This window comes from Littorina saxatilis, linkage group LG2 (genome assembly GCF_037325665.1).
Source record: "Littorina saxatilis isolate snail1 linkage group LG2, US_GU_Lsax_2.0, whole genome shotgun sequence".
Lineage (NCBI taxonomy): Eukaryota > Metazoa > Mollusca > Gastropoda > Littorinimorpha > Littorinidae > Littorina > Littorina saxatilis.
Genome location: NC_090246.1, coordinates 17731501 through 17803589, shown reverse-complemented (window position 1 = coordinate 17803589; position 72089 = coordinate 17731501). Strand labels below are relative to the sequence as shown.

The following is a 72089-nucleotide window of genomic DNA, read 5'->3' as shown; positions in this document are numbered from 1 at the left end:
ATCAAGGCGGACCAAGCAACCCTCGTGGTGAAAACCCCATTTCAGAGCAAAATATCGCCCTCCAGAGACCTGGACAAAGAACTGACATAAACCCTACAAATAATGAGTCTACTGTTGCCCAGAAACTAAAATCAACACACAATGTAAAAAAGGCCCCCACAAAAGCAGCAGACAAAACAAAGACAAACAAACAGCCAACAACAAACAATGAGAAAAAGGTTAGACAACATATTTTAAAAGAAAGCTATGCAAAGATGAAGATGATGAGCGCCGAGAACTGCGGTGAGGTGTTCAAATTCGTCACTGGCATCCTAGCTGCACTTATTGAAGCAAAAACGAATGAAAGCCCCGAAAATGTTCTGACACTTCTGACAGGGCTATATACTGAAATATTTAAGCCAAAGGAAAATCCAACTCCACCAGCCTTAAATAAGATACTTACCACTCAATGCGCTCTTCTCGGCATTCAGGGAGGCAGATCTGTAACAGAGTCTCAACCCCTTGACAACACAATGACATAGAGAGTTGAGGGGCAGATCAAACTGTCACAACAGACTTTAGGTCTTCTGTGATTGAAATGGATCCAAGAATAAATATACTGCAGTGGAACTGTCGTTCCCTTAACGCTGCTCTACCGTACCTTACTAATTATCTTAACCAAAACAACATGTTCAATGTATTATTGATACAGTCCCCACTCTGTCATGCGGGAAAACTTCCCTTCATATCTGGTTTCTTTTACCCACCCGTCACAGATTATCAGGTTGATGATACGAGCGGAGCACAAACTATCAAGTACACAGTAACCTATGTCAGAGACAATCTGAAGTACAATGTTCACCCAACCCCTGTTCCGGCCGACACAAAAATACATTCAAACCTAGTTGAACTTCTGCTGAATGATGGCCCATCCATCTTCTTATTAAACATATATAACAGAAACATTACCAAAGGCCCGATTTTCAGCTGGCTCCCAGAGCTCGACGGAAGACGCACCTGGGTGATCGGAGGAGATGTTAATGGCCGAAACCCCCTGTGGGATGCCAACTTCCCCGATCAGACATGTGCCGTGGGAAAGAGCCTTGCCACCTATATAACGCAATCAAATGTGTACTTACTAAATGACGGATCAGCAACCAGAATACCCGATATCTCAAACCAACACCCCTCCGCCATTGACATAACCTTGGTTAGTCCCACTCTCGGATTAACAACGGACTGGTGCGTTGTGTCAGATAAATTAAAAAGCGACCACCTACCAATCATGATATCCATTATTGGGAAATCACCACACACAGAGCCAGGTCCAAAAGCCTTAAAATACAATTATAAAAAGGCGGACTGGGCAGTTTTCAAGGACGCTGTCACTAAGTCTGCCGATGCACATACCCTCTTGGATGGCAATCCAGAGTCCCAAGAAAGTATCGACAACAAATATAAACAGCTAAGATCAAACCTGCTGAATGCAATGGAATTGTCAATCCCCAAAACAAAACCTTTTATCGGACCCAGTAGAACTGATCAGAGCCCATGGTGGACAGAAGAATGCAGAACAGCCATCAGGTTAAAAAGAACTGCAAAAGAGAAGTATGATCGCTTCAGGTCTGCACAAAACCACAACAATATGAAATCAACTGAAGAACAATGTGACAAAATTATAGACAAAGCAAAAAAAGAATATTTTGAAAACATGTCCAGCAAAGTGAGCGATTACAGAGATGCTGGAAAAATTTGGACCAAAATAAGGAAATTCAAATGCAGACACAAGCAGGCTGAACGTCCTCTTATGCACGAAGGAAAAAAATATGAAAGCCTTCCTGAAAAAGCAGAACTGTTTGCAGATATTTTTGCAGCAGCAAGCCAAACAGATAAACTGTTATGTGAGCAGGAACTCTTCCGTAAGAAGTGGGAGGATAAACAGGACTTAAACGACCCAGAACTCAACCCTTCCTTAAAAATAAATGCTCCCTTATCCATTCAAGAACTGAAAACGGCTATAGCATCGGTGACAAAAGTCCGATCCGCCTGTGGTTCTGATCCAATAAACTATCAGGTCATACAACATTTACCAAACCAAGGATTAAATCTTTTACTGGATTTTTATTCAACATGCTGGAAGTCTGGCCTGATTCCCTCAGCTTGGAAAGAGGCTGTTGTGATCCCCATTTTAAAGCCTGGAAAACCAAGAGCTGACCCTTCCAACTGGCGCCCTATATCTCTGACCTCCCATCTGAGCAAAATCTATGAAAGAATACTAAAATCCAGACTAGAAGATGAAATGGAAAGAAAAAAGGTAATACCCCTGTGCCAAGCCGGTTTCCGTCGAGGCAGGGGTGTCTCGGATCACATTGTAAAACTGTCCTCCAAAATTAAGAAAGCTCTCTCACGCAAGAAGTCTCTCTTTGCTGTCTTTTTTGACATCAAAAAAGCCTACGATACAGTATGGCACCAACGATTGTTGTTCAAATTGAAGCAATTAGGCATCAGTGGTAATATGTTTCAATACATAAAAAGCTTTCTACTGAACAGATCCTTTCAAACTGATTATAAAGGTGCCAAATCATCCACTCGCAAAGTTGACATGGGAGTGCCACAGGGCTCAGTAATAGCACCACTGCTTTTTAGCATTATGCTGCATGACATATCGACAATTAAAACACATGGAGCCGAACTGACGCTTTATGCGGATGATATTGCTCTATGCAAAGAGTATCAAAACAAAACCTATAAAACAGAACACAAATTCTCTAAAGAGTGGCAAACAGCTATAGATAACATTGCGAACTATATGCGGGAGAATGGCTTCACTCTCTCTGCCGAGAAAACTGTATTCGTTGTCTTTACAAACCGAAAACTGGAAGATCGAGAAAAGATACAGTTCTCACTAGATAAATCTGTTGTCTCACCCAGTCAGCAGGTGAAATATCTGGGCGTACTTTTCACCTCAAATGGACTATGGACTGCTCACCTAAAGTATCTCTTAAGCAAAGCAAATAAGACCATCAACCTTCTTAAAATACTGGCTGCCCAACCATGGGCAAAGTGCCCAGTTATTCTAACAAACATCACCAGAGCTCTTATAAGATCAAGACTATCATATGGACAGGAGGCCTACTTCTCGTCGGCTCGAAAATGGCTTGATAAGCTACAGTCAGCGGAGTGTCGTGCCCTTCGGCTTGCCCTCGGACACCCAAGGCATTCAAAGCAGGCCATTGTATACCACCAAGCAGGATTCCTCCCTCTTGACATGTGGCGGCGTAAGTGCTGCGCAGATTACAATGTTCGAGCCAACACAGTGCAAAACTCAACAAAAGAGGAGCTACAACCGCATTACAATCATATCCAAAACAAAAAGGCCCACTTTGGCACTACTTTCTCCTCACTGGCTCAATTCAATGCTTCACTCTTTAGTGAAATCAGTGTCGACCCAAATGATGTGGCCCAAAACCCCATATCTCGTGATCCCTCATGGACAATGAAAGAAATGAATTTTGACACAGAATATTGCACAGCTACAAAGGATGATCAGTTATTACTCAGGACACAAGCCCTTGAGCACATTGATACTGTATACAAAGGCCATGTTCATGTTTACACAGACGGGTCAGTGTTGGATGACAAGAAGGCTGGCGCAGCTTTTGTAATCCCCAGCGATGACATGACTGGGAAATTTAAACTGTGCAACAGAAACTCGATCTTCTCAGCTGAGCTCCTTGCCATCTGCATGTCGCTTGTTCATCTCAATCTCAAGAACACTCCTCCTCAAAAGATAGCTATATTCTCTGACTCCAAAGCAGCCATTGAAGCATTAAGATCTAACAAAAGATCAAAAAGACATGATCTTGTCATTGCCATAAAGGAGCTGGCAAATAAAATTATAAAAAAAGGAAGCGAGATTAACCTGGTCTGGTGTCCAGCACACGTGAACGTGCCTGGCAACGAGAAAGCGGACAAAGCCGCTAAAGAAGCTGCCCAAGGCATAGGCGCCTCCGAGGTAGACCTGCCATTGTCTGCTTCTGAGATCAGTAGCCTTACAGACTCTCTTCTCTGGAGAGAATGGAGGAACAAATATATGCACAAGGCTATAAACTCTGGCTGGCTCATTCGGGAAGCCCCATCAAAACAGATGAACACCTATAATGCATGCCCACGTGTAATAAAAAGGATTAACCGCCTAAGGGCAGAAGCTGGGAATTACCAATTTCTAGAGCTTAAATGCACCTGTCAATCCGACCTCACCATTGCTCATTTGACTTTGGAGTGTGATTTGAACTCATGCCACTTTCAACCCCTGACTCAGTTTATAAACTCAAATAGTAATATTCTGCCAAATACCTCAAAGGAAAAATTAAGCTATCTTAAGTTTTAATAAAGACCTTGGGTGGCAAGGTCCCAAACTTATCGCTGGACTTATGCACACGCACCCACTTGGTCCCTGGATATGAAGAGACGTTGCTGCGGCTGACGCCATTGCTTCTCATACAGCTACTATATATTTTTATCAGAACTTTTAAAAATACCATTTTATATCCAAGTATCTCTTAACACCATTTTTAATTAGATGAGCGAGAGTGTGCGGGGGGCGGGAGGGTGGTGAACCACTGTACATAAAGGGAAAGTTTGTGTGCGTGCCTGTGTGTGTTCTTAATCTAAGACAAATGTCGCCAATGTTTTTACAGAGTGACGTTAAATAAACGATTTTATCATCATCGACAAGTATGGGACTCGACATGATATGATCAGGAATGGCATTATGGCCCCTGAATCATGTTCGTGCTGTTCCCATTCCACGAGTCTGGAAGGGACCTAAGCTTGACGGGTCCATGGTTCGAAGCCGGCGTACAGTGCGCCACTCAAGCCGGGTATTCGGCTCTACTTGCTACCCGGCGAAGCGGCAGATACACCCCGGACAAAATCTGGTCGATGAGATATTTCAATACCTGCTCTCAGCGCGCAGCGCAAACCGATTTTGGTTTTTTTTTTCGGGATCTTTTGTTTTCTGTATGCGGTCAGTAGGTGTTACAGAAAGAGTTATATTGATTTGTCTTTTTCTCCGCCTGTCTCTTTGTCCACTCAATCAACTTATTTTAACCACACTTGTTAGCAGTGCCTTCTCAGTTGGTGGCAGTGAGAATGGTAAGGACGGGGGTGTTTTTCCTACCTCGGAGGAATTTCTTGTTTTTTTTAAAAAAAAGCCTGATAAGCAGAACATTTAATAACGACTGAAATGAAAATCTTGTCTTAGTGGCAAAAACGGTACCTCGAGATCGTACCTCTACCTCAGTACTTTCCTACTCCCCTCTTCCTTGATTTTGTTTCTTCCGGTATCGACTAACACAATTATAACATTTCGAATTATGAAATTATACCTTCAGACCTACCAGGTGTAGGCTACGACTAGCAACATTAATTTTCATCTCAGGACATGTTTACAGCTAGTTTAACAAAGACAAAAACAAAAACACGGTTGTTAATGTTTTTTTGGTTTTCTTTTCTTCTTCTTTTTACATTTAGTCAAGTTTTGACTAAATGTTTTAACATAGACGGGGAATCGAGACGAGGGTCGTCATGTATGTATGTGTATGTATATAATGTGTGTGTGTGTGTGTGTGTGTGTGTGTGTGTGTGTCAGTGTGTGGGTGTGTGTGTGTACATCGATTCAGAGAAAACTACTGGACCGATCTTCATGAAATTTTACATGAGAGTTCCTGGGAATGATATCCCCGGACGTTTTTTTCTTTTTTTCGATAAATGTCTTTGATGACGTCATATCCGGCTTTTTGTAAAAGTTGAGGCGGCACTGTCACACCCTCATTTTTCAATCAAATTGATTGAAATTTTGGCCAACCAATCTTCGACAAAGGCCGGACTTCGGTATTGCATTTCAGCTTGGTGGCTTAAAAATTAATTAATGATTAAAAATTAATTAAAAATCTGAACATTGAAAAAAAAGCATGTTTTAACATAGAGGGGGAATCGAGACGAGGGTCGTGGTGTATGTGTGTGTGTGTGTTTGTGTGTGTGTGTGTGTGTGTGTGTGTGTCAGTGTGTGGGTGTGTGTGTGTAGAGCGATTTAGACTAAACTACGGGACCGATCTTTATGAAATTTTACATGAGAGTTCCTGGGAATGATATCCCCGGACTTTTTTTTATTTTTTTCGATAAATACCTTTGATGATGTCATATCCGGCTTTTTGTAAAAGTTGAGTCGGCACTGTCACACCCTCATTTTTCAATCAAATTGATTGAAAGTTTGGCCAAGCAATCTTCGACAAAGGCCGGACTTCGGTATTGCATTTCAGCTTGGTGGCTTAAAAATTAATTAATGACTTTGGTCATTAAAAATCTGAAAATTGTAAAAAAAATATTTTTGTTATAAAACGATCCAAATTTACGTTCATCTTATTCTTCATCATTTTCTGATTCCAAAAACATATAAATATGTTATTGTTGGACTAAAAACAAGCTCTGAAAATTAAAAATATAAAAATTATGATCAAAATTAAATTTTCGAAATCAATTTAAAAACACTTTCATCTTATTCCTTGTCGGTTCCTGATTCAAAAAACATATAGATATGATATGTTTGGATTAAAAACACGCTCAGAAAGTTAAAACGAAGAGAGGTACAGAAAAGCGTGCTATCCTTCTCAGCGCAACTACTACCCCGCTCTTCTTGTCAATTTCACTGCCTTTGCCACGAGCGGTGGACTTACGATGCTACGAGTATACGGTCTTGCTGAAAAATTGCATTGCGTTCAGTTTCATTCTGTGAGTTCGACAGCTTGACTAAATGTTGTATTTTCGCCTTACGCGACTTGTTTACATTTAGTGAAGTTTAGTAGAGGGGGGAATCGAGACGAGGGTCGTGGTGTCTGTGTGTGTGTGTGTAGAGCGATTCAGAGAAAACTACGGGACCGATCTTCATGAAACTTGACATGAGAGATCCTGAGTATGGTATCTCCAGACATTTTTTTCATTTTTTTGATAGATGTCTTTGATGACGTCATATCCGGCTTTTCGTGAAAGTTGAGGCGGAACTGTTACGCTCTCATTTTTCAACAAAATTGGTTGAAATTTGGTCAAGTAATCTTCGACAAAGCCCGGAATTTGGTATTGCATTTCAGATTGGAGGCTTAAAAATTAATTAATGAGTTTGCTCATTAAAGTTGTCATTAAAGTCGATTTTTTGCAAACATATTTAAAATTGATTGCATCGTATTCTTCATCACATTTTGAATCTAAAAATATATACATATGTCATGTTTACTCTTAAAATGTGATCACAATTAACGAAAATAGATTAATTAGTCTTACGATTAGAATTTAAGAAATCGATCCAAAAATGATTTCATCTTATTCTTTATCATTTCCTGATTCCAAAACATAGAGATATGATAGGTTGTTTTCTTCTTCTTCTTCTTCTGCGTTTGTGGGCTGAAACTCCCACGTACACTACGCGTTTTTTGCACGCGTGGAATTTTACGTGTATGACCGTTTTTACCCCGCCATTTAGGCAGCCATACGCCGCTTTCGGGGGAATAGGTTGTTTTCAAAACAAGCTCAGAAAGTTAACAAGAATACAGAAAAGCGCGCTTTCCTGCTTAGCACCTTACGCTACCGCGCTATTCTGGCATGTTAATTTCACTGCGTTTTGCACGTGGGAGGTGAGCAATTTCCTTCTCGCGGGGATTGACGAAGCTGTACTGTCTTGGTGAAAAAATACAGTGCATTCAGTTTCATTCCGTGAGTTCGACAGCTTGTCTAAATGCAGTAATTTCGCCTTACGCGACTTGGGTTTTTTTTTTAAAAAAAAAATTTTTTTGGGGGGGGGATAAATGCGTTTGACGAAGTCATATACATCATTGTATATGCAGGCTTGTCCATACCACAGTGCTCTGAGGGACACCACCTGGCCAGAGGAGACAGCGCTACAAAAGAAGCTATACGGCCCCAGAGAGGACTTGGAGAGGACAGCACGTTTCGCCCTGCAGTCCGGACTGACGATCTAACAGCGAACGACAAGAAGAAGAAGATATACATCATTTGGCTTTTTAGACAAGTGTGAGCGACTCCTTGTCTTTGTCTGTTATCCGAGTGAATCAAAATGAAACACTACCTGGGAGCTGGTGCACATGTTTTCCTGTTCGGGCAGCATACTTGCCCTTTGCTATAGGTTGCTGATGTTGCACACATGCACACGTGACTCCTACACCCACAGCCGTACATATAATCGCTTCGTGCCTGCACTCTGTATACTTGTTTGGCCTGTGAAACAGACAGGCAAGTTGCGTTATGATGATGAAGTCGAAACAATCTTGAAATAATGACGCAGAACGTCGTTTGCAGGAAAGAACTCGCCGTCGGGCTCTGTCTTTTCTTCGCGGAGAAGAAAATTCATAGAAAGAAAACCCAGACTGACTCTAACTACAGTCGCGGTACTAACACCACTAACAGTTGGTTTGCCTATCGCATGCCGAAGTTTTGCAAATTGTCTCATTATTAGTCACACATTTAGTGAAAGCGTCAGAATTGCCGATTTTTTGTTCACAATGGGAGAAAGGGGACGTCAACGACAACTAAACACTTTGAAAAATGGACGAAAATGTTGCAGTCGTTCGACAAAATTTGACGCAGCAAATAAGTCATAGCACCATATTTTCACTGTTGAATATTGTATCACTGTTTTACAGAAAAGAGTACTAAATAGCGATGAAACGAGTGGCGTTGACTCCCTTCGAGCCAAAACCTGTGTAGTACAGACTGTCATAATACGTATACGTGCAAGCTTTTCTTCGAGCAGCCAACTCAGTACAACTCAGTACATGGCGTCCGTTTTGTAAATGAGCGGGGCGTTGACGATGTCGTTGTTCTTGAAGAGAGCGTCGTAGAGCACAATGTACCTCTCCCCCAAGGTCTGCAGGGACAGGTGGAGCATGGCCAGCTTGGTCTCGTCGTGTTCCCTCACAGTCACCCGGTAGTCCTCGACCAGCGGGTACTTGCACGCCTTGGACATGTGCTTGGCTCGCACGCGATAGAAGTCCACGATCCCTTGCAGTCCGTCTCTGCACTCGACATGCAGAGGCTCCGCTGCCTTGTGGATGGCATCACGGGCCTCTGTCAGCACGGAGAACTCGTCCGTCGACCTGGGCACGAGCAGCGCAAGCCACGTGTGGATCTTGGAGGCGTGCAGGAGTCCCTCGGTGTAGTAAGGCTTGAGCGTCGCCATCACTTTGTGAAGGTTCGGGTCACACGTTTTGAGCGCGTCTTCGGCACCTGCGTTCTCTGCGGAGATGTTTTCGAGACCATGATGTCCGCCTGGAAGTTGCGGTTGCTGATGGGTCGTGGCTCTTGGAAGTTGCGGATGCTGATGGATGGTGACTCTTGTCTGGAAAGCCCCTGTCTGCTCTAAATGCTGCAACAGCTTTCTCAGTTCCACGACTTTTCCCGGGATGGTGACCCTGTACAGTGCATCCGCTTCCTCGACGAAACGCTGGATGTCCTTTATCATTTCATCGGCCAGCTTCCGGTGGCTCATTTTTGCGGACTGCTGGACACACTCTAGACACTGACCACTTCTGTTGATGATGATGCTTCTGCAATCACAGCACGGGAAACACACTATAACGGACAAATACACAAACAGCGAGAAATTTACAGTCAAGTGAACATTCCAGGTAGCTAGATGAATTATTTGTTTCTGTATTGATGTGTGCTCACTTAGGAGTTACGTAATTATGATTCTTTACATACTGCTTTCATCAAAACAAGATGCATGCAAAGGGGAAAAAAACACAATCAAATGTGAAAGTCTCGCCGGAACAATATCATCCGAACAAACTTACGTCACAGGACAGAGTCATATCCATGCCAGCATGGGCTGAAAACTTTATACAGAATAAGACTATACCATAAACATCAGCTCACCTCACCCTCTTGACAAAACGAGTTTCAATGGTAGACCAAAGCTGTCAGTCACATTCTGTTATCATGCGCCCAATCCGCCGTAGACTTCCCACGAAGACAATCGGCTTCTATTACACGGTACAGTTCCGCCGGCAAAATGTGAAGACAGAACAAAATGTGTATTTCAGTGGCTGCAGAAAGGCATGTCGTGGCTCGGTGAAAATAAGTAACTCGTGTGCAAGAATAGAGCGAGTGATGCATCGGCAGCATTCAACGAGGTTGTGGGTTTTTTCTATCGATCGGTAACCTTTGCCGTCTTTGCAAAGGCACCAGAAGTTGTGTAACAGCTTCATCTGCATCTTTGTTCGTCACCCCTTTATCCTTGTGTGTTCGTGTGTGTTTGTGCCTGTGCCACAGACCTCTTGTGTATAAGAAGTATGCGGGTGTGTGAGGCTGACAGAAAGATGGTGAGAATTTACGCACGGGTAAGGCCCCCCCCCCCCCCCCCCCAAAAAAAACAAAAGAGTCTGTTTACGGTATCCCGACCGACCCTATTTTTTTCGCGCGACCCTAGACTTTGTTTTGGCATTTACGGGAAAAATGAATAAATAAAAAAATTATATTTGGCAAAAAACTTAAAAATATGGTTTTTTGGAGAGAAAAAAATTTACAAAATATAAAAAGTCCCGACCTACCGACCCTATTTTTTTGCCTATGTTACCGTAAACAGACTTTTTTTTTTTGGGGGGGGGGGGGGGCCTAAGGGTGTTTGTGAGTGCCCGAATGCACAAAAAAAGAGGGAACCTGAATGTCTCCTTTGTCGTTGATTTTCGACTGATAACTGAGGACCTTCCAACCCGCGAGGGTCATTCACTTTCGACACATATTCTTTCATTACCTGTTAATCTAAAAATAAAAAAAAAAGAAATTTAAAAAAAATCTCACATATTACATTCAAAAAGATGTTCATAAGACACAAATCTTATAAACACGGACACACCCAAACATTAAATCTGGCCTCTACCAAACAGTTGATAACTATTTCCAGCCGAAATGTCCCGGTGTAACACGAAAAAATTACTCCCACGAGATTTTTACTCCGGAGTAAACATTTCGTACGAAAAAGTTACTCCCTTTACGAAAAAAGCACTCCCCCATTACACGAGAAAATTACTCCCCAAGACAGGTGAGTTCCGAGTAAACATTTCGTACAAAAATGTTACTCCCCTGACGAATAAATAACGAATAAATTACTTCACCCCAACACAAGCAATTCAACTTCCCATGCCAGGTGTACGAAATTTTTACTCCCTTGTCCCCTGTTAGTCTTGGTGGTGGAAGGGGTGGAAGGAGGGTAGCGCGACATTCGTGTGCGCGAGATCACTTATTGGCATTATCCCTTCGCCCGCATCTCATTTTTGCGTACGAGATTTTTACTGGAAGTAAAAAAAATGGGGAGTAAAAATTTCGTGGAGGGAGTCATTTTTTCGTGCCTTGGGGAGTTCTTTCCTCGTACGAAAAGTGTACTCGGAGTAAGAATTTCGTACGAAATATTTACTCCGGAGTAAATTTTTCGTGGAGTAAAAATTTCGTGTTACACCGGACTAAAACCTTCAGTGTCTGCACTGGAATCTTTGTATAGAGTTTCGTAAACATCATCACGCTTCACTGACGGGCGCACTGGCCTATAGGGGATAAGACGCAGGCCTCCAATGCGCAAGGTTTCGGGTTCGAATCCCGGGTGCGCCCAGTGGGTTAAGGGTGGAGATATTTCCGATATCCTATGTCAATTTATGTGCAGATCTGCTAGTGCCTAATCGAGTCCCCCTAGCCCTTCGCGTGTAGGGCCTACACGCAAGCACAAGACCAAGTGCGCACGGGAGTTCGGTGGGTTATAGAGATGCTCCCAAAAGCGGCGTATGACTGCCTGAATCAGTGGTGGTGTAAAATAAATAAATGTGGGAGTTTCAGCCCATGAATAGAGAAGACGAATATTTTTGTTTTTTTCTCTTAGAATCCATCCCACTCCTATAACCACAGCTGTTTAATTCATTCCTTTAATATTTTGCTTTGTGAATGTGTACGAGAGAGAGAGAGAGAGAGAGAGAGAGAGAGAGAGAGAGAGAGATGTTCGACAGAACAAATAAACTCAAGCACCAACCTTTGTTCAAACAATACATGTATTAACATTTGCTCGTATGTATTCACATTGTGTAAAACTCTTTGATCGTAAGATCTCGTCCTCCAAAAAAAGTTGAATAAGTAACACAGGGCAGTGCATGATAACATTAAACATAAATAAAGTTATGTTAGCATTTCAATAAGTTGGTGCTGAATTTTTGAGCATCGCTTTTCAGATTTTATGTCAGGGTTGCTGAAGCTCCTGAGTTTATGTGCATTTGCCTTTTGTCAATTATCTTGATATCTATAAATGACCTTATCATTGCCACGGTATAGCATACACTTTTGCTTATGTTGGTGCAAATTAACGAACAAACAAACAAAATCTGTTTGTCCCACAATCAGATTAGAAAATTGTATTGAATTGAATTTAATTAATCTGGGAAAAACCAATTGTCGCAAGTGCCTGTATGTGAACTTAACAGCCTGCTGCGAACGAGCCACACTGGCAGGTAAGCTCGTCAAAGACAGCAAGTATTTGCTGCACTTGGGGCGTGAAGCGTTTTCTTTGAACAGGTGCCAGTCTGCGAAACATTACACAAACGGGTCGCATCCAAGCAAGACTGCCTGAATTGTCACGTTTCATTTTATCCATCAGGTTTACGTTTCGGTTTTAGGATAGGTCTACTTTCCGTCAGGTTAGTAGTATAGGTACGACTTGGTGGATTCATTTCTTTCTTTCTTTCTTTCTTTGCCCCCATAAAACATTCTCTTCCGCTTCTTATTTTATCCTCTGTAGTTTTCACAGAACCCTCCGTTTCTAATCGCTTCAAGACTCGCCTGTTTTTGTTAGCTTTTAAACATTCCGGTATCAGGTTAAAGTCGGTCGAGTCTGCAGCGCAAAATGAACTTCACAAGACCCACATATACATCAACTCAGTGCCAGGGGAATTCAGAGGAGTTGTCGAAATCTAAAAAAATAAAAATGTTAAAAAGTCGCGTATTTTTGTGTTAGCAAAATTGCTATTTGTGGTTTTCCTTTATTATTTTTCTTGGTTTCGTTTTTCTACAGGGTGATATTTTTCTTGAAACAGTTTAGCTGGTTTTTTGCTGTATAGCTAATGGTGGTGGTGTGTGTGGGTGTGGGTGTTTTTTTGTTTTTGTTTGTTTTTGTTTTTGTAAATTGGTTGTTGTTTTCAAGTTGTTCTTCTTTGGGTGTTGTTGTTGTGTGTGTGTATGTGTGTGTGTGTGTGTGTGTGTGTGTGTGTGTTTTCTGTGTTGGGCGGTATATTTCTTCACTTAAAGGGTTTAGGAGCCGCGATCCACCAAACCGTTTTGCGGGTGTTAATCGATAGTTCGTTGGTTCTATTCCCGGTTAACCCCTTTTCTAGACAGCTAGCGCAGCACTAACTCAGTAGTCTTGGTATATGTATACAGGAGAAGCCAACTCAGTGAACCTACTTTCTACTGCACAATTTCAATTCAAATTAATGTGTATATTTTGGAATCAGGAAAAAAAATACAATGCATTCGTTTTCTGATCAATAGATGCAATGTCAATTTCAAGCATGACCTTAATTGACAAATTAATTTATTACTTTTTACGCTTCCAAGATCAAATGCAATCCTGTAGTCTGGACAAAGTCAAAAACTATTTTACCAACAATGTCTTCATTTTGAGTGAAAAATGCGTATGCCACATTGCTGCCTCGACTTGTTTTAAAGCGAGATATGACTTCATCTGAGGGTTTTATCCATAAAATATTCTAATTTTTTTAACGTGTGAGAATATCTTCTTGAAGAATTTGCTTGTAAAGTTTCAAAAAGATCTATCCAGTTTTCTGTAAATCGCTCCACATACACACACACACAGCCCACACACACGGCACACTCACTCACACACACACACCCACATACACACTTGGACACACACTCACACACACATACACACACGCGCGCACACACACACACACACACACACACACACATAACGTTCACTCACCTTGTCACGATTTCCAGTCCAGTGCCAGAAAACATTTAGTCTTCTTCTTCTTCTTCTTCTTCGTTCATGGGCTTAGAATCCAACGTTCACTCATGTTTTCAGCACGAGTGGATTTTTACGTGTATGACCGTTTTTACCCCGCCATTCAGGCAGCCATACGCCGATTTCGGGGGAGGCATGCTGGGTATTTTCGTGTTTCTATAACCCACCGAACTCTGACATGGATTACAGGATCTTTTCCGTGCGCACTTGGTCTTGTGCTTGCGTGTACACACGAAGGGGGTTAAGACACTAGCAGGTCTGTACATAAGTTGACCTGGGAGATCGGAAAAATCTCCACTCTTAATCCACCAGGCGGCAGCGACCGGGATTCGAACTCACGACCTCCCGATTAGGAGGCCGACGTCTTACCACCACGCCACTGCGCCCGTCAAACATTTGGTCAAATCTAGACTAATGATCCATAAAAGAACAGGGAAGTTCTCTGTCAAGCCAAAAGATGCCAAGATTTATTTCAAACGTCAAACACTGATTCATTTGTTCCCTGTCAGACACAGACACTCGAGTTCAGTAAAAGGTTCTTTGTTTCTTGTACAGAAGAAACCTGATTAATTCTCGCGGTTTTGTGTATAACATCGGTAAACTGTTTGAATAATCTTTCGGCTTGGGCAACAAATCCCTGTGTGTGCGCTCTCGCTTGATCATGGGATACAAACGTACATTAATGTATGTGCCAGTGTGTGTTTATATATCTATATATAAATACGACTAGTGTCTGTGTGTCTGTCTGTCTTTTTTAAAGCGCTTGTTTCTCTGTGTGTCTGTGCGCGATGCACGGCCAAAGTTCTCGATGGATCTGCTTCAAATTTGGTGGGCTTATTCAGAGAGACCCCGGACACAACCTCATCGATGAGATATTTCAACACGTGCTCTCAGCGCGCAGCGCTGAACCGATTTTGGTTCCACCTGAGCTACCCGGGCCCCCATACCGACACACCAAAGCGCTGAACCGATTTTGGTTCCACCTGAGCTACCCGGGCCCCCATACCGACACACCAAAGGGCTGAACCGATTTTGGTTCCACCTGAGCTACCCGGGCCCCCATACCGACACACCAAAGCCGCTAGACCACATCACAACGCCAAAGTTCTCAGTGGATCTTTTTCAAATTTGGACACCGTATTCAGCTACACCCCGGACACAACCTCATCGACTGAGATATTTCAACACGTGCTCTCAGCGCCCAGCGCTGAACCGATTTTGGTTTTTCTGTTCACTAGTTTCACCATTCCCAGTAACTCTTCCTTATCTTCTCCAGTGTTTTGCGTTTATCTCCCTTCCTTCGTGTGGCTTCAATCCATATTCCCGTTACTACGTTACTATTTTTAGAATGTCACTGCGCTGTCCAGAACGCTTCCCTTGCACCCGTAAGTTGTTCTTACTGTCAAAGTGAAAAGGTCGAATCAATTTATAGCCACGCGAAAAATACACTGTCACCTATCTGTATATATTTATAGATATACATATATATATACGGCTTTTCTGTGTGTGTGTGTGTGTGTGTGTGTGTGTGTGTGTGTGTGTTTGTGTGTGTGTGTGTGTGGGTAACACCTGTGGATTGTAGAGTTCTGTTTGTGATGTGGTCTGGCGGCATTGGTGTGCGTCTATATATGTTCAGGCCTTCTTTCCAGAAGCCATAACAAGTTATTCTCAATCCCGTTTGAGTGAACTTCGGCTTCACATATGATTGTGGTGTTTCGGCACTCGATTACATTTGGCGTCGTCGACAGCGATGGGACTCGACATGAAATATTTCAACACGTGCTCTCAGCGTGCAGCGCTGAACCGATTTTGGTTTTTCTCTTTATCTTCTCCAGTGTTTTCAGCGTTTATCTCCCTTCCTTCGTGTGGCGTCAATCCATATTCCCGTAACTATGTTACTATTTTTAGAATGTCACCGCGCTGTCCAGAACGCTCCCCTTGCACCCGGAAGTTGTTCTTACTGTCAAAGTGAAAAGGTCGAATCAATTTATAGCCACGCGAAAAATACACTGTCACCTATCTCTATATGTATCGATTGGAGATTGGATTTCCCTTCTTTGAGTCATGTGACGTCAGAGGCCGACAAAACTTTATAATTTGGCTTTTCAGGTTGACCGAAACTTCAAAGGAACTCAACAAAAAAAAACGTCATGTGTTTGATTGCATGTGTGTGTGCTGTTCAATGTCAAAACAACAACAAAGTGAGTACATGACGTGTGTTTTGTAGTTCCTTTGAAGTTTCGGTCAACCTGAAACGCCCAAATATGAAGTAACATGTGGATTGCATGCATGTGTGTGTGTGCTCGTTCAATCGTCAAAACAACAACAAAGTCATAAGTACCTGAAAGGAATTCGATCGATACATAAATGTTATTTGCGTGTTTGACCAAAATATGACATTTTACACAGATCTCGACAGTCATTGTTCACCTCGACCGCTAGCGCGGTCTCGGAGAACAATGACTGTCTCGATCTGTGTAAAATGTCATATTTTGGTCAAACACGCAAATAACGTATAATATTCCAAGCGAAGCGAGCGAAGCGAGCGAAGCTAGGTTGGTCCCACACTAGAGTTGATTTCAACCAAATGATGTGTGTGTGTGTGTGTTAGAACCCCTAAAACTTTCACAGTTTTGACTCGACTACAACACAAATTGGCACAGGCAATGTTATTGATCCCAGGAAGGTTTTAAGACATAAATCGTTTTGATCCGACATCGACAACGGCAGTTACAAGCGCTTCCAATTTCTAAGTCATAACAAAGAAGGAGGTCAAACCCAGGTCAAGAAGACAATCAAAACTCATGACGTCAAACTCATGACATCATTCTCTTCAACACAAGGAGCTGAATTCAAAATGTTATGACATCTTCCATGACGTCAAACTTGAGGATTCCATTTCCAAGCTAAAGTCTTTGTGTACATCAAATCTGGTAGCACGAGATGTTGTAAGAGACACCGTGAATTACTTGCAATCCTGGTGAGTTGGTTGATATGATGGACGACGACAACGACAACAACAACAACAACAACAACAACACCTCCACCACCAACAACAACAAAAAAACAACACCACCACCACCACCACTAACAACAACAACAACAACAACAACAACAACAACAACAACAACAACTACAACGACACCACCACCACAACCACCACAACCACCAACAACGAGATGTTGTAAGAGACACCGTGAATTACTTGCAATCCTGGTGAGTTGGTTGATATGATGGACGACGACGACAACAACAACAACAACAACAACACCTCCACCACCAACAACAAAAAAACAACAACACCACCACCACCACCACTAACAACAACAACAACAACAACTACAACGATACCACCACCACAACCACCAACAACAAAAATCCATTAAAAACCGTTATTTTCCATTTCTCAACCGATTTTTATGAACATTTGTGAAAAGGTCCGTTGTCCCTTACTGAAGATATCGAGATGTTGGACGAGACTTCGTTATTTACTTGTAATCAGGTAATCTAGGTGTACATCAAATCTCGTAGCACGAGATGTTGGACGAGACTTCGTCATTTGCTTGTAATCAGGTAATCTTGGTGTACATGAAATCTGGTAGCACGAGATGTTGGACGAGACTTCGTTATTTACTTGTAATCAGGTAATCTAGGTGTACATCATATCTCGTAGCACGAGATGTTGGACGAGACTTCGTCATTTGCTTGTAATCGCTCTCTCTCTCTCTCTCTCTCTCTCTCTCTCTCTCTCTCCTCTCTCTCTCTCTCTCTCTCTCTCTCTGCCAAACATATATGCATTTACCATCCCAAGCACTGCATTTTCCGAGGAAAGATATCATTATAAACAGAGAGAGAGAGAGAGAGAGAGAGAGAGAGAGAGAGAGAGAGAGAGAGAGAGAGAGAGAGTAAACAAGTATGAAACAATAACAACAAAACAACAACAAGAACATTACACACAAAAAAGGACAGTATTGTCATCAAAACAACAACAACAAACACAACAGCCACAACAACAACCACAACAACTGACAAGATTTCTAGGTGTGGAACCTCTCTCTCTCTCTCTCTCTCTCTCTCTCTCTCTCTCTCTCTCTCTCTCTCTCTCTCTCTCTCAATGATGGCTCCTTCGCTTGGGGTATGCAGTGCCTTGGCGTTGCACATCTACTTAATTATAGATATAGATATACATATATATATATATATATATATATATATATATATACGGCTTCTCTGTGTGTGTGTGTGTTTGTGTGTGTGTGTGGGCAACACCTGTGGATTGTAGAGTTCAGTGTTTGTGATGTGGTCTGGCGGCATTGCCGGGTGTGTGACTGAATAATCAGGCCTTCCTTCCAGAAGCCATAACAGTTATTCTCAATCCCGTTTGAGTGGACTTCGGCTTCAAATATGATTGTGGTGTTTCGGCACTCGGTTACATTTGGCCACGCTGTCTGTCTCTGTCTCGCGATTCACCCCGGCGAAGCCGGGTATTCCTCTAGTATCATATATGTGTGTGTGTGTGTGTGTGTGTGTGTGTGTGTGTGTGTGTGTGTGTGTGTGTGTGTGTGTGTGTCTCTCTCTCTCTCTTTCTCTCTCAGTCTCTCTCAGTCTTGGCAAGAAAGAAAAAAAATTGGAATTTGATCCTGAAAAGCTTTGACAAAGGGAAACTCAGTTCAGAAATGTCGGCTCAGTTTTCAGCAGAAAATGTTTCTAAGTCAGCGATTAAACCAGAACAATGTAAATGTCTTCAATGCTGGGAATCCAGGTGGTAAAATGTGCTCCAGTTCATTAGTACAGACAGTGACAGTGGTAACTCGCCCTGTATCGCACGTACCCCCAAAAATTAATGTGAACAACAGTGCCAACAATAATTTAGTCAAATAGTAATTTCGGTTCAGGTATTATGACATTATGTTCGCAAAACTGAATTAAGGAAAATCTTGGAAATTGAAGATCTTGACCTTTGATCTGTGTGTGCACTTGCGCATGAGCGTGACAAAAACAAAGCTCATAATGAGCTTGCCTGGCGCCTGTATTCGACAACAGGCGTACGACTGATGGGGTGCGTCTAATTACCCAAATGAACCCAAATGATACCCAAATGAATCCAAATGAACCCAAATGATACCCCAATGATACCATTTATATAATATTATTCCATTCAACTCATTCATATCCACTCCGGAGTATTGTGCAGAAAGCTGTCTCTCTCTCTCACACACACACACACATACACAGGGAAAAGTATTTGAAATAAGCATAATTAACATTTTGTAGGTTTTATTTAATATCTCAGAGCAAGATAAAAACACATCCCCCCCTCTCTCTCTCTCTCTCTCTCTCTCTCTCTCTCTCTCTCTCTCTCTCTCTCTCTCTCTCTCTCTCTCTCTCTCTCTCTCTCTCTCTCTCTCTCTATCACATGGATATAATCAATATAACTCACGAACCACAAGAATGATGACAGCATACATCTAAAATGGGATGTTAATTTATGATAAAAAAAAAGTTTTCATTATTTGAGCCGGAAAATTGAATTGCTCAATAACCAATCCATAATAAAATCTCTCTCTCTCTCTCTCTCTCTCTCTCTCTCTCTCTCTCTCTCTCTCTCTCTCTCTCTCTCTCTCTCTCTCTCTCTCTCTCTCTCTCTCTCTCTCTCTCTCTCTCTCTCTCTCTCTCACATGGATATAATCAATATAACTCACGAACCACAAGAATGATGACAGCATACATCTAAAATTTGATGTTAATTTATGATCAAAAAAAGAATGTTTTCATTATTTGAGCCGGAAATTTGAATTGCTCAATAACCAATCCATAATAAAACCCAATAAAACCGTTCCTTCGTAAAAGGAGACTGTACACAAGTTAAGAAACACATGAAATAAAACATGGTTTAAATTCCTAATGTCCATTGCAAACATGCCCACAGCGACCTAGCATCACTGGCGCTTGACTTTTTCTGCCCTGGCTCTGCGTCTCTGACCAGGTTTTTTGGCGATGCCTGATGATTTGGGCATGGCAAATCGCCCATCAGTCGATTGAAGTGTGTTTCCCGCCTGTGCTGTTTTCTTCATTTTTAAGAAGTTGGTCATTTTTTTGTTCTTCCAATTGGCACTCTTCTGTGCCCACTCTCCAGGTGTTACGGAGTGCTTCCGGAATTCTTCACAGAGGACAAAGTTGCCACGTCCATACAGGGATTTCCGTAGGTCCATGAAATGGGCATCTGAGATGTCGTCAAGACATTGGATGAGGGCAAGCAGTTTCTGCGGCTTCCAATCAATCTCCTGCTTGATTCTGTGATTGATCGACTCGGCGTTGTTGTTGGTCCAAAGTGTGTCAATGACACCTTTCTGAAGGGGCAGCTGGACGTGTCTTTTCAGTTTATCGGCGATGTGTTTTTGGTAGTACCGCTGAAATGTAGGGTACTTAATGAAGTAGTCGTCCAGCCGATCTTCACGGAACTCAGAAGTGGCAGAGTCATCAGCCCAAGCTATGCCAGCCTCTCCAAAAATGAAAGAAATGATTTCAGTTCTATCTCTCATACTGCAACCGACCTTTTCTGACAAGTATCGGGTGATGTTGTCCTTCATGTGGATTGTGCAAAGGAGATGAGTTGCAGATGGGAACTCCAACTGAAGGGCTTTTGTCAGCGCTTTCTCGGCATCACTTCCAACCACAATGTCTTCTGACTGCAGTTCTCTTTTCAAGTGGCTGATGAAAGTGTGGTACGTTTCAAATTCGCCGTCCCAGTGCAGGAATGTTGGTCCAAGCATCAGTGGATGCACATTGCTTTCACTGTGCCATACCGCTTTGTTCTTGTATGTAGTCGGGGTGATGAAACAGGGCCCAACATTAAATGTTCTGTCGAAGCCAATCACACTTCCATTTTCACCCACACAGTTTGCTTTCAAGTCTTCCATCTGTTGCTTGTTGTAAACAATTAAAGACGGTATTTTACCCTTGCAATGAATGATCTGCTGCACAGAATTTTGCGTGTTCAACATCGCGATCGTTTCTAACACCTCGTCTGCAACATTTTGTCCATTTGGTCTGTTTTCTCTGTTCGCCGCTTTCTCGTTGTGTTTTTTGTTTCTTATCTGCTTGGCATTCGAAGGAGCATCAAATGAATTTTCCTTGTTCATGTCCATGTAAACATGCCTAGGAGGTTGATTTTTGGCTCGTTTGGCAGCTTCGCTAAGGACTGTGTGTTGAGTTCGGCAATAGGGATTTCCGTGGTGCTTCCTATTACCATGCGGCTGGTTGTGACCAGGATGAATGCCACAGTACTCAACCACCGCCACTGGTTTGCAGAAGGTGGAACTGTGTCCCGAAAAGGTTGTGACCCGCTTCTTGAAGGAAGGGTCAGATCTCAACTTGGAGTACACAAAATGTCCTGTAATGACATCTTCAGGATTCGGTTGTGGGTTCAATGGAATCCACTCTTGGGTCGTTTTCTTATTCACGATCTTTCTGCTCTCTGTCGCATATTCCCCATTTTTCTTGTATACGGACTTTGCTTTGTTGCTTTCCAAAACAAAATACCTGTTGACTGTCGTACCCACAGACGAATCGTAAGCTCCACAGTCATCTACATAAGCCGCTCTATGTCTGGCATTCCACTGTTCCAGGTTGACGCTGTTATCAATGAGACAAAACTTGTTGTCCTTGTTTCCTGGGGGAATTTGTTTCACGCAATGATCCGACATTGTTTTCACAGCATCAACAAGTTGGTCTATGCTCATGAAACGGCCTTTGGAAGGTGCATGGTGTAGAGCATCACGGTCGATGTTAGACGATGACAGGTCCTCAGATGTGTCAAGGACACAATCCTCTCTGCTATTAAGAGACGTCGACTGAGGATCGTTTTCGTGGTCGACGGAAGACAGACTCGAAGAGAAGTGATGATTACTGGAGGGGCAATCCTCTCCACCAGCAAGGAAGGTGGACTGAAGAATGGAGGTGGGAGAGGCGGATCGAAGGGATGTGGTGGAAAATCTATGAGTATCATCAGAAGTCGACAACCTTGGTAGCATCTCTGCTCTGTGTTCCGGAGATCTGCAATCACAAGACAGAAAACGTATTAACGCAAATGCTTATTTAGATGGCGTTTCGATAACTTTACTTTCTATTGGACTGTCTCAGCAGAAGTAGCCTCTTCCCAAAATTAGCAGGTTTCATATCCCCAGTAGTAGCATGCTGCTTGTCCACACAAGCTGGATTCCTGCAAGTACATCTCAAAAGACATGTTAATGCATGAACAAACGGAAGTAGATGAGACCCATGAAAATGAAATGGTCACTTTTCAAAGTAATAATTTGTACCAACCCTGACTCTCCTTCCGACTTGAATCTCTGCCTCTTCCCAGAAGTAGCACGTTCCCTCTTCCCAGACTTAGCAGGTTTCCTCTCTCCAGTAGTAGCACGCTGCTTGTCCACACAAGCTGGATTCTGACGATGAAGATGTCCCTGATGTTGTGGTGCACAGTTTTGACTTCACTTTCTTGCAGTGCCATTGTGATGCATGTCAGATATCGCAGCCGGTCTCTTGTTCTTTCCGCTGTTCCGCTGATTAAGATTGACACCGAGTTGAATAAACAACTACCGTCGCTGTTGTATTTGTGGGTTTACGTACAGAGAGGCGGAGACATAGTGTTGGTTCGGCCATGATTTATTATCAAGAACCTCAACTCTTCTCCTATTCATACGGAGTGCTGTCCCTTGGACCTTTAGCTAATAAACTCACTCTAATGGAGCTATCTCTAAATGGAACATGATATGCTTGCCTAGCAATATACATGACATCCTCTCTTTTACAAATAAGAAAATACTTCTAGTCATTTTCTTCAACTTGAATGTACATCTAGATTTTGAATCTTTATCTTTTACTAAATTATGTGGGCCTTCATTTATTTTCTTTTATTTAACACTTAGAACAGAAACAAAACTTTTAAACTTACTCCTGTGAAACTTCACTTATAAAAATGTTCTTATTCACACATTGAACTTTCATACTGACAATTTCAGCATTCATACTGACAATGGATTTGTTACACATTCACACTCTGGTTACTATTCTATAATGTTTACCTACATCACCTTAAGATGGACAATGTTTTGCACTCCAATAAACATAATAAAATCTTCAAGACATTATCATTGTGTCTGCATGTTTATATGATGTGAATGTTGTTTTGACATGTGTTACAAACATCTTGTACATAGTCATTGTTTCAAACATTGCGTGAATGAATCGTCTGTTCATTTAGTGTCTCTGAGCAATTGAAAATAAAATCTGTCTTCAAACATTCTTTATCTCCAGCATACATTCTTATTCATATTCTGAATCTTTCTTAATCAATACTGTAAATCATAATCAATAAAAAATACAACTGAACTATTCATAACTTTCTGAAATTAAAATAGTACCATTACTCTGGTTATCATTCTCTGCTGTCTACTCTAGCATACTTTTATCATCATTACTGTCAGCTGTACCTACTCAGTTCATGTGTACTCATCACTGTATTTCTTGGGTTGTTTGACAACTCTTCCGGATCTGGTTGTTACTACACTGTCTTTGTTTTCAACCATGTTCTTGTCATCAGTTTGTACTGGAATCTGTTCAGTTCCTATTTTCTTTTCTTTTTCTTTCTGATTTGAGTCTTTCACATTCTGATCAGTAGTTGGTATGGTAACTGTTCTGTTGGAATCACTGTCTCTGGATGCTACCTTTGTTGGTCTGAGCATTTTGCGGTTTCTTCTGTACTCTACATTCTGTTCATCTCTGACTACATAGGATCTTGGTGTAGAATGAGGAGTAACTACTTCTGCTTTCTTCCATCTGTTACCAAACTGCATCATGACTGGATCTCCTGCTCTGAGTTTTGTCAAATTGCCACTGGCTTTTCTGTCAAAGTACTCTTTCTGCTTCTTCTGGCGAGCAATCAAATCTTTGTGATTCTTCTTGTTCTGCTGTTTTCCTGGTTTCAACAGTTCTGCTCTTGTTGGGAGTGTTGTTTTCAGTTTTCTGCCTAGAAACAATTCTGCAGGTGATTTTCCTGTGTCTAATGGTGTGTTTCTGTAGTCTAGGAGTGATCTGTGAGGATCTTTGGATTTTTTCATCAGATTCTTCACTGTTTGGACCATTCTTTCTGCTTGACCGTTACCTTGAGGGTGGTAAGGGCTTGTGGTGGTATGTTTGATTTCATACTCTTTCATGAACTCTGCGAATTCAGCACTTGCAAACTGTGGTCCGTTGTCTGTGATCAACTCATCTACTATTCCAAATCTTGCAAACTGACTTTTCATGTGGCCAACGACTGTTTTGGTGTTGAGACTGTTCAGTGTAATGACTTCTGGCCATTTGGAGTAGTAATCTACTATTATCAAATAGTGTGTCTTGTTCAACTCGAACAAATCTGCTGCGATCTTTGCCCATGGTCTATCTGGAATGTCCATTGGTATCATTGGTTCTTTGGAGTTAGCTCTGGAGTTTTCTGCGCAAACTCTACATGCTGTGACCATGTCTTCAATCTGTGACGACATACCTATCCAGAATACCAATTCTCTGGCCATGCTCTTGCATTTCACTATGCCTAAATGTGATGAATGAATTCTTTGCAGCTGATCTACTTGAAGCTTCTTGGGAATGACTAATCTGAGCCCTCTGAAAATCAGACCGTCTGTGTATGTAAGCTCATCTCGGAATGACCAATAAGCTCTAACTGATTCTGGAACATCTCTTCTGTTCTCTGGGAAACCCTTCAAGATGACTTTTTTGAGTTCTGTCAGTTCTACGTCATTTGCTGTTTCTCTCTGAAATTCTGCGTATTTCTCATCTGAGATGGGCAAGTGTGACCTTGGGTTGATAGAATTGATTTCTTTCTCTGGAATCAACTGTTCTTTTGTTTCTGGGAGGTACGATCTGCTGAGCGTATCTGCGACGTACATTTCTTTCCCGGGTTTGTACTTCACCTTGAGGTCATACTTCTGTAGCTGCAACATGAATCTCTGCAGACGAACAGGTGCTTTGTGTAGTGGTTTTGTAAAGATGGACTGCAATGGTTTGTGATCAGTCTCTACTTCTACTGTTCTACCATACACGTATGTGTGAAATTTCTCACATCCGTACACTACTGCAAGTGTTTCCTTCTCTATCTGCGCATAGTTCTGTTGTGTCTTTGTCAGTGCCCTGGACCCGTACGCGATCGGCTGACCTTCCTGCATGAGGCAACAACCTAATCCTGTGGATGACGCATCAACTGATAGTGTCAGAGGTTTTGCTGGGTCATAGTACCTCAGTACTGGTGCTTCCGTCACTAGCTTCTTCAGCTTCTTGAAACTCTCTTCCTCTTTCTTTGTCCACTTCCACACTGCATCTTTCTCTGTCAGTTTTCTGAGTGGTTTGCTCACATCTGCCAAGTTGGGTAAGAACTTTCCTAAGTACTGAATGAACCCAAGGAACGTTGTGATCGGGTGGAGTGGAAGGGGGTGGAATAGGCCAGGAAGCATAAACGAGACGCCAAGACAGAGGTTGCGATAACGTGACTTTTACTTAACGTACACCAGAAGCAAACACCAGAAAGCAAACAGAAAGTTAACACCAGAAAGTTAACACCAGAAAGTTAACACCAGAAAGTTAACACCAGAAAGTTAACAGAAAGTTAACACCAGAAAGTTAACACCAGAAAGCAGTGTAGATTCTCCCCAGTGAGCACACTCAGTGAAACGTAAACACAAGAGCACAGGTATCCGAATCTAACACCACAAGTCGACTGATTACAACTTCGCGACAAATTTGGTCAGCACTTCGACCGTTCACATCAACCGACACAATCGAGCAGCACACAGCTCAGTATATCACAAATCGCGTCTGCTGATATAGCCTAATGCTCTCCCTTTTAAAGGCTGGTCAACTCCGATTCCCAATAGAAAGAATACCTAGGTGTCAGACAACGGGGAGCGTCGTCTTAAAATTGCCTGCCCAATGAAAGGGATCGTTACCGAGGCATGAAGCCGGGTCGGTGTCAAGCACAGGAAATATTACGCACACCGGATAAGGCTCATTATATTACAACCAGTTACAAAGAAGGGGGAGAGGGGTAAGAGACTAAAACCTCCAAGCCATGACCTGGCATCTTCTATAATGTACCCTGTCAAAAGAAATGACACCCACTTGACAAAACGCCGTCCAACGATACCCAGACAGTCCGGCGGCACATTACATAACGACCACCTAAATCTGGGATAAGAGGTTAGAAATGCATCCGGTCAAGAGTCTACCCTACGATAGTAGACACACAATAATCCTCGCTGGAGACACAACTTGGGTCAGGGGAAGATAATAGACAGGGGAGGCAACTGGGTCGGGCTGGGGATAATTACACAAAAAGACTGTGTACGCCACTTGACTACATCCCCCCCAGCTCTATACCAACTGCGTCCTCGCAGGTACAGCGCCTCGGGAATAGCTGAAAATGACATCTATAAATCAAACACAAGTTCACTCAAGTGAAACAACAAATAAAATCAGAAACGGTAACGGATGACACGCACAGTCACCCAACCCATTCATACAAGACACAATACAACAGGCAATCAATACTCATAGTGTACACAGTCTCTTAGCAGAACACGAAAAGTCTCACAAATGACACATTGCCCACATGACAGCAGCACATTGTTTTCCTGACTGTTCACTGTAGACGGATGGCGGGGTTACGACAGCGGCACACTTATTACTCACACAAATCCGACTGTTCAAAATAAATAAAATCAAGGTAATCCCATGACTGCTCAGAACGATGACAATCTCTGCCGTATACGCTGTGAGCGGCGCACAGGCACAGCAGCTGGAGGAGGGACCAGAGGTTCTGGGTCTCTAGCCAGAGGCTGGTCTTGGACTCGCAGTACTGGCACTGGAAGCACCTGGGCCTGTAGAACAGGTGCAGGGGCCGCTGCCTGCACCGGATGAGGCTGGACGGGTGGGGGGAAGACAGGGCGTGCGATGCAGACAGTGCCTCGGTCAGGGAATGTTGGGGTAGCAGGGACTTGGGTAAAGGGGCAAGATTGAGCATGGAATCCCAAAATATGACCTGTTGAGTGTCGTGTAGCTGCACGGGGACGGGGTTTGTCGCCAGCCGATGTTGTTCCTCCGTCTGACAGCTTTGCTCACGGAGAGGTTGCGCCGTGATGGATGTTGACTGATGACTCACGCGTTTCTCACTTGGCTGTCTCCATGACAGCAGTTGTTCACCTCTATGACGCTTGGTAGGGCACCTGTTCTGCAGATGCCCGTGGCGGTTGCAAAGCCAACAACGTGGCTTCGCGGATGGTTGCTGTTGACGAGAGGCAGCCGGCGGATGTTGGTCCAGGGCAGCTCGAAGCTCTGCTGATCTGACGGCGAGTTCGTTGACTGGGACCAGCAGCCTACTTAACCCGGCACTCCTCTCTTTGGAAATAGGAGTTGCTTGGTCAGCCACTACATCGACATCTTTCCTCATCCACCTGAGAGCTTCGGCATGGACTGCCGCAAAAGTGACAGCCTCACGCCCTCTCACAAAGCGCAGCAGATCTCGTCGTAGAGGATGAAAAAACAGTCCATGGCTGAAATGATCCCGGAGAGCATCATCTGTCAATGTATCAGGAACAAGAGAATTAATCTTGACATGCAGAGACTGCAAACTGTGGGCATATGAAAGAAGGCCCTCCTCTTGTCCCTGGTAGCGCGTGAAGAATGACGAAAGCAGTGAAGAAATGCTGGCGTGGTCTCCAAACGTGTCCTGCAGAATGGTCAGGACTAGGTCAGCCGTAGCGGTCGCCTGAGGGGGGTGCAGGTTAACCTCCTTCCTGGCAGCCCCAGCGAGGGACTGGATCGACCACTCTGCTCCCTCCCCTCCAAGTGCCGCCATGTTGAAGTGGGAAATGACGCGACGTGCCTCGGTGGTGAAATGGTCCAGGTGACAGCCATCATCACCGCTTGTGAAGACAGGAAGCCTGGGAGGGGGGAACATCTGCCACTGGGGTCTAGGAACCCCGTCGACCGCCATCTTGGATACGCCGAGTACCTCCTACACTGCTACCCCTGCTTTCTGGTGTTAAACTACGGCGTCTCTACTTCCTGAATCCTGCTCGCAGCGCCAGATGTGATAGGGTGGAGTGGAAGGGGGGAAATAGGCCAGGAAGCATAAATGAGACGCCAAGACAGAGGTTGCGATAACGTGACTTTTAATTAACGTACACCAGAAACAAACACCAGAAAGTTAACAGAAAGTTAACACCAGAAAGTTAACACCAGAAAGTTAACACCAGAAAGTTAACACCAGAAAGTTAACAGAAAGTTAACACCAGAAAGTTAACACCAGAAAGCAGTGTAGATTCTCCCCAGTGAGCACACTCAGTGAAACGTAAACACAAGAGCACAGGTATCCGAATCTAACACCACAAGTCGACTGATTACAACTTCGCGACAAATTTGGTCAGCACTTCGACCGTTCACGTCAACCGACACAATCGAGCAGCACACAGCTCAGTATATCACAAATCGCGTTCTCTCCTCTAGCCTAAATGCTCTCCCTTTTAAAGGCTGGCCACTTCCGATTCCCAATAGCCAATAGGAAAGGCTACCCGGTGTCAGACAACGGGGGGCGTTCTACTTAAAATTGCCTGCCCAATGAAAGGGATCGTTACCAAGGCATGAAGCCGGGTCGGTGTCAAGCACAGGAAATATTACGCACACCGGATAAGGCTCATTATATTACAACCAGTTACAAAGAAGGGGGAGAGGGGTAAGAGACTAAAACCTCCAAGCCATGACCTGGCATCTTCTATAATGTACCCTGTCAAAAGAAATGACACCCACTTGACAAAACGCCGTCCAACGATACCCAGACAGTCCGGCGGCACATTACATAACGACCACCTAAATCTGAGATAAGAGGTTAGAAATGCATCCGGTCAAGAGTCTACCCTACGATAGTAGACACACAATAATCCTCGCTGGAGACACAACTTGGGTCAGGGGAAGATAATAGACAGGGGAGGCAACTGGGTCGGGCTGGGGATAATTTCACAAAAAGACTGTGTATGCCACTTGACTACAACGTCATCAGTTCTTTCTTGTTTTGAGGACTGCTCATCTTCTGAACTGCTCTGATCTTCTCTGGATCTGCTTTCAGACCTTCACCTGACAGTATGTGCCCTACATACGAGATTTCTGACTTGTGAAACTCGCACTTTGAGTCGTTGAACGTGAGACCGTACGACTTTGCTTTCTCCATGACTTTCTTCAGTCGTTTGTCATGCTCTTTCGTGTTGGATCCCGACACGACAACATCATCCATGACAGCTTCTGCGCCTTCTATGTCTTCTACCATCTGAGACATGACTCTCTGAAATATTTCACTCGCTGAAACTATTCCAAAAGGTAACCTGAGAAATCTATATCTCCCCCATGGTGTGTTGAATGTACACAGCTTGGAACTCTCTTCGTCCAACTTGAGCTGCCAATAACCAGATGTTGCATCTAGTTTCGAGAAAACTTTTGCTCCTGGCATGTTCTGAACAACTTCTTCTATCGTCTTCATTGGATAGTGTTCTCTCTTGATAGCTTTGTTAAGATCTCGTGGATCAATGCAGATTCTTGTTTTCTTTGACGTTTCTACCACTACCATACTGTTCACCCAGTCAGTAGGTTCTTCTTGTCTTGTGATAACGCCTTCCTTTTCCATACGTTTCAGTTCACTTTTAACTTTCTTGTGTAGCGCAACTGGTATCTTTCTGGGTGCGTGTACTACTGGCTGTACATCTGGGTCAACTTTGAGATGAACCTCTCCTGGGAGACAACCTAAACCTTCAAAAGAATCTGGGTATTCTCCTTTAACATCTAGCTGAGGGTGATCTCCTTTAACCTCTTGCGTCATGCTTGACTGCACTGTGTCTACTCTCTGGATCAGTCCTAATCTCTGACAAGCTTCCAGACCAAGTATCGCTGTACTATCCATCTCTGTGACATAGAATTTCACTTCATGCTCTTCTTTCTTGAACTTGCATGTCAGTTTCGTCGAACCTAGTGTCTTGATGTTATGGCCTGAATATGACGTAAGCTTGACCTTTGACTTCTCCAGTTTCTTTCCTTTGAAAGATTTGAACGTTTTCTCAGAAATGACATTGCATTTTGCTCCAGTATCTAACTGAAAATTGACTGTTTTCTCTTCTACTTCCAGTTTCTGAAACCATCCGGAATCCACTGTATTCATTTCTGCAGTGCCGATTGTACCTAACGAGTACGCTTGCACTTCATCCTCTGTGTCGCTACTGTCACTATCGTCTAGTGTGTGTACTTTGTTTCTCCTCTTTGAGCTGTGTGTTTGCTCTGTTCTGGCCCTACACATACTCGCAAAGTGGTTTGGTTTCATGCATTTTCTGCATTCTTTTCCTATCGCAGGACATTGCGCATCTTGTGTGTGCTTCATGCCACACCTACCGCATTTCTTCTGTGCCGTAGCTCTGTTTTCGCTAGGTGCATGTGTACCTTTGTTCTTGTCGCTGCTGCGTGACGTCTTTTGTGCATTCGTTCTCTCTCTATGCCTAACTGCATGAACGGCTGCTTCAGCTGACAAATTCATTTCTTTCAGCTGTTTCACTGACATTTCATCCACTCTGGCTATCTCAATAGCTTTCTCTAGAGTCAGATCTTTCCCAATATCAATGAGTTTCTCACGCACTTTGTCTGATTTTGTTCCGAACACTATTCTGTCTCTCACCACCTCATCTTCTTTGTCTCCGTACTCACACTCTTCCACAAGCAATGTCAGTTCTGTTACAAACTGTTCACACGTTTCATCTGGTGCCTGTACCTTGCTGTGAAATTTGTACCTTGCAAAGATTGGGTTTGATTTGGGCTGAACGTAGGCTTTGAAACCATCGTAGTAAGTCTGCAACTTTTTCTGCTGCTCATCACTCAATGTCCAGGTTGAGAAGATTTTCCTACCCTTCTCTCCGACCCATAACATTAGATAGGAACATTTTTCTTCTTCTGTCTTGGCTTTCAGTGGTCCCTTGAACATGAAAGACACGTGATCTTTGAAAGAAGTCCATTCCCCCACTAGATCTCTTGCTTCCCAATTGAATCTTGGACAGCTACCAGTTCCCTCCATAGTCTAATATTATGCTTGAGTGACTTATCTTTCAGTCCAAACGTTCTTGACAAACCCCACTTCTGGTCACCATGTTGTATTTTGTGGGTTTACGTACAGAGAGGCGGAGACATAGTGTTGGTTCGGCCATGCTTTAATATCAAGAACCTCAACTCTTGTCCTATTCATACGGAGTGCTGTCCCTTGGACCTTTAGCTAATAGACTCACTCTAATGGAGCTATCTCTAAATGGAACATGATATGCTTGCCTAGCAATATACATGACAGTCGCCAAGTGAAATTAGTGCCTGCCCGCAATTCAGCTTGTACCGATTGATCAGACTTTGTGCCAGATTGTCGACAGGTAATTTCCGGAGTATTCCATGTGCAATTGGTTCAACAGGATATGCAATGGATTCGTGGAAGAGAACTTCTCTCTGCGCTACAATTTTCACTTTAGCAATGCCATCTGCAGAAGCCTGAAAGAAAGCAGTAAAGTGAGAAACATATATTTATATATAGACAGGTGGTGGGAGAGTTTTTAAAATGGGATTTTGGCCATGCCTGATAGAGGTAAGCGATTAACCCCATTCATGATCCCAGTTGTGTGCGTACATGTACATTTTTGCATTTTTTTATCCAAGCGAAGCGAGCGAAGCGAGCGAAGCTAGGTTGGTCCCACACTAGAGTTGATTTCAACCAAATGATGTGTGTGTGTGTGTTAGAACCCCTAAAACTTTCACAGTTTTGACTCGACTACAACACAAATTGGCACAGGCAATGTTATTGATCCCAGGAAGGTTTTAAGACATAAATCGTTTTGATCCGACATCGACAACGGCAGTTACAAGCGCTTCCAATTTCTAAGTCATAACAAAGAAGGAGGTCAAACCCAGGTCAAGAAGACAATCAAAACTCATGACGTCAAAATCATGACATCATTCTCTTCAACACAAGGAGCTGAATTCAAAATGTTATGACATCTTCCATGACGTCAAACTTGAGGATTCCATTTCCAAGCTAAAGTCTTTGTGTACATCAAATCTGGTAGCACGAGATGTTGTAAGAGACACCGTGAATTACTTGCAATCCTGGTGAGTTGGTTGATATGATGGACGACGACAACGACAACAACAACAACAACAACAACAACACCTCCACCACCACCAACAACAAAAAAACACCACCACCACCACCACCACTAACAACAACAACAACAACAACAACAACTACAACGACACCACCACCACAACCACCACAACCACCAACAACGAGATGTTGTAAGAGACACCGTGAATTACTTGCAATCCTGGTGAATTGGTTGATATGATGGACGACGACGACAACAACAACAACAACAACAACACCTCCACCACCAACAACAAAAAAACAACAACACCACCACCACCACCACTAACAACAACAACAACAACAACAACTACAACGACACCACCACCACAACCACCAACAACAAAAATCCATTAAAAACCGTTATTTTCCATTTCTCAACCGATTTTTATGAACATTTGTGAAAAGGTCCGTTGTCCCTTACTGAAGATATCGAGATGTTGGACGAGACTTCGTTATTTACTTGTAATCAGGTAATCTAGGTGTACATCAAATCTCGTAGCACGAGATGTTGGACGAGACTTCGTCATTTGCTTGTAATCAGGTAATCTTGGTGTACATGAAATCTGGTAGCACGAGATGTTGGACGAGACTTCGTTATTTACTTGTAATCAGGTAATCTAGGTGTACATCATATCTCGTAGCACGAGATGTTGGACGAGACTTCGTCATTTGCTTGTAATCGCTCTCTCTCTCTCTCTCTCTCTCTCTCTCTCTCTCTCTCTCTCTCTCTCTCTCTCTCTCTCTCTCTCTCTCTCTCTCTCTCTCTCTCTCTCTCTCTCTCTCTCTCTCTCTCTCTCTCTCTCTCTCTCTCTCTCTCTGCCAAACATATATGCATTTACCATCCAAAGCACTGCATTTTCCGAGGAAAGATATCATTATAAACAGAGAGAGAGAGAGAGAGAGAGAGAGAGAGAGAGAGAGAGAGAGAGAGAGAGAGAGAGAGAGAGAGAGAGAGAGAGTAAACAAGTATGAAACAATAACAACAAAACAACAACAAGAACATTACACACAAAAAAGGACAGTATTGTCATCAAAACAACAACAACAAACACAACAACTGACAAGATTTCTAGGTGTGGAACCTCTCTCTCTCTCTCTCTCTCTCTCTCTCTCTCTCTCTCTCTCTCTCTCTCTCTCTCTCTCTCTCTCTCTCTCTCTCAATGATGGCTCCTTCGCTTGGGGTATGCAGTGCCTTGGCGTTGCACATCTACTTAATTTTTTTTTTTTTTTTTATTTATTTATTTATTTATTTTTATTTTTTTTCTTTGGAGGGGGGGGGGGGGGGGGGGGGGTCTTTGTTTGTGGATTTTTTTTTCTCCGGCTGTGTTTACATGTTAAATCAATTAACTAAACCGATCACATTTACGAAAAACCTGCTGAAAAAAAATGAATTAAGTGAAAACGATAGTCTTTTTTTTTTTTATTTTTTATTTTTTATAATTTTTTTTAATTTATTTATTTTTTTTTTTTCTTTTTTTTTTTTTTTTTGGAGGGGGGGTCTTTGTTTGTGGATTTTTTTTTTCTCCGGCTGTGTTTACATGTTAAATCAATTAACTAAACCGATCACATTTACGAAAAACCTGCTGAAAAAAAATGAATTAAGTGAAAACGATAGTCTTACCTTCTTGAGACGTTGGAGACCCTTTATATAGTCAAAGGACCCAGATGTGCTTCGGCATTGGCGGCATATGTATTCTCCCTCAATTTTCCGCCATTTATCATACATGTCGTCTGTGATTTTTTGGCACCGTTTATGGTACCAATGGAGACATTCCTTTTAAAAGAAAGAAATAAGAAATGTAAATAAATAATAAATTTATATGTGTATTACTATTAGATTCTGCAATCATTTAAAAAAAAGCGTTGAAATTTTGTTGAGGAAACGGTAATTGAACAAAAGAAATCAGTTTCTTGAGAAGTTAACGGTGGGATTAGCCTCAAACAAAATAGTTATATTGAGATGGGGATTGGGGGCATGGGGGGGGGGGGGGGGGGGGATGGGGTGTTACGGAAGGAAATCCTTCCCATTAATTTACTATAATGTCAAATATTTTTTAATATTGGTACTTTACCTCACATGCTATCCACCGCCCATCGCTGTGATCAAAACAATCTTGACACTCAGCCATCATGACATCTCCACTCTCTCAGCTTTCAAGTGTGATAAGATTTTCAAATCATATATCAAGCAACCGTGACCGAACACTGAGAAGATCCTTTGCGATAAACGGGACACTGAGCAAACGTGAAATAACTGAATGGTGATCACAATTCAAAGATACCAATTGAAAGACCTGTGTTGCCATCTTACACACACTGACACATATGGGATGGGGCATTGAGCAAACATGAAATAACTGAATGGTGATCACCAAAAAAATCAGTACCCATACCTGTCACGTTTTGATGAATACAACTCCACAAATTACGTCCAATCTTACACAGCGACACACACACACACACACACACACACACACACACACACACACACACGTTCTCTCATTCACATACACACACTCTTATTCATTTTTATATAAATGGTATCATTTGGGTATCATTTGGGTTCATTTGGGTATCATTTGGGTTCATTTGGATTCATTTGGGTTCATTTGGGTAATTAGACGTACCGCGACTGATGCTCGCCTCAGGACTGACTGAGGGGAATACTCTGGGCTCCGGCAGCTCTCCTCGCGCCTTACTATGCACTGTAACGCTGTATAGGATAATATGAGACCCCCGCTTTACCCAAAAAAAACCACAGCAGAGATATGGTGTGAACCTGTGATTTTAATGAACAAGTAACAAATTTTGGACACCGACTGACTCGGTCAAAATTGTCTGTCAGGTTCGACAACTGGAGTATAATACACAGGCATTAGGGTCTGAAAGTTGCTTCCCCTGCACTACATCTACACACTGATACAGTGACAGATCAGTGACAGTGTTTCTGGTAAGTGCGTCAACATCGATCACTGACAACACGCGTGCCTGAACACTTTAAGATATGGGGTATTCTTTTGTGTTGCTCCGTGAAAGTCGCTAGTAGTATTTATTGCACAGCAGCGAAATTTTTTAAAGCGCTTGTTTCTCAATTCAGTAACACGTACGTTCATTTTTAGGTTGCAGGTATGGTGAAACTCATCTGACGATCTGTGAGACTGTGGCCCCAAACACACTGACTCAGTGACTGACACACTTTGTTATCTAACTCTAAGCACAGTTTTACGGCTCTTGGCTGTAACTTGTTAGTCCAGTGTATCCTTCCAAACCAAAAGCTAAACTTCGGTCTATACTTTTTTGTGTGGATATTCTGCGGCTTGTTGGTGCACAGATACTTCATATGTATTTACTATTTATGTAAATGTATTTGATGTGTGTAAACACTGTGTTGTTTATATGTCATAGTATTGTGTGTGTGTGTGTGTGTGTTTGTGTTATGTGCATATGATTATGAATTTAGTGCAACTTATGTACCATATGATGCAGGTTAAAAGCTGGACTATTAACAGTGTACTAGTGCATGCATGAAGCTTATTTCAATCAAATATATGTACTACTTTGCATGAAATGACAAGGCTTATTGACAGTTGCAGTATACAATACTTTAATATTAAACACTGATGTACAGTTTCAACAGTTTTGTCATTTTTGAAGTCCACAATCTTTGAAGTCTGATGGATTATAGTAAGTTGAATGACAATTAAGACTTAATCAAATTATTGGCATACATGTTTGCATATTTATTGATTAAATGTGCAGTAAAACGTCAATTCTTCTTCTTTAGCATTTCAAAATTCACTGTAAAACAATTGTATAAGAAATTCAAACATGAAATTCAAACCATATATTTCAGGTCGTCCAGCAGTTCCCCATTAAATGGCCTGATAAGGGGTAATGAAACGAGTGAGCAGGATGGTAACTATTGCGAAAAGCCTGACCAGCACGATCAAGCTGAATAATGGGAATGACATGCCCATGTTTGGTCTGGGAATGTGGCAAGCCAACTCCGGAAGCAACGGACCTGCAGAAAAAGCTGTTGTCTACGCCCTGCAGAATGGCTACAAGATGATCGATACTGCTACGCTTTACGGGTAAGTGCTGGCACTGGTTGAAGAGGTACAGTGGAACCCCTCTTTCAACACTCACACACACACACACACACACACACCACCCACACACCCCCCCCCCCAGCCACCCACCCCAATTTAAGACTACCTCCCTTTTAAAAGAAGATTGATAGTGATACTTTACGCTATACGAGTAAGTGCTGCCACAGGCTGAAAATGTGAAATGGTACAGTGGATTCCCTCCCTTGTAAGACCCCCCAATTTCAGACTCCCTCCAATTTGAAACCATGTTTCCTCGGATTTTCTGTTCATAGCCTCTAGAAATGTATCCCTGTTTTAAAAATCCCTATTTTTTAAGACCTGATTTTCTCAGGGTTTTTTTGCTTAGAAATGGGGTTCCACTGTACATTCATTAAAGGTACTGAACTTGTCAAATCCAGGTGCACGGAGCCCCTGGGGCTTTTAGTCATACCTTGGGCAGCTATCCGTTTGAAGAACTACCAAGTTTCATTGACTTGCACCCAAAGAGTCAAGAACTGCAATTTTTTTACGAATTAATTTTGTACTCGGACCCGGCTGGTCTTGACCTATTTTTGGATCTAAATTTAGATCAGGTAGATCACCACATCATGCACAAAAAGACAGTCACTAGCAAACTATGTCAGACATCATCATGAGTTTGTGTAAAACAAAATGGAGGCCGGAATCACTCAGTTGAATCGAACTCCGACCAAACACCAACATAATAACTAGGTTAATTTATGCACTCGCGTGAACAAGAAACTGTCGAGCTTCACAGATGTCGTCGTTGGGTAGTTTTGGGTTTGTTTTACTACCATAGGAGGATTTTTGAACTGTAAATGCACTCAGCTGCAACAAAAACGCAAAACGAAGGCTGTGAGCTGCACTGTGCCTACTTGAGCTGAAAGCTTTTACTTGATCTGTCTGTCAGACCTGATTGCTGGAATCTAGAGATCTGTGGTTGGCACAAACAGATTTTTCAATTTATCTTCGCTTTTGTATCTTCTGCTTCACCTCTATCCTAGCTACCTTATGTCCAACTCTGCTGTATCTATCGTTTGCTCTTCCTGTCACCCTGTCTGTATGTGTGTGTCCCTTGTCTCTCTCTTCATTCCTGTCGTCTACACATGAAATAGCAAAGGTGAATGCATGGTGAATTATGCCAATATTTACTGTGCTATGAATGATTGGTAAAATACAGCACTAAATGTAAATTTACATACAGACACCGTGAATGGTTATAAACCCACTGACAAGAAAAGTTATTGACATGTATTGCAAAATCAACAGGGCGGTAAATTTGCCTGCTACATATAGAGAGGGAGAGGGAGAGAGACGGAGAGAGACAAAAAGACAGAGAGATGAAAAGAAAGTAAGAGAGTAAATAAGAGCTTTTGTGCATAAAATGTTTTTTTGACAGTTGAGCATGCAGTTAATTGCATTGTAGTGGGGCTCCTATGTTGCAAAATCATTCAAATCATGCAACAAACACCAAATTAAGCAAATATGAAGAGTTTTATGTGCTTAACAAAACCTGATACAGAGCCATCGCGAAAAATAAAAAATGGGTAGTTTTTAAAAAAAAATTCAAAATGGCCGCCAGTGTAAACGGTTGGGTATGTTAGGCATATTTCACTTCATGTGATTAACAGCAAATTTGGCGTAAATGGACATTTGCTTTTGCTTAACAAAACCTGATACAGAGCCACCGTGAAAAAATTAAGAAATCAGTAGTTTTTTTTACAATTTTCAAAATGGCCGCCAATAAAAGGGTATTTAGGCATTTTTGATGCTACAAGACATTCTCTTGCAATAGAAACTAACACAAACACATTTTTAAACAAAACAATACATGTATTGTTGGTGCAGAGAATGATTGGACGGTGTGGGTGGCAGGGTTGAAGAATTTGTGGATTACCTAAACTGTGCAAAAATAAATATATTGCACCAATTTTCATACCAAAACGAAAACATTCATTCCTGTGCTGTTATATTCAATGTATGCTATTGAGGGCACTCAACTTGGCTAACTGGAACACTTTTAAGATAAAAGGTGGCCTTTACATGGGTTATTTGACCGCCGCCCAAATAAGGGTACCCCCAAAATAAAACTGATAAAAATGTAATGTATCAACTCAAAAGTCGACTAAAATTCATAATCGCTGTATTTCGAAAACGTTGTTTGTTCTCATGTGTTTACACAACTAGCACATTCCGGCAAGTGTCTATACTCAAAAGAAACTTTGGCAGTACTTGAAACAACCATCTGTCATATATACATGCGAAGTCAAAAATATGTGGGATGTAAGTCAACAAACCTGTGGCAGTTTTTAAAATATTATTTCGTGAAGATTTGAAAGTGTACTCAAACGGTTGAACTACGCCTCGTGCGTAGACACACATTCCTGAAAGTTTCAACGCAACCCACTTGGTCATTGCTAAAATACATGGATTTTAGTTGACTTGGGTATCCCTCAAATTTGACACATAAACATCTCATCCGTGAGATCGACACATACATCAGTAGGTACAATGGCACAACACTAGAAATATGCAAGATGGCGAAATAAAACAACCTGTTCTGGATGGATAATCAAGTTGACTTTCTCTTCGTATACAACAGTGACCCAGTTGTGCCTCAGGAATTGTCGTCGGCTTTTTAAAAGGTACCCGAAGTTTTTGTCACATCTCTTTGTCACGTCAAGGGTATCCTTATTTTGACGGCGTAAATGATGATGTTAAAAAAAATGTGCCAGATAGCGAAGATGCGAGCCTTTAATGGCATAGACAGTTTGAATAAAATGACACAGGAATAAAAGTTTGAGTTGGGGTATGAAAATGGGTGCAATAATATTTTTGCACAGTTTAGATGCTGACAGTTTTCACAGGCATGCAAGCACATTTGCAGAGAGCTGTGCTCTGCAGTCCTTCTTAGCAGCATTTGCAGCGTTTTGTTGTACAGCTCTTCTTGCAGGCACACCTCATGAGTTCTCGGCACACGCTGGATACCTCTTGAAAGCTCGTCCAGAATGACTCCCACTTTCCAGCTTTGAACTGCCAGCCCACAGAGTTTGGAAGTCTAATAGGTAGATGGCTCTTCTCAATCTCATGTGCTGCAGCAGCACCTCACTTGTAAGGGGATTATGGTCAATTTGGCAGCTCTTTTTACTGAAGAGGTACCGTCTAGCACTGTTTACACCCAGTACGTTGCTGGTTTTGTCCTACAAATGTACACCAAAAAGCTCTTGTGCTGCCCTGTCAGTGGTACTCAGCTTACAAAGAGGAGCAGACAACCTGAAGAAAGTTTGAGTGACGTCTTCAAATGCTTGCCATACTTCCCAAGCCTTCTGATTCCCCAATACCATTGAAGAACGACATAGTGTCACAGCCTGTAAGGCTATGCAAAATGGGCAGACAGGGTGACTTCTCTTGGCCAATGGCTTTGGCAATGTGGCGATACACTTCACGAGCAGAAAAAACCGCAACACAGCTGGAATGAGAAGCGGACTGTCTGGCCTCCTCTACATCCATGGTGCAGGAAATCAGCCTGTGGTACCCTTCACACAAAAGATGAAAAGTGACATTTTTATTGGAATGTATTTGAATAATGTTTACTATCTCAGAGAGTCGGTCAAAGCCGGGTTAGCAAGTCTTCACACAACAGACCAAAATGAAAGAAAATTGTATTTCATGAATTCGTATAATTCTTACTGTTTCAGGTTAAAAAACAAACAAACACAGTTTCCAGTGACCCAACTGATTCTGGAATCTTTCTGACCGCTACATTTATTCGCTTCAAACAGTCGCTAACAGAATGTTGACCATAGTGAGGGTTCGTACGTTAAACCCATCAAATTCACAGAGGTCGCTTACAAATGATGTGCAAACATGTTCCAGTTAATACAAATAAAAAAATCTTACTGTTAAGATGTATTAGGTAACAAACCTTGATACAGTAGTACTAGTGAAATCGGCTCCCTTCTGTGGCACCGGAATGAATGCAGAACGCTTGTTCCCAGGAACCGGCATGTGGTGTAACTCTTGTATATATCCTGTAAAAATAAAATTCACACCAATGCACGGTCAACTTAAAATAAGCAAAAGGATGAGAAACAAGCAACAAACCAAAATTGTAAAACTCAAAGAGCGGTACCTCTTCATTTTTCAAAACCACTTATCTCATTTGATTAGCATACACTGTATGCTTTTGTCTGTAACCTACCGTCTTTGAAAGTTTGATCACAACACTGTAAAGACATGGAGAGTGGAGTGTTTTTATCTCCAGCTGGTCATCCTACTATCTGGCCTACCCTCACTCAGTTTTTGACTCTACCCCTCCCCACCTTATGGAAGTCCTTAACGTAGGCAGGACTAATCATTTATCATACCATGAACAATCTCTTTCTCCTCGCCTTTTATTCAAAGTTCGTTTAATCTGTTTAAAATCACCAGCGTGGCGATCATGATTTCCTTACTTGTAATCAACAGATAGATCTAGATCTATCAGCATCACAACTTCCAGCTTGATGAGCTATTGCAAGATTACTCTGCATTTGAGCGCTTCACCCGATGAATAACAGACCCCAGGGGAGAATTAAACAGTAAAATGATGTGACATTGGTGAATGGATGCGTATTCTTGAAAACTTACCTTCAGAAACGTTGTTTTCGCTCAAATCAAAACACGCAATGTTGCGGAGGCCGCCATCTTGAATTTTCATGCTGCGGATATATAAAATTCTAAAAACGATCAAATTAAATACCAGAACACAAAAATACCCATAAGAGTATTTATGTCATGCATGTGTTATCAGCAGACAACTTCTGGTGCATGGTAAACCATAGAATTTTACATTTGCTGAGTTGGGAATATTTACTGCTGAGCGCTTTTGGTACGAATTTCGTCTGCTGTAAATGCAGCCTTTTATTCCCTATCAAAGACAAAAAAAACAATTTCTGAAGTGGCTCTGTATCTGAAATCCCTTAAATAATTATAAGGAACAATACCACAAAGTATGATGTTTGTTGCAAGATGTGAATGATTTATGAGTGCGTCTGCAACATACGAGCCCCACTATTGCTTCTGTTGTGCAGGAACCAGTCGGATGTTGGGGAAGGACTGAGGAAGTCTGGTGTGAAGCGAGAAGATGTTTTCCTGGTCACCAAGCTGTGGACCAACGGATATGAGTCTTGTAGAGATGAGTTCATGTCCAGCCTCAAACAGTGAGAAACAGTAATACAAGTTTTGATTCATATTCATATATATACATGTTCATGCATGTATGAACACTAGCTCTCATCCTCACAAAGACACATGCATATGCACAGATTCTCTCTCTGCCTCAGTCTCTCTCTGTCTCTCTGTCTCTCTCTCTCTCTCTCTCTCTCTCTCTCTCTCTCTCTCTCTCTCTCTCTCTCTCTCTCTCTCTCTCTCTCTCCAACACACACAGACTCTCTCTCCCACGCAGGCTCAAGTGCAAATAAGGCAGTGTGTTGCAGACTTTACTATCACTCTCGCACTGTAACAGCAATGTTTGCACATGAACGTGAGTTTACTTAGTACATCAAATTCAGACATGGATGAATGTGTGCGTGCATGTTGATGTTCTTGGAGTTGTTAAAAACCAGTCAACAGACATGCATGGTGAAAAAGAAAATTTGTGTACTTCACAAACTGAGCTAGCAGTTGTTTTCTTTTGTGTGAATGTTGATATATATGTTAGTACATTCTGAAAAACTCTTTGATAGATACATATAAATAAAAGGATTGATGTCTGAATGGCAATCTAGCGCAGTCTATGCACCCAATAAGGATGAAAGGGTGGTGGTGCTGCTGCTGATGAGGATGATAATGGTGATGATGATGACGACGATGATGATGATGACGACGACAAGGGTGATGATGATGGGGAGGAGGACAAGGGTGATGATGATGAGGATGATAAGGGTGATGATGATGATGATGACGACGACAAGGGTGATGATGATGGGGAGGAGGACAAGGGTGATGATGATGAGGATGAGGATGATGATGTCGATGATATAAAGCATCTGTTGACAGGCTTGACAGTGGCTACATAGACCTGTACCTGATTCACTCCCCGTCAGGAGGGCAGGTCCTGGAATCTTACAAGGCCATGATGGAATTTCAGCAACAAGGTCTCGTCAGGTAAGTCTACCTGCAGTTTTCTCTTGCATCTCATGTTTGTCATTTATGCAGGTGCATGTACCAATGTTATTGTTAAGGGATAACTCACTTTTCATATATAGTTTGATAAAAGATGACATGGAAATTGTGTGTAGGTGACATTCTGGAGAGGACTCTTCATTGTGTCAGTTTATTAACACTTTCTACCCCACCTATGTTGACCAAGTTTGTTTTTTTAGCCGAGACCAGCTGTGCTGCAGCAGGTCACTCAGAATTGTAGTAACTGTGTATCAACACGCTGGAATGCAGGCGTTAGATGGACGTTACAGGAAGCGACTGAAGCTAACAGTCTGAGTGGATATATATCTGTACCTGGTCAGATAGAGCCATATGAGTTGGTACGCATATATCTGTACCTGGGAGACAATGAGTTAGTGACTGCATGTAAAGAACTGATGTTGCTTCTGTGGCAGTTGGTGTTGGGAGCGGTTCTGGGTCAACACAGCGGCGGTGGCTGTTCCGTGCACCTCCCGCTGTTTGTTCACAGTTCGCTCATCACGCGATGTGCACTTGTGTTTGTGTATTTTTGTGTATTTTTGTCTTTGGAGACAATTATTGACATCAGTTTGTTGTAGCCTCAGTTGTGACTTTTAGAGACAAAACAGCTCTGGGGCGATGAAAACGTGTTTGTTAAAAGAGGGTTTCGTTATGCAAATGAGTTCAAAAGGTTCGATGTAGCCGGAAAGTAACAAGTAAGAAATAGAAGGCTTTCTGCAGGGAAATCAATGGCAGTTTGTTAAAAGAGGGATTTCTTTATACCCAGGTTCGTTATAGCTGGATTCCACTCTACTGTCATGTGGGCAAACAACATGCAACAGCAGGTATCCTCTTGTAACCGAGTGCCGTAACACTACGATCACCTCGGGAGGCGAAGTGCAATCAAACAGGATTGAAAATGTTAGGGCTAATTTCTTAGCCCTATAAAAACTGTTATGCAAACCCGAAGGTTTCCATGAACATACAGACAATCGGAAACCACCAGACCCCATCACAAACAGAATTCCACAATCCACCGGTGTTGACTTAAAGGCCAACAACTCGGGTGCAGAGTCTGCTGTGAAAGGAGCGGTAGCCTCCCCTGTCACACTCTTAAACTGGGTGCAGAAAAAATTGCCAGGCATAGTCAAATCTTTCCTTTCTTCACAGGGAGGGTTTTATCTGGGAACAGAAATAACTATGATAAAGCAACAATTTGTTCTGGGTATTATGATTTTTAAACCATTTAGGGTGAATGATTTTTAATGGGTTCTCTTGTCAAACATACACAAATCAATTACAGGTACGGTATTACTCCCGTCACGATATAACCTTGAACGGTTGAAAACGACGTTAAACACCAAATAAAGAAAGAAACGGTATTACTCCAAGGGATTCTGCAGTACAGTGGAACCCCCCTTTTAAGACCCCCCCCAATTTAAGACTCCCTCCTTTTTAAGACCTTGTTTTCTCAGACTTTCTGTTCATAACCTCTGTAAAATTACCCCCATTTTAAGACTCCCTCCTTTTTAAGACCTGATTTTTTCAGATTTTCGGAGGTCTTTAAAGGGGGGCTCCACTGTAGTTTAAATGTTTGCTGTTTTCGTTCCCCTTGTTCTTTTTGTGTGTGTGGTGGGTGGTGTTTTTTTTTGGGGGGGGGGCTTTCTTATTTAGTTACATTTCATGCAGATGCATGTTCTTATTAGTGAATTTCACAAATCACAATGTTTTCAGTGTTTTAATTTATTCATTTTCACTCGTTTTCTTCTTTTTGGTCACTTACAGATCCATAGGTGTGTCCAACTTTGGTGTGCAGCATTTGGAAGGGATGAAAAAGGCAGGTGTCCCCACCCCTACTGTCAATCAAATCGAGCTTCACCCTTGGATGAAGAGGACTGAACTGGTGTCCTACTGCCGAGACAATGGCATTGCTGTCATGGGTTACTCCCCTTTAGTCAAGGCTGAGAGATTGAAGGACCCAACCATTGTCAGTGTGGCAAAGAAGTGAGTTGTGCATATTTTTTTTATTTATATAATGAGTGAATGTGTGTGTGTGTGTGTGTCTCTCTCTCTCTCTCTCTCTCTCTCTCTCTCTCTCTCTCTCTCTCTCTCTCTCTCTCTCTCTCTCTCTCTCTCTCTCTCTCTCTCTCTCTCTCTCTCTCTCTCTCTCTCTCTCTGTAATTTGCTACCATATGAGATTAAGTGCTCAATGATGATAAAACATTTCAAATTTCAGTTATGAAAATACACTATTTGTTGTCACGCTGAATCAATCAAATTCTGAACTTGTTCTTTCTTCTTATACTCGCTCTAACCCAATCAAATTCTGAACTTGTTCTTTCTTCCTATACTCGATCTAACCCATTCAAATTCTGAACTTGTTCTCTCTTCCTATACTCGATCTAACCCATTCAAATTCTGAACTTGTTCTTTCTTCCTATACTCGCTCTAACCCATTCAAATTCTGAACTTGTTCTTTCTTCCTATACTCGCTCTAACCCATTCAATTTCTGAACTTGTTCTTTCTTCCTATACTCGATCTAACCCATTCAAATTCTGAACTTCTTCTTTCTTCTTATACTCGCTCTAACCCATTCAAATTCTGAACTTGTTCTTTCTTCCTATACTCGCTCTAACCCAACAATTATTTCTGAACTTGTTCTTTCTTCCTATACTCACTCTAACCAAAAATACATCATATTCAAATATATTTCTCCCCATGTTAGAATTATTTAGTTTCACATAACCTTGGAGTTAATGTATATATATAGTAACAGTCTTGATGTATGTTTATTATTGCCAGATGACATGTTTGTGTGTGTGTGCATGTGTGTGTTGTGTGTACATGTATGTGTTTTCAGTCACAATCTCTAATGTTTTAGTAGTAAGCCGGGAATTTAACATGCTAATTACATGTACTTTCAACAAGCAGTTTTTATTTCAATTTTCTCTGTACACTTGGCAGAGTGGGTAAGACAGTGGGTCAAGTTCTGATCCGCTACAGTGTTCAGATGGGGTACATTACCATTCCCAAGAGTGAGAAACCGGCACGCATCATTGAAAACTCTCAGGTCTTTGACTGGTCCATCCCTGAAGAAGAAATGGCCACACTGGTAAGGGAATACCTATGTTGTATATATACAGGTATATGTGATCTACTCTCATGAAAGGGAAAGGGTTGGCTCAGTTTATTCCGAGTTAGAGCAAGAAATAGGCAGACAGTAAATTTCCTTACAACTCACAATCATTTTGTCTTTTTCTTTACTGATCTTAAAATGTACAGGAGGGGGTCTTAAAAGGGCAGGGGGGAGGGGGGGGCACCCTATGTCTTGTAGGGATATTAAAGGGTCAGTTTAGCATGATATAGGAGACACAGTTGCTGTTGAGAGCCAAAGGTATTTTTTTTTACAGTTTCACACGCTCAGATTTTAAGTAGATTCTACCAACGCAATATGTTTTTAAACTGTATTGACACAAAATGATAGAAAAATTCTTTCAAGAAGAGTTTTTTTGCTGAGGGGTATATAAGGAGACATGTAGGCTGTTGGGGGAGGGAGATGCAGGATGGGGTTGGGTGCAAGTAAGTAGGTTGTAGAATTGAACAAGTTGTAGAATTGAACAAATCGTGAACCATAATCTGAATAAGTGTCATTATGGTGCATATGAAAATCATGCAGCAAGATAAAGAAATAAGTGCTCAGAATTACTCAGGTGACTTTTAAATTGTTTTTGTTTTTTCTTTTTCAGAACTCTTTACCAGAAACTTCCTGCACCTGGAATCCAGCCTTGAGTGCATGGGAGGGATAGGAATGGATCATGGATTAATTTAAAGCTGTTCCGTGAAGACATGATTAAAGGCTGTCTTGATACATGTACATGTTGTCAAGGAATTCAAAACAATCACAAAATGTCCTGTCATTTTACTGACAGCCGTTTTCAGTGCCTGCCATAATTTGTGTGCTTCCTGTAAGCTAGACAGAGCGCCCAAAAATCTGCGTCCCTGCGTCCCATACACACTAGAAGCCTAATAATCATACTAAAAATTCCTGAAGGGGGTCCCAGGACGCACTAAACTTGAAAAGAGCAGGTCCCGGGACGCACTTAATGTGTGCTATCATGCGTACCGTTGTTACTGATGTAATCGTCTGCTAGTCTCCAGACAGAATAGACAAGAACGTACACTTGGCTGTATTTTGAAGACTGCATGATGCAGAAATGGCTGTACAGTAAAACCTGTCTCTAACGGACACCCTTGGGGAATGGTAATAGTGTCCTTATTAGACAGGTGTCCCTTATTCACAGGTGGAGGGGCCGGGGCAATATTTTACAAAGAGCACGTAAAATGAACAAGACACTTTTTGTCAGTCCTGTAGTATGTATTTATTGGATTGAACATGAGACTCACTGAAAATGTGAGTAAACAAATGATACATGTAGCAAACAACAACAACAACAACAACCACACCCCCCCCCCCCCCCCCCCCCCACCTACCCCGTTCCCTACACACACTGTGCATTCAAACTTACGCAAGTCGGACGTCACAAAGCTAAAAATAGATGACTCTTCATCAGTCATTCAACGGGAAATTCCGCAGTGTCTCGACCAAATTGGGTCAGCTCTTGGTTTTTCTAGTCTCAGCATAAATGCATGGAACAGAAATTTAGCTGTGTTAACTATTGTTTCCTTCGAACGATTGCTTACAAAGAGAGAGAGATCGAGAGAGAGATTAGTAGGAGGGGGGGAGGGGGGAAGGGGGGAGTGGTAAATGATAAATGGTTGCCATACCACTCCCATACCACGTTGTTCAGGTCTTCATATTGCGTTTTCCGACGTTTCACAGTTTTTTGGTCGATTCGCGCACCTGACTCCCACTCCTTCATCACGTCTTCTTTTTCCGATTTGATCCTCGCGATCTGTGTTTTACCACATGGGCACATCCCATCTCCTTCGCCGCATCTCGGCATGATTGGCCGCTATCTAGTTTTTTAAAGGCAGCGACACGCTGCTCTAAAGTCAACGCTTTTCTTTTTCCTGCTGGAGATTCCATTTTCAAACACAGTAGTCTATTGTTGCTTTTGGTTGTGACTGTATCCACAATGCGGAAAAGCGAAAGTGAGCGAAAGTGAGCGAAGCGAAAGTGAGTGAGCGAAAGTGGGTCTCCATCTAAACAAGCCACTGATTGGTCAGAAAAGGGACAGGACAACCAATCAACAACCATTTGTGCTACGGCTACGGCTGCCGAGCACTGACTGCATAACAGTCGAGTTTTCGAAGTTGCGTTTTTATGTACGTTGTGTCCGTTTGTGACAGTGTTATTTTGAAGACTGCATGATGCAGATATGGCTGTATTTTGAAGACTGCATGATGCAGAAATGGCTGTATTTTGAAGACTGCATGATGCAGAAATGGCTGTATTTTGAAGACTACATGATGCAGAAATTGCTGTATTTTGAAGACTGCATGATGCAGAAATGGCTGTATTTTAAAGACTGATGAAGAAATGTTCTGCTGGAATTATGCAACACAAATGTACGGAGAATTTCAAACCAATATGACAAATAAAACTTTTGTGAAGGTCTGAATTTATTTTGCACATTATAACACTGTTACATTTTGTCATTTACAAAACTAACTCGGCTAAAAAAAAAATCCTTGTGCTATACACGTACAGAGCAGTTAGGCTGTTGGATTTTGGTGATTGTCCAAGTTACTAACCCAAATCTTTGGCAGAACTGTGTTGGTTAAAATGTTTTAAACAGGATAAAAGGATTGTATCTTTTATTAAGCTACATGGACTATTCCATATGCGTTGTATGGCTTATAGGGATGTAAAATATAATGTAAAGGTAATTTTAGATATGGTCGAATTTTATCTCATCAGCATTTATTCATGGATTGTTTTCTTGTACAGTGTTAAATTATCAGGATTTGTTGACTCTTTCTGTGTTTATTATGTGTGAAATTAATAAATTAAAAAAAGCATTATTCATTTGTGTGCTGGCTTGATTCCAGAAATGATTCTGGTGCAAACTGTTCATGGGTGAATTTCCTTTTTGCTTACCTTCATATATCTTGCGGCTATGTATCCACTCAGTTTGGAGCATCAGATTTCTAAGTTCAGTGCACACAATTTGCTTGATGGAGTAGGTGAGCAGAGAAACATTAATTATTAAAGGCACACTCCTTCCCGTGACAAAACAGTTCGGCAGACAGTCTTGGATCTGGTCAGGCTTTTATATGGGATAAGACCATCCCTCCACTTGGTCACATACCAAAAATAAACAGCCTGGGTGTTCTCTATGCACAGTAGGAATTTTTTGTATGCATTAATTTTGTAAGAGCCACTGGTTGTTACACCCCCGGTATAGGGGTGTGTATAGGTTTCGGTCGATGTGTTTGTTTGTTTGTTTGTTTGTGTGTTTGTTTGTGTTCGCAAGTAGATCTCAAGAATGAACGGACCGATCGTCACCAAACTTGGTGAACAGGTTCTATACATTCCTGAGACGGTCCTTACAAAAATTGGGACCAGTCAAACACACGGTTAGGGAGTTATTGGTGGACTAAGTATGAGGGGGCATCTTCGGATATTCCCGGCGTTCTGTTACTATTTTTAGAAGGTCACCGCAGTGTCCAGAACGTAAATTGGACCCGTAAATTATCCTCACTGTAAAAGTGCAAAGGTCGAATCAATTTATAGCCACGCGAAAAATACACTCTCATCTATCTCTATATATTTATACAATAGATATAGATATATATATACGGCTTCTCTGTGTGTGTGTGTGTGTTTGAGTGTGTCTGTAGAAAACACCTGTGTATTGCACAGTTCTGTTTGTGATGTGGTACCTAGGGCGTCGTCGACAAGTATGGGTCTCGACATGATATGATCAGGAATGGCATTATGGCCCCTGAATCATGTTCGTGCTAAGGACGGGGGTGTTTTTCCTACCTCGGAGGAATTTCTTGTTTTGTAAGAAGTTAATTTATCATACATCCAACTCGCCACTGCAAGCAGTCAAGGTCTTCATTTTTTGTACATGTCCAAGTGGAAGAATGGTCTTATCCAATGTAAAGCTTGGCCAGACCTGAAGTGGTGAGCCCAACTGTTTTCACGAGAAGGAGTGTGCATTTAAGCCTGGAATTCGTGTTTGAAATGCCAATGGAAACTGGCTAGGTTAGTGTACGAAGGGATTTTGTTTGTCAAATCGCAGAAAGCATTTTCACAATTTTTGAAGATGTTCCAAACTTACAGAAGGGAAAGGTGAGGCTAATGATTGCCTTCAACTTCCAAGTATTTTTGAAACATTTATATGGCCATATTGGCAAATTTGACAACTAAAATGAATCCTAGTAACATCTGGTGCTGTCCACCAAGCAAGAGAAAATAATGACCATGGGCATATGACGTGTTTCGGGAGAGAATTAAAATCAGGTGGTCTGGAGGTGTGTGTTTGTTTTTTTAAAGACATAAGGACGATCATCAGAAACTGACGTTGCTTTTCTGTCTTGATTGCTCTCTCTCTCTCTCTCTCTCTCTCTCTCTCTCTCTCTCTCTCTCTCTCTCTCTCTCTCTCTCTCTCTCTCTCTCTCTCTCTCTCTCTCTCTCTCTCTCTCTCTCTCTCTCTCTCTCTCTCTCTCTCTCTCTCTCTCTCTCTCTCTCTCTCTCTCTCTCTCTCTCTCTCTCTCTCTCTCATACAGATGAGTCAGTCTCCTCAGACAATGAAGAGACCACATTTGTGTGTGTGCCTGTGTGTGTGTAAGCTTGAGATAGATAGAGAGCTAGAGAAATACTAAAATCAAGCATAGATTGAAATAACTGAGGAGCTAATCAGCACGTAGCCAAGTGTTAGTACATACAAATATCCTTGTGATGAAGAACACATACAAATATCATTGTGATGAAGAACACATACATACACCAGCAAATGCCTGCACACACACTGACACACCCACTGACACATATACACAGCGCTTCGCATCTCTTCTATCTATGTCTCTGATCTCAAGGCTACTCAGTGTGTGACACACACACACACACACACACACACACACACACACACAGTAGCCTTGAGATGAAGCCGGAACTGACACAAATATACACCAGCGCACACACAGATACACACCACAGAGATATAGAATATTCTAATATCTCTGTGATATACACACCGTGGCGCGCGCGCGCGCAGTCTTTTTGACCGCTCACCCACCCCCCTACGCATACGTCCACCGATGAAAATGTCAATCTTGACTCGAAGAACTCTAGTGAACGAAGAAGAAGAAGACTCGAAGAACAGGCCTGGCTTGCGGCACGAAGCCAAAACTGGGTCCCACCCAACTACCCTCGATATCAACCAATCCAATTCCGCGGCTGATTCCTACCAAGCTGGATGGGATCCACTGAGCACGGTTCCGGCTTCGTGCAACACATCTCAGGAATTCATGATTTGACAAGAGTATTTCCTGACAGCTGATTACTTTCTTTACGGGTTTATTAGTAATAATTAATTGTTTTTACACAAGGAAATGTTTTGACAATTACCCACTTAACCGTTGGAAAGAACACGGGGTTTCCTGTCGCTTTTGTTCTGTATCTGTAATCAATGAAGTAGCCTCAAGACATGTATACTCTTCATCAAAAGAAACTGCAGACATTCATGCAAATATTTTAAAAGGCATCAGTAAAAACACGTGGATGTGGATGTTGTTGTTATCATTCAGGTGAACCATTACATTCGGCTTCTTACAGAGACTGTTGAACTCATGATTCCTGGTCAACACTGATAAACTGATGTAGCACGAAGTGAGACTTTTGTGTCTGCACTCGTGCACGTGCTAGTGTTCTACAAATCTGTTGTTCGGGAGTATCAGACTGACATCAAACCTGCCTTTACGATTGCTCTGTGAGTGTGTTCTGATTAGCGGGGCCGAAATACCACCCACAGCTATGTGGGACGATTTGGGTGGGTGCAATTTAGGAGGCGGCGATTTGGGAGGTGCTGATTCGGCAAGTCACCCGTAAACCTGGTCTGTAATTCTTTGTTCAGCCAATCAAGACTGTGTGTAAGCACATTTCATGCTAATAATGTTTCACGTTGTCGGGATCGTTGTACATGTACTGATTTTCTATCAGTCTTTGACAGTGTCGCTGACAACATTAAACACGCATCTTAAGCAGACGGCGTATTATAAGTTGTGCTGTCCTTATTGACGGGCGCAGTGGCGTGGTGGTAAGACGTCGGCCTCCTAAGCGGGAGGTCGTGAGTTCGAATCCCGGTCGCTGCCGCCTGGTGGGTTAAGAGTGGAGATGATTTTTCCGATCTCCCAGGTCAACTTATGTGCAGACCTGCTTCGTGTGTACACGCAAGCACAAGACCAAGTGCGCACGGAAAATATCCTGAAATCCATGTCGGAGTTCGGTGGGTTATGGAAACACGAAAATACCCAGCATGCCTACTCAACGAAAGCGAAGTGAGCTGACTATGCTCTCAGAGTATAGTGTGGGGAACCCAAATGGGCAAACGAGCTCACACGTAACCAGACATTTCTGGAACGCTGAAGAAGAATAAGAAGAAGCTGTCCTTATTCATGTTGTTGTTTTTGTTGTTGTTTTTTCTCTTGTTTTTCTCTTTCAAAATTTCGTGAGGATCATGTGCGGTTTACTTCTAGACTGGTATTTAGTGACTGCGGCATTCAAACTCAAGTCATACTGTTTGAATTGACCAATCTTTTGAGAAAAATGTTTGTTTTTTCTTCTTTTTGAGTCGAGTATAATTATGGCGAAGGAGCATTGTAAACTCACTGTAATTAAATGACACAATCATCCTTGGGCCCATTTTGATCCGTCACAACTTTGTGATAGCGGACTTTGGTCTTCAAAAAACATCAGCATTGAAGTAAGCATAGCTGCTTTGCAACTGCTCGCATTTTCTAGTCTAGTGTATTAAATTCATGGTTGTGGGAATGAGTAAGGATAAGGATAAGGATAAGATTTGTATATAGTCCATGAGGGTAACCTCACAGAAATTCGGGCTGCTTTCTCCCTGGGGAAAGCGAGCTGCCATACAGTATACGGCGCTACCCATTTTTTTTCCCTGCATGCGTGTATTCATGTTTCCAAGCCCTGAGACTTAATGCCGTGTGAGATGGAATTTTTTTACACTTTATTCCAAGTCACACGGGTATTTGGTGGACATTTTTTATCTATGCCTATACAATTTTGCCAGGAAAGACCCTTTTGTCAATCGTGGGATCTTTAACGTGCACACCCCAATGTAGTGTACACGAAGGGACCTCGGTTTTTCGTCTCATCCGAAAGACTAGCACTTGAACCCACCACCTAGGTTAGGAAAGGGGGGAGAAAATTGTTTGTAAGGTTTGTATCTAGCACATGTGTGGTTTTCGACGAGAAACTTGATATACACGTAAACGAACATACGAACCGGTTTGCTGTAGATCTGTTCTCACTCAAGCATATTCGCCCACTTCCATCCCATCCTTCACGCTTCTTTGTCGATAAATGACAAGCCAGACTATTATGTTCATTGATGTGTCCTGCGTTGATATGTGAAATATCACCATTCAAAACGGTCTGTATTGTGCAAAAATTCAAAAAGAAAGGAAGCAGTCAAAACTGTGTAGTGGAGAATTGTTGTGACGTCTGGTTTGGAATAAAATTGCCCCGCGCGTTGGTAACTATACACATCAACACACCCAAGCCAACAATCGCTTGGCGGCACGGCGGCGCACGCTCGATGTAGCCTTGAATATACGGGGTGTTTCGTTTTGTCTCACTCACAAGGAAAATAAACACCATGCCAAAGCAATTGTTGACTGCTTTATTCACAGCTAAAAGCTAAGACGAACGATCAAGAAATATGGACTTCAGACTAGACAATTAAGGGTATGCTGGTGTACTTTTTTTTCATCAATACAAGAGCAACATGTATGGCAAAACAAAGGGAGTTGTTGTTTTATCACTTACATTCTAATGCTAAGTTGTTGGATTTTTTTCTGTTTTTTGTGTGTTGTGTTTTGTATATAGACACATGTTTACAAATATACATTGGCACATACATATAACATACATACATTTAATACACATTAATATGGGCGATGGTTTGTGAACAGAGAGAGGGGGGAGTAAGAAAAGAGAAAGAAACAAGTCGCGTAAGGCGAAATTACTACATTTAGTCAAGCTGTCGAACTCGCGGGATGAAACTGAACGCACTGTATTTTTTCACCAAGACAGTACAGCTTCGTCAATCCCCGCGTGAAGGAAATCGCTCACCTCCCACGTGCAAAACGTAGTGATATTGACACGCCAGATTAGCGCGGTAGCGTATTGTGCTAAGCAGGAAAGCGCGCTTTTCTGTATTCTTGTTAACTTTCTGAGCTTGTTTAGAGTACAACCTATCATATCTATATGTTTTTGGAATCAGAAAATGATAAAGAATAAGATGAAATCATTTTTGGATCGATTTCTTAAATTTTAATCGTAAGATTAATTAATCTATTTTCGTTAATTGTGATGACATTTTAAGAGTAAACATGACATATGTATATATTTTTAGATTCAGAATGTGATGAAGAATACGATGCAATCAATTTTAAATCTGTTTGCGAAAAATCGATTTTAATGACAACTTTAATGAGCAAACTCATTAATTAATTTTTAAGCCTTCAAGCTGAAATGCAATACCAAAGTCTGGGCTTCGTCGAAGATTACTTGACCAAAATTTCAACCAATTTGGTTGAAAAATGAGAGCGTGACAGTGCCGCCTCAACTTTCACGAAAAGCCGGACATGACGTCATCAAAACCATTTATCAAAAAAATGAAAAAAACGTCTGGAGATATACTCAGGATCTCTCATGTCAAGTTTCATGAAGATCGGTCCAGTAGTTTTCTCTGAATCGCTCTACACACACACAAACACATACACCACACCCTCGTCTCGATTCCCCCCTCTACGTTAAAACATTTAGTCAAAACTTGACTAAATGTAAAAGAGAGAGAGACAGAGAGAGACAGAGACAGAGACAGACAGACAGACAGACAGACAGAGAGAGAGAGACAGAGAGAGAGAGAGAGAGATGGTGGTGGTGGTGGTGATGGTTTTCGTTATCAGTGAATGATACAGGTTCAGCTAAAAAATAAATGGCTTAAACGGCGAAAGGCATTTAGACTGGACACCTACAATAGGAGACAACAAGTCGCGTAAGGGGAAAATACAATATTTAGTCAAGTAGCTGTCGAACTCACAGAATGAAACTGAACGCAACGCCATTTTTCAGCAAGACCGTATACTCGTAGCATCGTCAGTCCACCGCTCATGGCAAAGGCAGTGAAATTGACAAGAAGAGCGGGGTAGTAGTTGCGCTAAGAAGGATAGCACGCTTTTCTGTACCTCTCTTTGTTTTAACTTTCTGAGCGTGTTTTTAATCCAAACATATCATATCTATATGTTTTTGGAATCAGGAACCGACAAGGAATAAGATGAAAGTGTTTTTAAATTGATTTGGACAATTTAATTTTGATAATAATTTTTATATATTTAATTTTCAGAGCTTGTTTTTAATCTGAATATAACATATTTATATGTTTTTTGAATCAGCAAATGATGGAGAATAAGATAAACGTAAATTTGGATCGTTTTATAAATTTTTATTTTTTTTTACAATTTTCCGATTTTTAATGACCAAAGTCATTAATTAATGTTTAAGCCACCAAGCTGAAATGCAATACCGAAGTCCGGGCTTCGTCGAAGATTGCTTGACCAAAATTTCAATCAATTTGGTTGAAAAATGAGGGCGTGACAGTGCCGCCTCAACTTTCACGAAAAGCCGGATATGACGTCATCAAAGACATTTATCCAAAAAATGAAAAAAACGTTCGGGGATTTCATAACCAGGAACTCTCATGTCAAATTTCATAAAGATCGGTCCAGTAGTTTAGTCTGAATCGCTCTACACACACACACAGACACACACACACACACACGCACGCACATACACCACGACCCTCGTTTCGATTCCCCCTCGATGTTAAAATATTTAGTCAAAACTTGACTAAATATAAAAACAATAACAGGATCAATCAAAAATGTTCCATATAAGGGTTCCATTCGGCATAAAATTATTGAATATTGCTACTAATTAGGGCGTAATATTTTTCTATTCTAAATCGTTGTTGTACCATTTTCTTAAAAACGTCAATGTGTAGCAACATGTCTTTTAATCTTGCGGTATATAAATACTATTTTGCAAGCAACGGGAACAAATCAAAAACCCTGTCTGCATGTACAGCCTCTTTACAACCAAACATGATCAATTCCTTTGACAACGTCAACTGTGTACAGTGTGAACAACTTTCCTGCAGCCACTGTAAAAATAATCACCAAAAAACTTGTACTACGTAGGACAGTCCCAGAAAAAGTGATCCAAACTGTCTTCCTCTTTACAGAAAAAACATAGTGAAGAGTACAATTTTCTTCAAAAATAACAGACGCCTTGTTGGGATAATTCTGTACAAAGTCCTGTACTGTAGCCACCGCGATCTGGGATCAATAGTTGTTTTTACATTTAGTCAAGTTTTGACTAAATATTTTAACATCGAGGGGGAATCGAAACGAGGGTCGTGGTGTATGTGCGTGTGTGTGTGTCTGTGTGTCTGTGTGTGTGTGTGTGTGTGTGTGTAGAGCGATTCAGACTAAACTACTGGACCGATCTTTATGAAATTTGACATGAGAGTTCCTGGGTATGAAATCCCCGAACGTTTTTTTCATTTTTTTGATAAATGTCTTTGATGACGTCATATCCGGCTTTTCGTGAAAGTTGAGGCGGCACTGTCACGCCCTCATTTTTCAACCAAATTGGTTCAAATTTTGGTCAAGTAATCTTCGACGAAGCCCGGACTTCGGTATTGCATTTCAGCGTGGTGGCTTAAAAATTAATTAATGACTTTGGTCATTAAAAATCGGAAAATTGTAAAAAAAAAATAAAAATTTATAAAACGATCCAAATTTACGTTTATCTCATTTTCCATCATTTGCTGATTCCAAAAACATATAAATATGTTATATTCGGATTAAAAACAAGCTCTGAAAATTAAATATATAAAAATTATTATCAAAATTATATTGTCCAAATCAATTTAAAAACACTTTCATCTTATTCCTTGTCGGTTCCTGATTCCAAAAACATATAGATATGATATGTTTCGATTAAAAACACGCTCAGAAAGTTAAAACAAAGAGAGGTACAGAAAAGCGTGCTATCCTTCTTAGCGCAACTACTACCCCGCTACGAGTATACGGTCTTGCTGAAAAATGGCGTTGCGTTCAGTTTCATTCTGTGAGTTCGACAGCTACTTGACTAAATATTGTATTTTCGCTTTACGCGACTTGTTTTTACATTTAGTCAAGTTTTGACTAATGACAGAAAATAGGTTAAGTAGGCCTAAGTGCTGCGTTTGCACGCTACGCGGAGACGAGCGTGACCCGTCTCGGTCTTTGTGTGTGGTTATAGTCGTGCCTTTAATTCAAACATAACTTATCAAAATGATTTTGGAATCAGGAAACAATACAGAATAAGATTAAATTATTTTTGGATCGATTACTACAATTTTAATTTTAATTAGAATCTTGAGATTTTTAATAACCAAACTCATTAACAAATATCGTTTAAGCTTCGAAGCTGAAATGCAATCCCATAGTCTGGGCTTCGTCGAAGATAGCTTGACAAAAATGTCAATCAATTTTATCAAAAACTGAGGGTCTGGGCCTCACTTTTCAACAACAACAAAACGATATGACGTCATCAAAGACATGTATCAAACAAATGGGGGGAAAAGTCTTGGGATATCATTCTCAGGAACTCTCATGTAAAGTTTCTTGAAGATCGGTCCTGTATTTTTTTTTCTGAATCGCTCTACACACACACACACACACACACACACACACACACACACACACACACACACATACACCACACCCTCGTCTCGATTCCCCCTCTAGAGGGCCCCAAAGGGTTTAAAATCGTGATCGTGATTGGCGTTTTTTTACCTTTCTGTGACCGTGATTGCCGAAATTTCCATTTCTGTGATCGTGATGGGACTTTGCCCGTGATCCGTGATGACAAAAAAATCAAGTCTCGTGATCGTGATCGTCATTTGTTTTCGTGATCGTGATGGGCATTATTCATTTATTGCAAAGCATTTTATTTTCAACGTACATTTTTCACAGCTGTATCACTTTATGAAACAATTCAGAAACAATGGCGGGGAGACGTGCCGGTCAAAGACGATCAAAGTCATGTTCGTTGGGGATTTTGTCAGGCTTGCTACTTTTCCGGTAATTGCCGGAAATCCGATAAAGCCGTTTTCAAAATCCGGTTAAGTCAAATTTATTCCGGTGAAGTTGAAAAATTTCCGCAAAAACGATCCGTGTGAATATCGCGCAACGCGACCGGGCGCCGGTCTCAATGAAGCCAGCGCACAGTAGTGTTGTTTTCACCAGTTTGGAGGTGTGTTGAATGATCGTGGGGGGAGGCTAAAATGGGATTTTTAACCAGATCACAACACTATTACAGCCCTGAAAATGATGCCCAGAATGCACCAGATTGCACAGATTTTAACCGGTTTTTTTTTTTTTTAATTCGGGGGGCCCATGTTTCACGGAAATCAGACTCTTTGATGTGTGTAAACTTTGCCTTCAAATTACTTGCTCACTGTGTTGATTTTCATCATTTTTTCTGCTTGGCATGAGTAAGTATGGTATTTGCAATAAAAAATAAAAAATAAAAGCTAAAATGTTTGTGTTTGAGCAATTATTTGAGCGAGTTTTTCGAAGCGAACGTGTGAATCCTGACAGACACTATTTACTTCTGTCACATGACCCCATTTCAAAGTGTGATTCAACAGACACGAAAATAACACACAAAACTTATGATAATGGGGTTATTAATTCAATTAATACACAAGGTTAGTCTCTGACTAGATAAAATGGGGAAAAAATATCAAATAGGAGCATAAAACCGTTTCTGGACAAATTTTCAATCACCACCGAAAGCGTCTGTCAGGAAAAAAAACACGTGCTTTGTTTGAAAAGCAAAGCCTAATTTGACACATCGCGTGCTTTTGTCTTTGTTATTCTTGCTTGTCAACATCATTTTATTGATGTTCTTCACTGGAAAGCAGGTGTATCATCAACAGTATCACAAAATCGCAAAGAATGAACATTTTTCTTGTGATCCGACCGGTGTCTGTAGACTGAATCACACGTTCGGCAAACTTCGTTTTTAACGGAAATAACCGAGCTTTTCATCGGAAACGACGTTTCAACCGCTTCAGATCGTCTGCAGGAAGAAAAAGAGGAATGCGATACCCAGTGAATAAAACATTTAATCGTTTTTAGTGCCTTTTGATCAAGTTTTGTTGCGTCTGTCAGCAACGTTCGTCAACCCAACGTTCGACACAGCAACGCACGCATATGGATTTGCAGCGTTTGCATTCGGAAAGTGAGGGATTTGTGAGTTCGTTTGCATAATTTCAATCGCTAGTAGGTTTTCCCTTCGTCTCCCATTCTTGTGTTTGCATGTTATTGGAATTTCATTGTGTAAATTGAAAGTTTGTGAGTAACAGTAGTACAATCTGTCGAACGTTGGCGACGCTGACAGACGGAAATATCGAACGTTGCCTTCAATGACAGAAGGGCTTGGCGATCGTACTTTCGATTCGTAGGAACACAATATAGAGACAGCAAATGTGCGCTCGTTACCACAACGGTCATGAACCGGTGTAACACGACATTTTTACTCCACGAAAAATTGACTCCGGGCAGGTTTCACGGTATTGAGACATTCTGTTGACTGCACAATGTGCTCTGATTTCTAACTTGTACCAATTTTTTTTTTATATGCTATGCAAAAATGTGTCATTTTGAATAAAATTATGACAAAAAAATCGTTTGAGTTGTTTTTGTTGGCATTTTATGCACATGTGTATGGAAGCAAACGTGTGAATCCGGACAGACGTCATTTTCTTCTGCATGACAGCAGCCAACCATTGATGTGAAAAGAGAAACGCAAAGGCACTCGATTCACACTGACTGGTCATATTTGATAGCAGAGCTGCAATATCTAAACATACAAACAAACAAAAAAGCCCAAATATGGATTTTGCATTGCATATTTTGCACACACAAAATCCAATGAGAACCGGAAGCTGTCTGTCTGACACTAAGTCTTCACAGATAAACTAAGTAATTAAGCTACTTTACCATAAGAGATGATAACATGATTTTATTTTGACATTGAAAACACACCTTTATAGTCTGTACTTCATTGGAAAGCAATTACAATGACCCGTGCCGTGTCCATTTTTGGGACCAACGATCGCTACTATCATTTACGTTGTAATTTCCGGGAAATCCTATGCCGGATGTGACGTATTACACACTTTTCAAAGTTGAGGCCCAATGCGGGATTTGTGCTAACTTTTTTCAGGTGCGATTTTGTTGTTTTTATTGCCTTTTTGTAGAGTAATACTCCGGCTGTCAGCAACGTTCGCTACAACACGTTCGCCACTGCTTCATGCTCGATCAGATGTCTTTGCTTTTTCACAGATTATAGACGTTTGATTGACGTTTTCTTTGCAGTTCTGGATTTCTAACCGGTGTCTCTTTGCTGATTTTGCCGATTCACTTTTCATACACGAGCGAGAAGTTGCTGTCAGCTGGCAGACGTTGCAAACGTAGGCAGTACTGACAGGCGGAATTGTTTTTCACTTAAAGTTAAAATAAAAATAGATTTGTTTTACATTCTTTATTCATATATGTATGCAATAATCATTATTTTAGAATAAAACGAGCAAGTGTCTTTTAATGACAAAAAAAGTGTTCCTTGGTAATGAAACATGTACGAGGGGTATTCTTGAAGTCTTTGGAATCTTATATTAGCGCACAGCCCACCGTTAATTTGACCACGCCATTTTCTCGAAAGATCCTTCCTGAGCTGTGACACACGTTAACATTCTGTAAAAATACCTTTCAAACATTTCGGCGTGAGTGTTTTTGCCGATGCCCTAAATGACCCTCGTTTACTCTCGGACAGCAGCATCAAGGCTCTCGTAACGGTTTCCTCAGAGCTTTTTCTTTAAATGTGAAAACAGGAAAACGTCAAACGGGGCATATTCAGGAAAATATAGTGAATGAAACTTCAGGCAGACATCCTAATTTGTAAGAAATTCGATTACGGGACATTTTAATCGACATAGCATCAACCCTGAAGTACCCGTGTTTGGCGCCAAACTTAAAACACCACAGGCAGGCAATGATGCTTGTACTACTCTAAGGTAACCGTATGCTGCTCCCGGCCTTATAGAATTGTGGCGATTTGTCCTTGTTTTTCAAACAAATATGACCACCTTCTTCTTGCCAGTGTTCCGAGATCACCAATAGTTGATAGGGGTGGAGCCGTTTAGGAACATCACAACGGCTGATCGATGTGTTGCCAGGGGTCAGATTGATAGACCCAAGTCCCCATCGCCTTCGACAACATTCATAAAACCCTTACACTCTCTATAGTGACAATTGGAGAATATTTGTATGCACATTCCGAGACATACCCCCTTTTGTACAATAAAAGAGCACGGGCCCCCACTGTCTGCAACGCTCGTGTACCCGCAAAGGCTTGTGCCAGATCACATTCCATTACCTATGTGTCATCTGCCTCCGTGTGTGTCCTTTGCCTCCGTGCATCATCTCTCTTCAAGGTTTTAGCGACAGCAACGTTTGCTGCAGTAACAGCATTCAACTGTCGGTCTGGCCGGGTGTCATCTTTGAAGACGTGTCTACCCGATTTAAATTCATTGTACACTCATTTTGGAAGCAGCATTCTTCCCCCAAAATTCCCACAATAATCAGTAGCTGTGAGAAACGTAACAATCCTTTTAGAGATGTGTACATCATTGTTGTAAACTCCCTTTTTTGGAGCTCCATGACAGGCAAATATACATGGACGGGTAGTGTTCTTCAAGAGCTGTTTTCTTTGAAGAGGAAACTTTGAGATACATGAACATTTTGTGTCATCGCCGATGAAAGGTTGCCGTATGCATACGTCATTGTAAATATCATGAGGCATTACCAGGAGCTTGGAGTCTAAGGACTTCCAGAACACCCTAGGTATCTTGGCTTTTAAAGCTGTTTTCGAAATTAGGGGGTATATATACTATACGTTGATTTCTGCCATTAAACAATTGATAAAGAAGTATTTATCTGTTTTTATCTTGTACACACATAAATACACTTTCAAAACATTTGACTTTTGTTAGTGTATGAAGACCTTGATGTGTGAAAAAAAACATTTCCCTGGCCAATTTAGGTCACTGAAACTCGCGTTCGGATCGAGGACAGCATCATGCAAACATATCGACAGCCCAAGACAAGTAACTTTGTAGTGAATATCTGTTATATGTTTGAACTTTGTTTAAACCATTTAGTATTAGTGGTTTGCTGTCTTCTTTCTGGAGTCAGGCTTGCATCAAGTTTGTTTGATAGATTTTCACGTTTTGGGGGCAACTTCCGTTTCGCTTGATTTCCTATGGAAAAAAACCCACTGCGTATAATATTTTTCTTTGTTTTGTGTTGTACTGAACCTAATTAATTAAAATAACATCCATTTTCACAGTATTTCACAGTTTTATTTTTGACTGGAAGTGTGAGAGAATGGGAAATGACTGAAATCAATACCGTGAAACCTGCCGGGGGGCATGCCCCCGGATCCCCCTAGTTGGCTCGCCTGCTTCGCAGGCTCACGCTTGTGGCTTCGCCACTGGCACTGCGCGCTTCTTTCAGGTAAAACCATTTTTGGCTTGTAGCATTCCTGTTTGTTTTTCAAGGCCATGAAACCAGGCGATGGTGTACCTCAAATTGTATGGCAAAGTTGAAAATAAAGAACCCATCACACATACATGTACTTTAATTTCAATCCACCCAATAGTTTTTGAGAAAATGGGTTTACAAGATTTAGCTCTGGAAATGTGAAATTGTCTGACTGACTGACTATTAGGGTTTAACGTCCTCTTATACCAACTGGTCTATATTAGGACAGGTATTGGTAATACGTTGAAGATATGGTGTGATACTTTGATTCAAACAAGCCCACTGTGGCTGTCTTCTTCGACACACCAGCATTGGGTTTGTCTCGTCAAAGTATCGAAATACGATCATGATAATTGGAGACGCGAGATGATGCATGCGTGTCTTCGTGTTTTCCAAGCCCTGAGACTTTCGCTGTGAACGTGGGATCTTTTTCGTGCGCATGTGTGCACACGGGGGTGTTCGGACACCGAAGAGAGTCTGCACAAAGTTGACTCCGAGAAATAAATCTCTCGCCGAACGTGGGGATCGAACCCACGCTGATAGCGACCAACTGGCTACAAAGCCAGCGCGCTACCAACTGAGCTACGTCCCCGCCCTGTGAAATTGTGCAAGTATATATTCATGTGTGCGAGTGAGGGTGTGGGAGTTGAATGTGTATGAGTGGAGGGAGAGAGAGAGAGAGAGAGAGAGAGAGAGAGAGAGAGAGAGAGAGAGAGAGAGAGAGAGAGAGAGAGAGAGAGAGAGAGAGAGAGAGAGAGAGAGAGAGAGAGAGAGAGAGAGAGAGAGAGAGAGAGAGAGAGAGAGATAGAGAGAGAGACTCGGAGAAAAAGAAAACAATGAAAACAACATTCTTGTTTCTGATTACAAATCATATGTATTTCTATGTGTGTATGAAAGAGAATTAAAAAAAATAATAACAAAAAAGTGCAACAGTTCTCACTTTGTGTTGAATAAACAATACATCCAGATGAGCGAATTACTGTGTCGTTGTGTTTACTTTGACACTTCCTTTCTGTACATGCAACTTTTACCGTGACCGTGATTTGCCAGTGGTGTTCGTGATCGTGAAAACAAAAATCAAGGTAACTGTGATCGTGAAAGCTAAAATTTCCCTTCCCGTGATCGTGATGATGCCCACACCCCCCCCCCCCCCCCCCCACCCCTTTGGGGCCCTCGTCTATGGAGAAGAAAACAAGTTGCGCAAGGCGAAAATACAACATTTAGTCAAGCTGTCGAACTCACAGAATGAAACTGAACGCAATGCAATTTTTCAGCAAGACCGTATACTCGTAGCATCGTCAGTCCACAGCTCGTGGCAAAGGCAGTGAAATTGACAAGAAGAGCGGGGTAGTAGTTGCGCTGAGAAGGATAGCACGCTTTTCTGTACCTCTCTTCGTTTTAACTTTCTGAGCGTGTTTTTAATCCAAACATATATCTATATGTTTTTGGAATCAGGAATCAACAAGGAATAAGATAATTTTGATCATAATTTTTATATTTTTAAATTTTCAGAGCTTGTTTTTAATCCAAATATAACATATTTATATGTTTTTGGAATCAGATAATGATGTACAATAAGATGAACGTAAATTTGGATCGTTTTAAAGGTTTTGGTTTTTTTACAATTTTCAGATTTTTAATGACCAAAATCATTAATTAATTTTTAAGCCCCCAAGCTGAAATGCAATACCGAAGTCCGGCCTTTGTCGAAGATTGCTTGGCCAAAATTTCAATCAATTTGATTGAAAAATGAGGGTGTGACAGTGCCGCCTCAACTTTTACAAAAAGCCGGATATGACGTCATCAAAGGTATTTATCAAAAAAAGAAAAAAACGTCCGGGGATATCATTCCCAGAAACTCTCATGTCAAATTTCATACAGATCGGTCTAGTAGTTTGGTCTGAATCGCTCTACACACACACACGCACAGACAGACAGACAGACAGACACACACACACACACACACACACACACACACACACACACACACATACACCACGACCCTCGTCTCGATTCCCCCTCTGTGTTAAAGGCACAGTGGAGCTCACAGCCTTCGTTTTGCGTTTTTGTTGCAGCTGAGTGCATTTACAGTTCAAAAATCCTCCTATGGTAGTAAAACAAACCCAAAACTACCCAACGACGACATCTGTGAAGCTCGACAGTTTCTTGTTCACGCGAGTGCATAAATTAACCTAGTTATTACGTGGTGTTTGGTCGGAGTTCGATTCAACTGAGTGATTCCGGCCTCCATTTTGTTTTACACAAACTCATGATGATGTCTGACATAGTTTGCTAGTGACATGTCTTTTTGTGCATGATGTGGTGATCTACCTGATCTAAATTTAGATCCAAAAAAAGGTCAAGACCAGCCGGGTCTGAGTACGAAATTAATGTGTAAAAAAAATCGCAGTTCTTGACTCTTAGGGTGCAAGTCAATGAAACTTGGTAGTTCTTCTAACGGATAGCTGCCTGAGGTATGACTAAAATCCCCAGGGGCTCCGTGCACCTGGATTTGACAAGTTCAGTACCTTTAAAACATTTAGTCAAAACTTGACTAAATGTAAAACAAGTCGCGTAAGGCGAAAATACAACATTTAGTCAAGTAGCTGTCGAACTCACAGAATGAAACTGAACGGTAATGCAATTTTTCAGCAAGACCGTATACTCGTAGCATCGCCAGTCCACCGCTCGTGGCAAATTAAAGGCAGTGAAATTGACAAGAAGAGCGGGGTGGTAGTTTCGCTGAGAAGGATAGCACGCTTTTCTGTATCTCTTTTAATTTTAACTTTCTGAGCGTGTTTTTAACCCAAACATATTATTAACAGCTATTGTGTTTTCAGCGTAGCAATAGGGCCCGATATTTAGACGAGACAAGTATAATGCCGACGAGTCGAAGACGAGTCGCATTATACTTGTTCGAGTCTAAATATCGGACCCTATTGCTACGATGAAAACACAATAGCGTTTATATAGCTATTCTGACATTAAATTCTGTGTTAGAATCATGTTTTTGTCAGCGACAAGTACCAGAATGGTCCATGTCGTTGATTGCAGACGACGGTTCCCTTTCCGCATGAAGCCACGGAAATAACCGAACATTGAAAAACCCACGGACATGTATTACGGAGAAAACTCGAGATAACCGGATGCTTAGCATTACGTCAATATGTTAGGAATCATATGACGTCATGACGTATCATGCTTGCCTACGTAGATTGTATGTTCGAAAGTCTGACTTCTGTTGGGAATTCGCGTGGTGAAGACAGCGGTAAATCTGTAGATGATAAGAGAACAAGGATTGTCTCAGAAGAAACGACGAAATGTTTCAGACCGGTAACTTCATTTCAACATTGCACTAGATCTATACAATGGACGTTCTATGTGACAGGAGAGTTTGCTGATTTTGTGTTAAACATTGGAGAGATCGTCTGCTAGAATCCGAGATAGGTCGCTTCAGATTGCAGCTTCTGGAAATTTGCAAGGTTTGTTTGTTGTTTGTTGTAAAAACTGGATTTTACACGTAATGTATGTCATGTACAGTAAGCAACAACAAAAACACACACAAAGCAAATGGCATCGTCTGTCGACTAGTCACAGAGTGACAGAAACAAACCTGGCGAGGTATGCGTGTACTTTATACACGTGGAAGAAACCGGAACCATGCGTCTTTGTTATTGCCGATATCGTTTGGATATCGGCAAAAATGGCCAACTTTCGTAGCGTTATGCTTTGATGATCGGAAAAGGGATGTGTGAGACCATCCAATCACAGCCCCCGAATCCCCCCACGTGTCCATCAGAATAGCTATATATCTATATGTTTTTTGAATCAGGAACCGACAAGGAATAAGATGAAAGTGTTTTTAAATTGATTTCGAAAATTTAATTTTGATCATAATTTTTATATTTTTAATTTTCAGAGCTTGTTTTTAATCCAAATATAACATATTTATATGTTTTTGGAATCAGAAAATGATGAAGAATAAGATGAACGTAAATTTGGATCGTTTTATGAAAAAATATTTTTAGATTTTTAATGACCAAAGTCATTAATTAATTTGTAAGCCTCCATGTTGAAATGCAATACCGAAGTCCGGCCTTCGTCGAAGATTGCTTGGCCAAAATTTCAATCAATTTGATTGTAAAATGAAGGTGTGACAGTGCCATCCTCAACTTTTACAAAAAGCCGGATATGACGTCATAAAAGACATTTATCGAAAAAAAGAAACAAACGTCTGGGGATTTCATACCCAGGAACTCTCATGTCAAATTTCATAAAGTTCGGTCCAGTAGTTTATAGTCTGAATCGCTCTACACACACGCGCGCGCACACACACACACACACACACACACACACACACACACACACACACACACACACACACACACACCACGACCCTCGTCTCGATTCCCCGTCTATGTTAAAACATTTAGTCAAAACTTGACTAAATGGAGAAAAAAAAGGAACACACACAAAACGCACACACACACAAGGAAGATTTAAAAGAGGAAGCTATTGATGGTAAATTATTTGAGCGACACGCGTTACTATTTTTCTGCGTTGACCTTCGCATTTACATAAGAGGAACAAGAAAGCTAGCATAGGAGCTGTTTTCAAGATAAAGCGAACTGTGTTGTGCGTACGGCCGTGGCCCGGATGATAAATAGATTCAATTTTCGGTGGCAGCAGAAGATAACAAGAAAAGACGTGGGTTTTTATGTTTTGTTTTTAAATACGCTAACAAAAGGAAACTTGTAAGAGTGAATATAATGTATGTAACCGTAGAGTAATCTCCTCTTTTCTGTGACAGCATGGCCAGTGCATGGCTGGTAGTCCTACTATGGTTGACCGCAAGCATTGTTGGACTTGAAGCATCAACATGTTACCTGCCCCGGACCTGCTGGAGTACGGCGGTAGTCTGGGACAGTCCGTATACACATCAGTGTCCTGAAAACGACCTTTGCCTCTGCAGCAAAACCACCCTGAACTGCTCGTCCAATCATGGCAAGCTCGACTATGTACCCAGAGTTCCAGGGCATTTCAAAATGCTCAACTTTTCCAACAACGACCTGGGCCATATTTCTAACATGCATTTCTTCACAAACGTGTCAAGAAGTGTTATTGCTGTGGACCTGTACCAGAATAATTTGTCATATATCGTAGAAGGTGTTTTCGACGATTTGCCCAACCTGAGTTGGTTGAGTCTGGGAGGAAACCCTCTTCTCGTCAAAGATGTGTTCAACATGAGTATCATATCCACACTGTCAACTCTCGATGTCGGCTGCATGGGATTCCAGTCAATACCTGGCGAAGCCGTTAAACATCTTAAAAACTCCACGGTGGCTTACCTCAATCTGGAATGGAACTGTATTGAATCATTTGATATGTCGGTGCTGAGTCCAATGCGTCAATTGGAGTACCTGTCTCTGTGGAAGAATGACCTGTACAGTCTAACTGCAGCTTCCTTGCCACAACTGCGTGTTCTGAACATGGTGGGCAACAGACTGTTTGACTTCCCCGACACGTGCAACAGCACGGGCGGTTCGTTCTTTCCTAAACTTGTTAACGCCACGCTCGCGTTCAACAGCATATCGCGGATCGGCGACACCATCTGTCTTCCCAAACTTCAGCATCTGGAACTCAGCTACAACCCTTTCAAGTACATTTCCCGCAACTCTTTCTCCGTTCACAAGTTCCCATCCTTGCAAACAGTTCTTCTTGGTCAGTTGAACATCAAGGTGAAGAAAATTGAAAGGTTTGCTTTTAATAATTCTAGATTACGAAACATTGATCTAGCCCTGAACCAAATAAACTTCTCTTCCTCAGTGGTCGACGGCCAGGCTTTTAATGGGTGTACTGGGCTGACCAGCCTCTTGCTGAGGGGAAATGATTTTTCGTCCGTGGCTGAGAACAGATTTGCCGTGCTTTTTCGTTCACTCACAAACTTGGAGCATCTCAACATAGGCAGCAGCAAGATGGCAGTCATTTACCCGCGTGCTTTTGGACGTTTCCGGCACCTGAAGTGGCTTCATCTGTTCGAGAACGACTTCACTTATATACCGGATGGTGCATTTGATTCCCTGCGCAACCTGATGTTCCTTCATTTGGACTCAAGCAGAATCAGCAGAATTACCAAATCTACCTTCAGCGTCGAGACTTTGAAAAGGTTGGTGAGATGTCCATAAACGAATTTTGTAATTCCTTGTGCCTTTATACATCATGTGTCGACTATCTTTCGTCCAATGGCAATGACAATGACAATTCTTTATTAACGAGGGTAATATAGAATAAGCAATGATTTACTTTATTACATCTCTCTCTCTCTCTCTCTCTCTCTCTCTCTCTCTCTCTCTCTCTCTCTCTCTCTCTCTCTCTCTCTCTCTCTCTCTCTCTCTCTCTCTCTCTCTCTCTGCTGGGCCAGATATGATTGTGAACCAAATGTGGAAGCATGCCAATGAAACAGTATTGGACTTTCTTGTTGATCTGTTCAACATGTTGTTTGACACGGGAACATTTCCTGAAGAGTGGTCAAGATCAATTATCATACCAATTCATAAGAAAGGAGACGTGAATGTACCGGATAATTACCGTGGCATGGCCTTGACCAGTGTTGTAAGCAAGGTTTATACACACATTCTCAACAAGAGATTGACGAAGTGGGCTGAGAAAGAGGAAAAAATAATTGAAGAACAATCCGGCTTCAGGTCAAGTTACAATACTGTTGATCATATTTTTTCGTTATATGGCATTGTTCAGAAGCATTTATTAAAGAATACTAAACTGTACATAGCTTTTGTAGATTTTAAGAAGGCATTTGACTCTGTGAACAGGAATGCATTTTGGGAGGTTTTGAGGAAAAGTGGTGTAAACGGGAAAATGTATAAGGCCCTAACAGCCGTTTACACATCAGTGAAAGCATGTGTGCGTGACCGATGTAATTATTCTGATTATTTTGAATGCTCAAGAGGGGTGAAACAAGGATGTTTATTGAGCCCTTTGATGTTCTCCTTCTTTATTAATGAACTGGCAACAGAAGTGTCCTGTAAGGGAAGACATGGTATACAGTTGATACCTGGTGCGACGGAGATATTCTTGCTACTTTTCGCTGACGATGTTGTTTTGATGTCTAATTCTGTCATAGGTTTACAAAACCAACTTAACAATTTTAAAAGAGAAGCAGATCGCCTGTGCTTATCAGTTAACTTGGATAAAACTGATGATCATGGTGTTCCGTATGGGAGGCCACCTTGCAGCTCACGAGAAATGGTCCTATGGTGGCGAGGCAGTCCGAGTAACCAACTCGTACAAATACCTCGGCATGTTGTTTACTACAAAACTGAGTGTAAATGTTGCTTTGAGTGAGATGTCCAGAAAAGGAAAGAAAGCAGTCATTGAGATATAGAGAACAATGAGAAAACTGAATGTTGCTGATCCATTGGTGTTTTGGAAGATGCTTGATGTGCAGGTAGAACCCATTTTAACATACGCAGCCGAAGTTTGGGGGCTAGAGGGCGTCAAGCCAATTGAGCAAGTTCACACTTTTGCTATCAAAAGGTTTTTAAATGTTTCGCTGCATTCCTCAAATACAATGGCGTACGGGGAAATAGGCAGATATCCACTTTTCATAAGAACTGTTGTCAAATGTGTGAAATATTGGCTTAAAGTTAACAAGACTTCCGCAAACCAGAATTTGTAAACAGACCTATGAAATGTTCCTTTTGCAACATGAATCTGGCAAGCACAACTGGGTTTCCAAAGTTAAGAAGGTGTTAGCTGAAAACGGGTTTGGCATTGTTTGGCTGTGCCAAGGGGCTGGCTACGATAAAGGTTTTGTTTCCCAGTTTAAAGATCGACTGATTTGTATGTATAAACAAAACTGGCATTGGGAAATGGAGACAAACGAGAAGTATCAATGGTTTTATTCTTTTAAAAGCGTTTTTCAGCCTGAGAAGTACATATTATGTATAGCAAACAAATGAAAAAGAGATGCGCTTGCTAGATTTCGGTTAAGAGCCTGTGGGCTGAGGAGCAATGCTCAGTGGTTTTTAATACAACAGGCACGCGACAGTGCATGCCCGATGTGTGATGGAGGCTGTGAAGACGAGGTACACTTTCTTTTCCACTGTACAGCCTATGCTGATATCCGTGCAAAGTGTAACGTGTTAAAAAGTTGTTCTGAACCAGCCTCAATGGAAGATGTAACCCGTAGGGGAGACCGGGGCTAGTCCGCCCCCGGGGCACATCCGTCTTTGTCTGTTTATTCTTACGTTTGCCACCTTTTAGTCATTCACACCATGTGAGAGTGGTGTCCGTTCTTCCCGCCATATCCTGCAGAAGTTCAAAGGTTGCGCGCCCATATATCGTGAGTACAGATCACAAAAAGTGTTTTTCTTCATTTTTGTGACATGAATGCATTGGAGTTGACTTAGGTTTTGATGCATTACCTCTGAGAACAAATACTTAGTCTTGGTGTCGAGTGAAAAAGTGTTAATTAAGGTCGAGTTCTGACGAAAGTTTTGCTTCTTCCTTCCCATGTTGTGCTCGCTATCTGGCACTCGAGTTGCCTGCCCGTGCGGGGGCAAGTCCGCCTATTTGTCATGGGGCATGTCCGCCGTGAGCAGTATGTACAACAAATGTTCATGCGAACACAAAAACTGTCTGCACATTGATATGTGACCCTCCACCACGGAATGAGTCGCATGTCACCTCGCGCGGTTCTGCGCTAGGCTTAATATAAGTCCAGGGGGTGTCTGGTAACGGTGTGAGGGTCACCTTAGTCACAGGCTTATAACTCAACAAGTTTTTGCTCTTTTCTAAAACGGTTTTCACCACTGGATAGAGCATAAAAAAAACTCTTTAGAAAAATGTAAAAATATGAAAATCATGCAAAGGTGACATGCGAATCATTCCGTGGTAGAGGGTCACATATCAGCTACACATTTGTCTTGATGTAAAATTAAAAATCAGTCTTCTAGTTCATCAAACTCGCCAGATATGCTACCAAAAGCATAAAAGTAGGCGGACTAGCCCCGGTCTCCTCGCCAGTTATGCTACCAAAAGCATAAAAGTAGGCGACTAGCCCCGGTCTCCCCTAACGTAATTTTGTGTTACATTCTTTCGTATTTTGTCATTGGCATTTTTGAAGCTGAATATTGAAGGGAATTAAAAAAGCTTTCCCACTAAAGCTTGCCCACTACTAGTCTTGTACATACTATGGGATGAGAGCGGCGGACTTGCCCCACCCTGTAGGCGGACTTACCCCGACTTGGGGCAAGTTCGCCTACGTTAGGGTAGGTCTACTTAAAGCAGTATGTACAACAAATGTTCATGCGCACATCAAAACTGTCTGCACGTTGATATCAGCTACACATTTGTCTTGATGTAAAATAAAAAATCAGTCTTCTAGTTCATCAAACTCGCCAGTTATGCTACCAAAAGCATAAAAGTAGGCGGACTAGCCCCGGTCTCCCCCTATCCTAGCCCTGGATGAAGAAAGTGTACTCGAAGCAACTGCACAATTTATTTCTAAGGCACAAAACATGCGCAAAAAGAAACTAGATGAGTCAAGCTGAAATGATGTATAATGTAATTTTTACGTACGCAAAT

The 72089-nt window shown here is 41.7% G+C and overlaps 4 protein-coding genes and 1 long non-coding RNA gene across 5 annotated transcripts in view; 2 read left to right on the top strand and 3 right to left on the bottom strand.

Moving 5' to 3' along the window:
* Window positions 1-7857: 7857 nt before the first annotated feature.
* Window positions 7858-10392, bottom strand: LOC138955869 (proteasome activator complex subunit 3-like). Its single transcript, XM_070327383.1, has 2 exons — window positions 9928-10392; window positions 7858-9596 (listed from the first exon to the last, which is right to left on the bottom strand). The coding sequence occupies exon 2, from the start codon at window positions 9536-9538 to the stop codon at window positions 8819-8821; it is 720 nt and encodes a 239-aa protein (XP_070183484.1). The 5' UTR covers window positions 9539-9596; window positions 9928-10392; the 3' UTR covers window positions 7858-8818.
* Window positions 10393-19795: 9403 nt separating this feature from the next.
* On the bottom strand, window positions 19796-22521 carry LOC138958361 (uncharacterized). The gene is made up of 2 exons (XM_070329478.1): window positions 22397-22521; window positions 19796-22126 (listed from the first exon to the last, which is right to left on the bottom strand). Exon 2 carries the CDS (start codon window positions 22102-22104, stop codon window positions 20011-20013), a length of 2094 nt encoding a protein of 697 aa, XP_070185579.1. The 5' UTR covers window positions 22105-22126; window positions 22397-22521; the 3' UTR covers window positions 19796-20010.
* An 11313-nt stretch (window positions 22522-33834) lies between these two features.
* On the bottom strand, window positions 33835-34548 carry LOC138955861 (uncharacterized). The gene is made up of 2 exons (XR_011452408.1): window positions 34409-34548; window positions 33835-34110 (listed from the first exon to the last, which is right to left on the bottom strand). It is a non-coding gene; the product is annotated as an uncharacterized lncRNA (long non-coding RNA).
* A 601-nt stretch (window positions 34549-35149) lies between these two features.
* On the top strand, window positions 35150-47065 carry LOC138958360 (glyoxal reductase-like). Its single transcript, XM_070329477.1, has 7 exons — window positions 35150-35286; window positions 36190-36427; window positions 41518-41646; window positions 42485-42592; window positions 44393-44611; window positions 45573-45720; window positions 46355-47065. Exons 2-7 carry the CDS (start codon window positions 36231-36233, stop codon window positions 46412-46414), a joined length of 861 nt encoding a protein of 286 aa, XP_070185578.1. The 5' UTR covers window positions 35150-35286; window positions 36190-36230; the 3' UTR covers window positions 46415-47065.
* A 20086-nt stretch (window positions 47066-67151) lies between these two features.
* The window catches only part of LOC138958359 (toll-like receptor 13), a 12851-nt gene continuing 7913 nt past the window's right edge, over window positions 67152-72089 (top strand). Inside the window, exon 1 of the mRNA XM_070329476.1 lies at window positions 67152-68649. Coding sequence (XP_070185577.1) covers window positions 67295-68649 — 1355 coding nt within the window. The 5' untranslated portion in view covers window positions 67152-67294. The remainder of the gene's footprint in view (window positions 68650-72089) is intronic.

Bases quoted from the DNA above. Each gene is read 5' to 3' on its own strand.
- LOC138955869 (XM_070327383.1), bottom strand. From the start codon at position 9,538: ATGAGCCACCGGAAGCTGGCCGATGAAATGATAAAGGACATCCAGCGT.
- LOC138958361 (XM_070329478.1), bottom strand. From the start codon at position 22,104: ATGCTACCAAGGTTGTCGACTTCTGATGATACTCATAGATTTTCCACC.
- LOC138958360 (XM_070329477.1), top strand. From the start codon at position 36,231: ATGAAACGAGTGAGCAGGATGGTAACTATTGCGAAAAGCCTGACCAGC. The intron at 36,428-41,517 runs GTAAGTGCTGGC...TCTGTTGTGCAG, and splicing joins GATACTGCTACGCTTTACGG to GAACCAGTCGGATGTTGGGG. The intron at 45,721-46,354 runs GTAAGGGAATAC...TTTCTTTTTCAG, and splicing joins AAGAAGAAATGGCCACACTG to AACTCTTTACCAGAAACTTC.